This window comes from Solanum lycopersicum, chromosome 4 (assembly GCF_036512215.1).
Source record: "Solanum lycopersicum chromosome 4, SLM_r2.1".
NCBI classification, from domain to species: Eukaryota; Viridiplantae; Streptophyta; class Magnoliopsida; order Solanales; family Solanaceae; genus Solanum; species Solanum lycopersicum.
Window position 1 is genome coordinate 37,676,966 of NC_090803.1, and position 72,089 is coordinate 37,749,054.

Below are 72,089 nucleotides of genomic sequence, written 5' to 3' on the forward strand. Positions count from 1 at the left end.
ATTTTTGTACTTAATTTATTTTTAATCTTTTGTTCTTGTTGTTGTGTAGTTCAACGATCTCCCTTAAGCCTATGTTTCACTTAAAAGTGCAATGACTTGTTGTTGTACCATTCCAAGAATGAATCAATTAATTAATTTAAAGGATTAAATAAATGATTTAACCACAAATTGGCATGAGATTTTATTAAGCCACTCTCTATTTGTTATGCTTATTATGTGTTTCTTTGTATAGCATAAGAAATAATTCTAAGCCAATATTGTTTGGCTATGATCATTTTCATAATAATAGAAGTCATGATAAGCAAATCATATTTGACTTTGATCATTTTCATAATAAAACAATTCATTTTTTTCTATGAATGTTATTTTCTTAAAACTTCTTCTTATCAAACACTTACGATTGATAATCTTAAGATCGTACTTTCTTAACTCACTTTTAACATACATCTCTTTTTCAATCATTATTGCTTTCCTAAGAACATATTTATAATTAAAATCATACGAGATAACATGAAATCATCTGTCTGCCCCACGACGAAAAGGGGTGATTCAACGATGAGAGTGAATCTAAATTATGCGAGTGAACCCTAAATTCAGTGTCTTCCCCACACCGAAAAGAAGTGGTTCACCTGCTAAATTAAAACAAATTTAATTGTTCTTCCCACAAAAAGAAGTGGTTCATGGCTATAGTGATCCAAATATTTTCATTGAAAATTTAACGGACATAGATAATGTGAGATAAGCATGAAATCATGTGTCTTCCCCACACCGAAAGGAGGTGGTTTCATAGACCAAAGTGAAACTGCATCATACCCAACTCTCTTAGGTGGAATCCACTGGCTAATTCCTATTCTAACAACGTATTTCAAAGGCTAGGAGATATACGGAGACTACTTATCCACCTATATGGTAGCCTCATCTCATCAGGCATACATGTGTTGACACAAGCTCATTACTAGTCTATCGATACTTTACTCAACTTGTTTTTTTTACATCTTTTAGAGCTGATTCAAATATTATGGAAGGTTGCTTCTAGTTAATGATTACTTAACTCTTTGGATAACCGGTAATCCCTTGACTTGATGAAATGTGAATTTAACCTTACATTATCATATTGGTGTTAATGAGACTTGTCTCATGATTAATAACACCATCATATGTGAGTATCTTTAACATAGTAGTTTTAGGTGTAAGTGAGACTTGTCACACTTCTTTTAACACCCAACTCTAGTAACTTTAATAATTCAAGGACTTTTATTTTTGTTATTACTCATCTTAACTCGTTTCTTGTCTTCTGGTAATTTTGTACTATTCATCATAAACGTTAAGAACTTTGTTCAATATGGTTACTATGTTCATAGTTTATTTGGAAAGGGTATGTTGGGACTTGTCCCAATGATTTGCATACCCTCGGTTACGAATTAAAAGTTACATTGGTTGTGATTAATTTGGTATACATTAGTCATTAGTCAATCTTTTCATTATTTTAAAATAACCTTATAAGCCAATTCCATTAAACTTTTTGGGCAAACCATTCTTAGCCAATATATTGGTATGAAGAAAACTTTACCTAAACGATTTTCATTATATCATCACAAAACAAATCAATTAGTTTCATGAATGTAATATAGTTATTCGTCAAGATTAACAAGTCGAAACTTTAACATTTTAACAAGAAATATACATCATGGCCAATTCATTGTAATTTTATATTCTGGTAACACAAGTAAACATTATATCATTCCTTAATACGTGTAAATAACACTAAAATTCGAATCGAATCCATAGGCCTCATTCGTCATTAATAAATCAAGAAACATACATAGAAAAATTCTTAAGCACCACATAACAACAACATGTTTGATATTTACTTCCACATAGTTATTAGAATCGAAAACAAGGATAAGAAGGAAGATGGATGTTCAAAAATGTCATTGGGAACAACCTTAGTTTAAAAATTCATGAGTTTGAAGCATTTCAAAAGACTGTTGGAGGAATAATTCTAGGAGAGAAACACATACCTTATGTAGAATTGAATCTACGAACATCATTTTGCACAAAATCTTTAAGAATACCTTCAAATCTCCTACAAGAATCAAGAGAAACTTTTCTCTTTTTCTTTCCGTTTGCTCGATGTTTTACGTCGTGAATCTTCTGGTGTTTGAATGTGATTCTAAGTCATTCGAACTGATATTAAATCATTCAACATAGCCTAACTAATTAAATTAATCAAATAAATTAGTTATATACTAAAAAATAACGCCCCTCGTAGACTCAATAAAAATAGGAAAACATTTAATTTGTCAAATCTAAAATATTTCCCAAGAGATTCGGCATTTCTTGGGAATTTTACTTAAAAAATTAATTCCTTAATTTAATTATTTAAGAGAACTAGGCTAATTAATAAAGTACCCCTAAGTCATTGGGACAATAACTAACCCTTTTGGACCATCCTACTTAGGTACTAGGATGTTTCTTAGATAGTTTTGTGTAGTGTGAGGATTCTAATTTGACAACTTAAATTAATTATTTAAGTTTCTAATTTAATTAATTAGCTGACATGGGGTGATTAAAAAAGAACCCTTAAGTTGTTTTAACCATAATTAACCTTTTGGACCATCCTCGGTTAGGTACTAGGATGTTTCTTGAACCAGTTACTAGTTCAATGTCACATAATTAAGTTTTAGGTTGTCTGGTGCACTAGATAATTTATTTTGGTTGGCACTAGGTTATTTATCTTGTTGTGTCAGTTAATAAGAGTCTAAATTTTGTTAGAGAGGTAGGCCCCAAATGGTTGGACCCTTGTGTACGCCTGCCCCCTAACTACCCTAACTGAATTCGGTTAGGGTGGTCCCCTCCCTTGGCCGTTTCTTCACATGTGCTTGCACATGTGCTGCTTGTACTCTCCTAACTAACTATTGTTGATGGTTCATTTGGAATTTTTACTTACTATCCCAAGGATCCTTACTATGTCCTTGGGTAGTGCTTAATCTACATGGCCATTTTAATTGGTCATGTGCTATGGTGCCTAGGCTTTACACATGGATGCCACATATTTATTATGAAACGACTATGAAACATATGCTTTTATCATAGGGTCTTTATTGAAGGTACATTTATTTTACAAGCTTGTTAATACATGGAAAATTGGCTAACACCATTTAAGCCAATATTTTTCAATATGCCCAATATTTCAAAAATTGGGCATTGGGATTCCTATGAACCCCCAACACCTATTCTTAAAACTTAATAGGCTTTTAACTAGAAATGTATATTTTCATGAATTTTACATTTAGAAAGTCTTATGCACATTCAAGAAGACCATACCAATCAATAGGACAAATTCATTAAGTCTAAAACATTTACATCACAAGACCAACAACGCTAAGTCAATTAAAGTCAACATGCATATCATATAATAGAACAGATAGTCAAGCAACTCTATCATCAAGTTAGAATAGTTACAAGCATGAATAAGAGTTCATTATAACATAACAAAAGTAAGACAATTACCCATGAACCCTCCTTAAGTCAACAAGTAGAATAACCAAGCAAATCCCCATTACCTTACTTAATCAAGTACACTCAACAAGACTCATAACCAATGTCCAACTTTATGTAGTATATCATTAAGAGTACACATAATCATTCTTTAGCAATGGAGGTGAACACATGTTCATAAGTGAAACCAACCATCATGTAGTATCATCAATGTGCAAGATAATCATATAATTAACATGTTCAATCATAAGAATATTAATATATAAGAACATCCTCCTAATACTTCCCTCAAGGCGTACTAGTGCAATGTTTAGGAAGAGTCACATACCCCTACTTATGCTAAGATAAACTCCTTAGGGTATACTAGTTAGAGTTCATTCCTATATTTCATTTTATCTTTTGGGAACATCTTTCCTTAACCGACATAGACCACATGAGCTAATGTTTGGATTTTGTGTCATCGTACCCTACATCGAATGAAAGCGGACTACATGCCAAGGTACTATAAAAACATGAACATAGAAACTACGGGCATCCACTAACTAGTATTCCTATGGGTAAAACATAGTTCAAGAACTAAGAAAATTGGTTGGGACTTTCTTTATGCTACAAGCATTATAGTCTCCAATCTTAAGAGTACATTAGTGATGCTACATTCCCTATATATGAAGGGATACTCCTCACTCTAGTCCAATCGTTGCTAAGCTAGAGTCCCTTTTTGAAATTTCTTTAATTTCTTTTTTAATCATCATTGCTTAAAGTAGCTCATAGGTTCTATCCCTTGTATAATCATCATCATCATCATAGCTCAATATGAATTTCATGAGTATAGTCCATTAATTACAATTCATATAAGTGAGGTTAGCACATTTACATAATCACATCATGATAAGGCACATTGGCAAGTACCACAATCCTAATAAAATTTAAATCTTATCCAAAACCTAACAAACCATAGTCAAGGAATTTTAATTCAACATCATACCAACCCTATCGATCCGAATACAAGATATACTTAAATGCAACATAATCACTCAATCTCAAGTAACCACAATTGAAGTAAAGAATAGGTATCAGAAGATTTACCAAGTCTCCTTCATAATCCACCATCAAGTTCTTAACATCAAACCTTAACTAAACCCAATAAGGTTATAATATCATCTCTCAAAAAAAACAATCATGATAACAAAGCAAATTGAGCTACTATATCACAATTCATCACTAGTTCATAGCTTAAGATAAGAGACTTAGGTCAAAATCATAATCTAGATCAATTACTCAAGAAATAGCATGATAGGACTATAATAAATTATAATCTATTTATAATTGATATAATAACATCATCTATTAGTAATTCAATCAATAACCAATTCAATTGATCCAACATTTCACAATTCATATTAAGATCACAACCTAGGGTTAAGGGGAATATGTCATATTCTACAAACTCTATCAATCCATTAAAAAATAAAGTAATTGAATTATAAAACATATTAATCTATTCATAATAACTAAAATTAAATCATAAAAAATAAGTTTACACCATCAATTTCGAGATCGGAAAAAGACCCACATGAATTTCATACTTTTGAAATCCATTTGATGGAACCCTTTGGGGAAAGAATTCCCAAAGGTTAAAGGAATCCCCCACCTTTATTTTTTTATGAACATTTATGAAGAAATATTTGATATTTATCCCTTTAACCCACCTCGACCTTGACTTGTATGGAGTTCTTCAACTTGTGAGAGAAAGAAGAAAGAAGGAAGAGAGTTTGGGTTTCGGGAATTTAAGAGATCTTAGATTAGTCTAATTAGCTTAGGGTCTATATATAGTTTGTTAATTAAATTACCTATCCCATAATTAACCTCCTAACTAATCCATCTAATAATTTAGTAATTAAAATCATAAAGCAAAATAGTGGCTCCACAGACGAGACTACGATCGACGGATCGTGTGTCCATAGACGGGTAATGTTCCCTATGTGATACACACACTTCTATGAGTTCACATACTTTTTAAAACAGGACCTTGGACAAATTTTTTAAGTGTCCATCGATTGAGGAAATCGACTCCCAATTGATTGGACCACGAATAATCTATGGCATTCGTTGGTAACAATGTCTATTGATAGCTTTTACTCACTATTTCAAGGTTCCTCTAAAAGGTCCCTTGGTTGTCCTTGGGGATTTGTGCCCAAGAGTTTTGACAATAAAACAACCCTAATATGTATTAGTCAGCCTTCTACAAAAATTCATCAATTTTTGACTCCAAAATGCTAGTTAAATAGGCTAAGGCACGCTAGTACCTCATTGAACTATTTTCCGTACGTAATGGATGTTCGTTGATATTTTGATATGCAAACATTTTAAATGAATTAAACTCATTAAAATACAACCTAAAAAAGAGTCTAAATCTTTTTACACTTATGTTAGGCTCTAGAACACCTTTTAGACTCTCAAAGTGTTACACTAAGGGCTAGTCTAAGACCTCTTCGAGATCAAAGACATCGATTATATCAAATTTATACTCCCCGTTGATGACAAATTTTGTATCAGATAATGTGGTTGAAAAATCATAGGAATGATGTCAAAACACCTAGTCTACGTAGAGTATTATTCGTGATTGTGAAGCGCGCCAAACTTATGAATGAGAGTCTATGTGATGCTTAGGAAACTCTCAGTTCATTTGCATTCTTGAAGTCGTCCTTCAAGAGTCTTAACTCTATGTGTCCATTTCTTTGAATTGTTTTCTTGTGGTTATAGGCTATGATTACTAGTAGGGCAGGCCCAAAAAAATTTGAAGAGGAGATCGCTAATCTGGGAGTTTTCCCTAAGCCAACCAAGCTCCTGCTCAAGAACAAGATCGACTAGGTGACGAAGCTCCAATCAATCTTCCTGCTATGACAGATGTAGAGATAAGGTTGACTTTCATGAACTTGACTCAATACATGACTACTAATGCTCAAGTCATAGCTACTCAATCAGAATCTATGGCGGCTAAATCAAACCAAGATTTTTCACCCCATCTATTTCAAAATACTAGTAGCATGTATTTTTGCTTGAGGTATTTCACTATGATAAACCCTCAATATTTTTTGGGTCTAAGAAGAATTAACTTCCCCAAGACTTTCTAGATGAGGTCTATAATATTTTGTATGCTATAGGGGTGGGTTTAAACGAGAAGGCCGAGGTAGACGCGTATTAACTCAAGGATGTGGCTCAAACTAAGTACACTCAATGAATGAAATAGGGATTTCAGAGAGGGTGCCCTAAGTTGGGAAGTCTTTTGTAGTGCCTTTCTTGATAGGTTCCTCCCAAGGGATAAACAAAGAGGCAAAAGTTGAAGAATTCATTAATCTGCATTAAAGAGGTATTAGTGTGCAAGAATACTCTTCAAAATTAACTAGGTTGTCTACATAGGCTCGTTGTTAGAGTCTAGTACTAGAGATATAACGATCCATTTTTTATTGGGTGTGTCCGATTATCATGTGGAATAGTGTCATTCGGCTATGCTCCATGACAACATGGAAATTTTTTGTTTGATGGTGCATGTTCAACAAAATGAGGAGAGAATTCTTAAGAGGACGAATAGGGATGCTTATAGGGCAAGGTCCAATGATGGAGGTACTTCTATGGGTAAGTTTGAAATTCAAGAAAACCCAAAGTTTAAGAAAAGGATCTCCAAACAAGTTCCTTCTAATTTGCCCATGGCTTGTAATGATAAAGCGTCCAACCCTAAATCCTAAAAGGGAAGGAGTGGTGATTCACAAAGTGAGAAACCTAGTTATACCATATGTGGTAAGAAACACATAGGTGATTGTCTAGTTGGAATGGATAATTGCTTTGGTTGTGCAAAGAGTTGCCATAAGGTGAGAGATCATCCCATGCTTAAAAATCGAGGAAGGAGACTGATGATCCTAAGAAGAACTGATTTTATTCTCTCCGCTCTAGGGGTGATCAATAATATTCTCCCGATGTTGTTACTGACACATTAGAAGAACTTTCCATTAATGTCTATGCTTTATTAGATCCCGGTGCCACTTTATCCTTCTTAAAACCATTAGTAGACATGGAGTTTTATATATTACCTAACATTTTAGTTGAACCTTTTTTAGTTTCTAACCCTGTGGGTGACTCCATTATTGATAGAAGAGTGTAGGAGTTGTCCCATATTATTGTCCAATCAACTTAGAATGGTTGATTTTGTATAACTTTCTATGTTGAACTTTGATGTCATATTGTGGATGGATTGGTTACATGTTTGTTTTGTGTCTATAGATTATATCATTTCGTGTCTTAAAGAATTTAAGATTATTTCTAAGGTATATCTCTACCATATTATGAGTGTCAAGGACCTTGGGTCCGAAGCTCCTCATTTATACTAGGTACCCGTAGTGAAGGAATTTTTGCAAGTCTTTCTGGATGATTTTCCTGGAATTCCTCCCGAATGGGAAATAGATTTTGGCATATATTTGTTTGAGGATAAGAAAGCCATATCAATTTCTCCTTATCAAATGGTTAAGGCCTAGTTGAAACAATTAAAGGCTAAACTCAAGGATTTCCTATATAAGGGTTTTATATAACCAAGCATTTCCCCATGGGATTCTCCAGTCTTATTTGGGAAAAATAAAGATGCATCTCATTGAATTTGCATCAGTAACCGACAATTGAACAAGTTCCCTATAAATATTGGGTATCTTTTCTTATGATTGATTATATATTTTATCAACTTCAAGGTGTGAGTTACTTTTTGTAGATTGATTTGATGTTGGGGTATAATAAACTTAGTGTGAAGGGTGTTGACATATCTAAAATGTATTTCCGAACAAAATGTTGTCATTATGAGTGCCTAGTCATGTCTTTTTGTCTAACAAATGTCTCTACAACATTTATGACCATATGGATATGTTGTCTCAGTATTATGTCGATTAATTTTTTATTGTCTTCATTGATGATATCTTCGTGTATTCTAAGAGTCAGGATGAACACGTGGGTCATTTGAGGATAGTTTTGCAAGTCCTCAAGTAACATCAATTCTTTGCTAAATATAGTATGTGTTAATTTTGGTTTAGATCGGTTTCTTCTCATAATCACATTGTTTCAAGTTAGGGTATAGAGGTCGATCCAAAGAAAAAACCGGCAGTTAAGAATTGGCCTAGACCTTTGACTCTTAATTATATTTGATGTTTCACGCATTTAGCTAACTATTATAGGACATTTTTATGGTTTTGCATCCGTTGCTACTACTTTTACAACCTTAATCCATATGTGTTACTATGGATAGGTTGACAAAATCTACCTACTTTCTCGTGGTCAAAACATCTTATTCGGCAGAGGAATATGCTAGGTTGTACCATAATGAGATTGTTAGTTTGCATGGGATTTCTTTGTCCATCATAACGGATAGAGGTGCCCAATTCACTTTTCACTATTGGATGTCTTTCAAAAGGGACGAGGTATTCAAGTGTAACTTAGTACCGCTTTATGACCCTCAAAGGGATTACCAAGCGCAATGAACTAACAAAACTCTATAAGATATGTTTAGTGTGAGCGCCATCGACTTCAAGGGTAATTACGATGATCATCTACCTTTCATAGATTCCTATTATTACAATAGCTACCATTCGAGTATATTTATGGCACTATATTAAGAACTCTATGGTAGGAGGTGCTTGTCTCTGGTTGGGTGGTTTGGGGTTAGTGAAATGGAACTCGTTGGTCCCAGAGATAGTCTATGAGTCCATGGGAAAAATTGAATGATAAGGTATAAGTTGAAAACAACCGATAGTTAGCAAAAGCCATACGCCGACAATCAAAGGAGAGACCTTGAGTTTGAAATAGGTGATTGGGTCTACTTTAATGTTTCACCCATGATAGGGGTGATGAGGTTTGGTAGTATGGGGAAACATAGATCCCTGTATGTAGGCCCTTATGAGATATTGAAGCCGGTCGAGAAAGTTGCTTATAAGATAAAATTACAAAGTGATTTAGCCCCAGTTCACCCAGTATTTCATGTCTATATGCTTAAGATATGTATAGGAGACTAGGTTTCTATTCTCCCGATAGAATGTTTTGGAAGAGGTTTTAGTCTAGATCTTAGATCGAAAAGGCAAGAGATTAAGGAAGAAATAGGTTGCCTCCGTAAAAGTTCTATGGAGAAACCAAATATTTAAGGATGCAACATAGGAGGCCTAGGCCGACATGAAGTCCCTCTAACCTCATCTCTTTCCTCTTACTCCTAGTCAAAGTTGACGTTAGTAGTTTCTCTTTAAAAGAAAATTTTGAATAATGTTGCCCTTACCTTTTATTTCTAGTATGTTCATATCTTTGTAAAGATTTATGCTTAAATTAAGTTTTTATGAAATATGTTCTCATAGTTAACTTGTACTTTTGTGTAATATTTGTTATGTTGATTTTATGATAATTGTAGTGAGAATGTTGATGTGTGTTAATAAGAATTACATGTTAACTCTTTGATATTTATTTTGAGCTCATACTAAAATTGCGAAGGTAGTTCATCATTATGTGAAATAAAATACTGAGCTCATACATATGATGAATTATGAATTGAGCTTGTATGTGTAATGCAATGATTATTTATTGAATAGAGTTGAGAATTCCTGTCATGATATTTCACTGATGATGATGTTGTTGTTGTTCGGCTGCTAGTATTTGAGCCATTTCTTTCCTATAAAAAGGATAAGGTGACATTCGTGGACGAATTTTCCTGGGGGGGGGAATGTAAGACCCTAGAAGTTCTATGAATTATATTAGAGTCTCACATATTATATAATGATTAAATGGTGATTTCAAACCTACATTAATGTAATAAACTTTATTTGAAGTATTAGATCCTAAACGTCAAAGCACAACCATGTTCGAAAACAAGCAAAATAAACTGGTAGATGTTCTTATGTCTTGAGAAGGTTTGTGAGTGTCTTATGATGTCTAAGACCTGTAAAAATACTTTAAATAGGTCAAATAATATATATAGAGTAAAAATGCCCAGTCACGACTTTCCAAGGACCACGCATAGAGTCCTTGGGCGGACCCAAACGTTGGCAAGGAGGCTGTCATGCAGCCAACAAATCACGAGGCAAAAATTGACTCGCTGGACCTTCACGAAGATCACAGGCTCAAGTTGGATTCAAGAAAAAAGATATGCAGGTGACCCCGCGACGCGCAGCCATGTCCATAATTTGATCGCATCGTATTTATGCAATTTGATCTCACAAAAAGAATCAATTAAGTGAGGGAACATTAGGGTAATTAACGAGATGTCTATATATTGATTTAGGGCCAGTTTTAAGTCATTTTTACCGAACCAAATAAATTCCCCAAATCACTCACTTCTCTCTAAATTGTATATCCACTCAACATCAAGTGAAGAGCATTAGAATCTTGAAGAAAAAGACCAAGTTGTCAATTTTTTACTCAAATTCGTGGATAAAGTCTATATTGAGGTATGGATTGTTCTGTCAGACCTGACGAGTACACCTTAAAGGCGGCCGACATCATAGTTGTCTCAGAGGACTTATAAAATCCTCTTAGCTTTCGTCTTGCCATGTAATAATTTAAAATTTGCAGAAAATTAAAAACTTTTACATACTTATGTGAAGTGTAGTTAGACTTCATACTTAACCTTCATAATAGCATACGATATTTTAAAATTTTGTCTTGTGTGTATAAAACCATCTAAAGCGTGCAAATCTGGACTTAGCCAATAAATCTGGACTGACCCAATAAATAGTCAATATGCAATATAAGCCTTAATACAAACGAATCCAAAGATCATAATTGAAATTCGAGTATTCTAAAAATCTACCAAAGTCTTCGTAAGCTAGGATATGAAAAGATATCATCCCTGAACATGAAGACCTACCAACACTTGGAGAAAGAGTTTCAAGTTTTTTCAATAAACCTTCTTCATCTTCAATGAATAGACCCTATATTTGTAGTAATATAAAGTAATGGGTTTTGTACGCCACATGTACTACGTATAGGTATATGCACATAACAGTTAAAACACATGCATGAAAAGGATCATTTATCATTTCTTTGGAAAACATGATGTCATATAATGTCTTCAGTTCATATACCATAGGACATGTACAAGTTAAGGAATCCATAAACATAAAGCATGATCATAATCAAAGACATATTATCAAAAATTCATGATAACTATTCATATTCAAAATAACATATACACAAAACATATAAAACACTTACCGATGGTCCAATCCCTACACTACAAGTCCAAAGGTCATGTGAAGCTTCATAACCCCACACATCCAAGTAGATAAGATAGGAGACCATAAGTAAAGTTTTGCTTCGTATAACTTGTAACATAAGTAGTCATCACCTCATTAAAAATATTGACCAATAACATGTTCATGAACGTAACATATAAGAGAACCAACATGTATGTTAATCAACATAACTTTCATATTATCTTATTACATAAAAACCATCCCCTAGGACATCCCTTAGAGTAAATTTGTGCAATGTATAGGTAGACTACTATACTCCTACCTATACTAGGTAGACTCTTCAAGTCACCCTAGTAAATGTCCATTTACTTGTCTTTCATTATAAATAAGGGAACATTTACCTTAACCAGCATTGACCATGTAGCCAACACATCGAATGTGGTGTCATAAAATCCCACACCGAAAGAAGGTGGTCTACCAGGCAAAGTAAAACGAAACACGATATAGCTTTCTTGGTGGATCCACTAGCTAGTATCCTATGGTTGAAACATAATTCAAGAACTATAAGACATATTAAAGACTCATAGTTCCAAATTACAAGGCAACATCTATCTCATGAGAGACATTGTGAACGTACCTTCCAATTAGGGAAAGGACCCCTCTCATATCGAGCCAAACGGTGCTTATCTTAGGTTTCTTTCTTGAATAACCTTTGAGTTTTCTTTTATCATAAGCATATCATAGGTCAAATAACTACTTGTATAAACATGGTCATGAGCACTTTACAATTAGATTAGAATTTTTTTTTCATAATAACCCTTCATATGTGAGAATAGCATAACATAATCACCTTGTGTAAAGCAGTCAACAGGATATCTCACATTTAGCTTTTTCATATCCCACCATATAATCATAGAAACATTATACATACTTCATTAGCAAATTTACATCATTCATAGGCTAACATAAAAATTATAGATTTATCACTACTTTAGAAGACTTACCTTTTTCTTTCAAGTACCTTAATCAAGAAGTAAAGTTTAATTTTAAATAGTCATAACAAAAACATAGTAAAAATACTCTATAGAATAGTCAATATCAACTCTTTGACTCATACAGAAGATCAATTCACAATGTAGGATAAGGGAATGGTCATCAAAGAGTTTTTTCAAGTATTAGTTCCAATCCTAACATTTACACATTATAAAGTAGTCGAAAAAACCCTTTTGAAATTATTAATTAGAGAAAGATCATGCAACACATTGAATTAAAACAACGTTAATCAAATACTCCACAATTCGTATGAGACCAACCATAGGAATTTATTATTTTTCATCGAAAGTCATAAATCTAGAGTTAGGAAGAAAACCCATTTTGTAGAGTAAAAACCCTAGAAGTTTGAATTCTTCAAAACCATCTTTAAGAGGACCTTTTTTGGGAAAGGAATACGAAGAGTGAAAAAGCCATACCTTATAGATGAATAATCCACGAAATTTAGTTGAAAACTTTAAAGAATTCGTTTTCCTCTAGAATCTCTTCTTGTTCTTTAATGGAGTTTTGAAAATAGAGCATTCTTAAGAGAGATGAGAGAAATACGTTTGATCTGATTTGGACGTGTAAAAAGTGGTCTAAAACTGAGCTAGAATTCATATATATACTTCCTATAATATACCAAAAATACACTCCACTTAATGGGTCTTTTTATGAAATTAAATTACCAAATATACGAATTTAAGGATTCTTGAAAGTGGTTGGGCGTCGTGGGGCCAATTCCCATCATTTTTCTGCATTTTCGGTTGAGGATGTGAGGTGTCTGTCAGCCTTGCTTCAGGAGTGTTCCCCTTACATATTGAGGTAGTACACCTCAAGAAGACTGCGCGTCTCGCACTTGTTCCTGTAATTTTTCCTATTTGCAGGCTGCTAAGAAGCATGTTCACCTAAGTTTGGGTCCTCCCCAAAGAACCTTCGGGTGTCCTCGGGGTGTCGTTACCAGACGGTTGGTACCTTTGTACTACATGATACCTATCCATGGCAACTTTATATGTTTTGGACTCTATTTGACACCTGGAAACCATCAGCAAACCTAGAGACATCAACTTTTTAAAATTAGCTAGTTTCCGGACGTCAAGGTCTTTCTTTATCTTTTTGTCTCTAACCTTTTCAAAATGAACTTATTACATTAATAAAGGTATGGAAATATCATTTTAAACAAAAAAATTATGATTATTTATGATTACATATGAATTTTTATGAGTATATTGATGGTTAATTGCTGCTTTGTTATCCAAATTATATAGGATCCATGTTCTTCCCAAAAATCTACAAATATTAAATCTTTTTTGATAAATTGCATGAAGATTTAAAATATATGAGTTGTTATATTTGTGATTAATTGTATTATTTTTTCATAGACTGAAATATATCATATAATGATTGGGTTTGATTTATCCCTAAGTTATGAATTAAGTTAACTTATGATTAGGGATTACGTACCGAATGTGTTATTTATTAATTTACTATTATACGATGATGGTGATTAAATTGTTGGTTAAGGATCACTGAATTGCGGATGAGATCATTGATAAGATTCTTGGAGGCTATTTGTAAGACTTTCAAGATTTTGAATACTTCACTTCAATTATGTTGATCTATTTTTGATGACGATGTTTAATTGATGTTTGAATATGTGAATAGATAGGAAGATGAAGATGATCAACATGATAGCATGTTATGAATGTGATGAAGGTGAGATAATGATAAAAGTATGATTATGAAAGATTGAAAGTGATTCTCTGTGTTCCTTATTATTATTACTATGATGTGATGATATCACTAAATGTTGGGTTATGATCAGAAGAAGTTCTCATTCTACGCCTAATGGGTATGATAAAGATTGAACAAGGTGTCACGACCGGTGAGCATATACAAGATAAGGATCACCTAAACATAAATCTTTATCATAACAAAAGACATAACGTCATAACATCATATTCACATTTCATGTTCGATAGTGCATATCAAATTAACATAAAAAATAATTACCATTGATCCCATCCCAATCATTCAAGTGCAATGATCATAGGAAGCCCCATAACACCAAATAATCAACTAAACAAGATACGAGACCATAAGTATATCTTTTTTCATGTCATCTATACCATAAGTAGTTATCATCACATATACCAACATGGACTATTACATGTTCATTAAAATAATCAAGATCACATCAGAGCAACATCATATATCATAAGCATTTCATGTTCATATCACATGAAAAAAATATCGTAGGATTTTCCTTAGAGTAAACATGTGAAAACTAGGAAGAGTTACATACCCCTACCTATACTAAGTAAACTCCATAAGTCATCCTCGTCAATGTCTATTTACTTGTCTTTCATATTAATTGAGGGAACAATTGCCTTAATCGATATTACACCATGTGAGATAAAATGGAATCCAGTGTCATCAAAACACCACACTGAAAGAAGGTAGTGTATCGGCCAAAGTAGAACCAAACATGAACGTAGCATTCTAGGTGGATCTACTAGCTAGTATTCCTATGAGGGAAACATATTTCAAGAACAAGGAGATATATTAGAGACCCATAACCACAATACATGTCTCCCTCTATCTCATGAGATTCATTGTGAGCCTACCTTCCAACTACGGAAGGGACACCTGTCATATCTAATCCATCCTATGCTAATCCAAACATTAGATAAGAATTTCCTTTCATCACAAACCTACATTTGTGAGATATATATATATATCAAAAACGTACTTTGTAAGACATACAAGATAAACATCAACATCTTGCATTGTCATATCCTTATTATGATCCTGCATTTATCATATTCATAGCCAAAAACATATACATAGAAACATCATGCATACTTCATTGCATAGCAACATGATTTATAGGCTAACATAAATGCAATAGAGAAATCACGACTTTAGAAGAATGATCTATTGCTTCCAAGAACCTTCATCAAGAACTTATGTTAAATTTTAGACAATCATCCAACAACATAGTAAAATACTCAACATCAAGAAAAATACCAACCCTTCAAGTAATATAAAAACCAATTTGTAGTTAAGGATAAGGGAAAAGGGTCATTAAGGAGTTCATTCAAGCTATGGTTCCAATCCTAAAATTTACATGTAATCAACTGATAGATATGACCCAATAAAAACCATTAATTTTAGAAGGAACATGGTTCACACAAGAATCAAACATTACATATAAATTAGCCAACAATACATACTTATTTAACAATAGAAATTCATTATTTTTCTTCATTAGTCATAAATCTTGAGATAGGAAGAAAACCCATTTTGTAGTCTAAAAACCCTAGAAGTTGAATTGTTGGAAATCATCTTTGAAAGGAACTATTGATACAAAGAATCCCAAGTGTGAAGAACACATACCTTATTGACGAATATTCCATGAATTTTGAAAGAAAATCTTGAAGTCTTTGTCTTCTTCCTTTAGCTTTGTTGTTCTTCACTATAGTTTGAAAAGAAAGAGTTCTTGAGAGAGATGACAAGGATTTGCTTAATCTGATTTGAAGTGCATGAAAATTGTCTGAACCTTACCTAAAATCATTATAAACTTATCCCCTAAAATACCCAAACGACCCCACGCTAAAATGAGTCTTTTTCGTGAAGTTAAACTGATTTAAAAACGATGCAAACGAATCTGTTAAGTGGTTCAACGCGTGGGGTAAATTTCAAATTTTATTTTTGAAATCCGGGTTGAGGCAGTGAGACTTGTCGATTCGCCGCATCGCGCGGGACCTTTTACAACAGCCCTTTAAAATTCTGGTTGCGCGCAGGCTGCTTTGGCAGTCTGGTCACCCATGTTTGGGTCCTTTTAAAGGATCCTTCAGACGATTCTTTTGGGAGTTGTTATCCGACGTTTGTACCCTTGTAATAAATACAACCTATGTAATGTATTTACTAGTTTTTTCACTTAATTTAACACTCCCAAACATTGACGAAACATAGGAACGTCTACTAGTTCAAATTATCTATTTTCCAAAAGTTAAGGGCATTGTTTATCATTTTGGATATAACCTTTTCTAATTTAGTTTACGTAACAACCCTGAAAATTGCTATGCTATATAATGTTTAATGTGCCTAGAATGCCTACGACTAGACCGGGTTCACACGGATTGATGCGCGTAGAACTAGATCTCTTAACCCTTACGACATCCAAGCCAACTAACTTTTGGAGTTAGTTTAGCTAGGAAAGGTTGGATCCAACCATGCAAAGCTCCCAAATCTTAATATTTACTCAGATGAGTCTTTACCTGACTTAAAAAGGATAAATCTTAACTTTGGAGGGTCTAGGGGTAAAATATTTTTTTGCAGGCTAATGGTAGTATCATAATTACCCTAAATATAAAATTAATTATTTAACTAATAAGGTGGTGTTTAATTTTGGGGAGAGATGGTCGAAAATTTGTTCTTAGAGTGAAGACTTGCTCAACCTGGGTTTGGTAAATTAATGTAATTAATTAATATTTATTTGACTAAGTCCTAAACTAGACTTCTAAGCCTAATAAAACTCTCACTATCTCACGTATATCTCCTAAACATTCAAAATCATTGTCTGTTCCCATTAACGTTTCTCTCTGCCAACTAACATTCAAGAACAGAAAATTTACCAAGGTTTTTCACACTTGAAGAACTCACACGAAAATATAAGAAAAACAAACGTCAATGAATCACGTAGGCAAAGAGAATGTTTTCTGTCAAGTTGGGTGTTGAAATTTTTGTGTTGAACATGTGTTTGGAGATGATTTTGTTTTGTTTAGCAAGTCGAGGTTTGAACGTCAAAAAGGTATGGGTTCTCTTATCTTTTGGTCCCTTTCCCAAGAGACCCCTAATGTTCAGTATATTAAATCTAAAACTAGGGTTGTTCCTTGTTGCATGTCCATGTCACTAGCTCCCAGTGATTTGTAGGTTGGATATGTTTGCTAGTAGATATTAGGCATGTCTTGTGTTTATGTCATCAATACGTTCATGTATGTGCATTTGAAATCATATGAAGGATCACCTATGTGATCCGAAACTATGTTAATGTGTGTGCAATGTGAACCATGATTATATGCCTCAGGTTTAAGGCTCTAAAATGTGATGTTAGTTCTATGTATTTCATCTACAGATGATTATGTAAATTGTGATATTCATAAGTTATGTAAAGATGGTGATTTTAGTGCAATTCTTTATCGAATGAAATCTTGAAAATGCACCTAAAGAACTCACTAAAAACTACTTAAGACTTCTAAACATTTAATGTTTAAAAAGTGAGAAAATAGGCTACAAAAGTTTCCAGCATCTTGTTAATGAGTTAAAGCCAAACTAAGGACATTTTCATGATATGAAAAAAAGAATTAAAATATGTGAGATCACTGGAGATTTAACCCATGATCTCCCCATGTTAAAAATTAATGAAATAAAATGAGAAAAAGTAAATGTGACATGTGGGATTCGAACCCATGACCTAGGCAAGAATATGAATTATGAAAATATAAAATGAGAGGAGTGGGATTCGAACCCACCACCACTTAGTCAACTTAAAAAAATTAAAACAAAAATAAAGGGTAAGGCGCGTGGGAATCGAATACACGACCTCTAGGCAGAATCACGGGAAATTAAGAAGAAGAAATTAAAATGAGGCTGTAGGAGTTCGACCCATACCCCTAGGCCAATGGAGAGAAATTTAGAAAATTGGAAACTAATAGAGAATGAGGTTGTGGGGGTTCGATCCCACATCCTCTCAGTCCCATTTAGTGAAAAATGAAGAGATAAATTAAGGGAAAATAAAATGAAGGCGTTGTGGCTCGATCATCATTGATCCCCAAGCCGCATGGATCAAATCAAAATGAATAATAAAATGTACGTGTTGTCGAAGGGGTTCGAAAACGGTTTCCCTTCTCCAAATTTCGTATTGATATATAACACATACGTGAATTAAATATTCAAGAATAATGTTGTCTACTTAGATCGAAAATGAAAGCTTGGCATACATAAAAGATGCATAAGCCTTGTACCACATAATCTATGGAATATATGAATGACTTAAACAAAATAATAATGAAGCCTCATGACTTGTATGTATAGACCCATAAATCTAGCTTATGTTTAAAAATAAGTGAATCTATGATGTATGTAATGAAATGATGAAATGAACGGTGAAATTATGAAATGAACAATAAAATAATGAAATGAACGATGAAATGTAAAATGAAATGATAAAATGAAGAGTGTAAAGTTAATGAAGAGATCAGTCTTAATGAATTCTCTAATGAAACTATTGAGATAAATATACACTTAATACTAATGATGAGATGAGAAATCATCTATTTAGATATGATGTCCTCATACTTAAAGCCAACTTCCATGACGTATGACTTGAATCTAATAGAACATTATACGAAGACTAATAGACTAGCTTTGAACGTTGATTCCTTCTTTTAGGAAGAGCGTAGGTTCATGTAACTCTCATAAGATGAGATTGTCCGGCATGCCGGGTATATGTTCCTTATTTCTCCTAGTCTTTGAACCTATACTGCCAATATAAGGATCTTGCAGGGTTCAATTTTCTATGTATGCTAGCATGTTTTGGGTCACTTTGGCAGGTGATTCCACCTCTTTTTGGTTTAGGAGAGACACTGGATTTCATGATGCTCACATGATCTATGTCGGTTAAAGTTCAAGTTCCAAAATTAATGAATGAGGCCAACTTCAAATGATCCACATAATGATATTAATGATACTAAACGTGTTAGGATAAGATAATCAACAGGTGAGCTAGACTCAAGTAATGACACTAGGTCATTCTTGATAATTGCACAACAAAATCGATGAGAGTCTTAAAATACATTCTAGGTATGGCTAGTGTTTACAATAGCCTATGAATGAATGAGATAAAGTACATATAAGTTAATGAAAAAGACTCTATGTTTGCTAAAGAAGGCTCCCTAGTCTAGGTCCCATATGTTGAACCCTTATTTTGGGAAGTTGTAATGTAAATTCCATGATTCCAAGGTCTCATGACATATGAACGAATGATATGAAATATGTCATGTGTTATATAAAATATGTTATGTTCTATATGCAATATGTTATGTGTTGTGTGCAATATCATAAGTATGATGATGCATGATACTCTCTTGGCATGAATTTATTAATCCAAATTTTGAAATCTCACTCACTTTGCTAATCAAAATTCGGAAAGCTCACTAACATTCCTAATCCCACTTTGTCAAGTCCACTCACTTGACTTTCCATAATCATGTTGTTAGGAGAGAGCTATTGATACTCATGCATGTCCTTGCTGTGTGCTTGCATATACAAATACTTGGTACAAGTGTCTACTAATCCCATACAACTCTATATTTTTAGGTTCAGGAACTGGTGGACGCTAGAACTTACAGGTTGAAGTGGCAGCTATCCGGACGTGGAGCTTTCATCCGGACTTGATAGACTCTTATGCTTTCAAGGATGACTACTATTATTATATAGTTTAGATGTATGCCTTAGCTAGTGGAGAATGTTCCACTAGTGTATTTTTCAACTTTCATTTGAGACTTTTTATTGTTGTCATTTTTGCAAGAATAAGTTTAATGCAATTATGAACTGTTTTTTTTTTCGTTTGATCATCTCTATATTAGATGATTTATTTGTGAACGCATGTCATGTTAAGTTTAAAATGTTTAACATGAAATAAGAAAACAAAAAGTTTAAAATTAACCTAAATGAAGTAAGAATAACGTATGTAGGCTTGTCTGTGACATGTTAGAGGTCAACGACGTTGGTCTCGTCTGGGTCTAGATTCCTGTCGTTATAGATTAATACGTTATTATATGTCTTGAAACATTATTTTAATGAATATTTAATAGTCTAAGCTCTAGTCTAAGTCATGCAACTTCTAGTGTGTTACTTTATCCCCCCATTAGGAACATCCGTCCCCGAATGACACTAAAATCTTTTGGAGGAATAAGGATAGATTCAATACTATCAGCCCAACAAATTGACAACATATAATTATAGTGAGTCACAGATCATAGATGTACTTCACAACTACTTCAATACATACCATAACATTACACATAGAAATTTAATTCATGATGCATAACATATAAGAGCTTCAACATTTCATAACACATAATGATGAACTACCTTCTTGTCAATAACATGAGCTGAAAATACACTAAAGTGTTACCATTCAATCACTATTTAAAAAAAACCAACAAAACAACAACAAATAAATAAGACAACATTCATACGTGCAAGATTAAAACATGAAGGTATTTTTCTTAAAACTCAAGTTGGTACATTTTTTTACCATAATAGGCACCTATTTAAGAAAAAAAGTCAATTTCATATTATTAATTATTTGCCTATTAATAGGAATGTCTAACCTAAAGTAGTAAAAAGATAAGGGTAGCGTAACTTCATGTCGGCTTCAACCTCCCATGTTGAACCCTCAACAACATGGTTCCTCCATAGACCTTTTAAGGAGACAACCTCTTTGTTCCTCAACATCTTGACTTGGCGATCTGGGATCTTAAAAGAAACCTGGTCATATGAGAGGATCTCATACACCCCCTTACCTTCAACAAGAAGAATAGACACCGGGTATCATATGCATTTCTTGAGCATAGAAACATGAAATACCAGATGAACCAAAGCTAGTTCACAAGGTAGTTTCAGCTCATAGGGAACCTTTCCAACCCGTAGTAAAACCTCATAAGGACTAAAATGTTAGGTACATAATTTCCCCTTCTTATAGAAACTCATCACTTCCTTCATAGGTGAAATCTTCAAATAGACATGATTGCCTATTTCAAATTCAAGGTCTCTTTTATTGTTGGCATAACACATTTTTGACTATAGGTTGTCTTCAATCTATCACTTATGACTCAAACTTTCTCAACAAACTTATAGATAATCTCAGGACCAAGGAGTGAAGACTCACCAACCTCGAACCATCCAACCATAGACCTACATCATCTACCATAAATATCTCCAATAGATGCCATAGAGATGCTTAAATGGTAACTATTCTTGTAGGAGAACTCATTCAATGGTAGGTAATCATCCCAACTTCCTTCGAAATCCATAAAACAGGCTCTTAACATATCTTGAAGGGTTTGAACGGTAAATTCTTCATGAACATCTACTTAGGATAAAAAATGGTTCTAATTTTCACTTGTGTACCTAAAACCTTTTGAAAAAGATTTCCTAAAATGAGAAGTGAATTGGGAACCTCTATAAAAAATGATGGACAAAGGAATCCTAAGAATACTCAAAATTTATTTAATGTAGATCCTTGGATATTCTTCGGCCGTATATATAGACTTAAAGGGAATAAAGTGGATAGATTTAGTCAACCTATCCATAATAAGATATATTGAGTCATTTTACCTCCTGGTTCGAAGCAACCTAACAACAATGTCAATATTGATTGCTTCCCATATGCAAGTACGAACTTCCATGATTTTTGTTATACTACCAAGTTTCAAATGCTCTCCTTTAACTTTGATGCAGTTTTAACATCTTGCAACAATCCCACCAACAGACCTCTCTAAGGTCATGTTACATTTTAGTGTCACTCAGATGAATAGAATAACGGGTACCGTGAGCATCTTCTAGAATTTAATTTCACAAATCTTCAACATACAGTACACATAATGCCCCTTGATACCTAATAATACCATCCCCTCTTGGGAGAATGATTCATTGAGCTTTAAAAATACTGATTCATTCCACTCCATTAATAGACGATCAAGGTGTTTCTTAAACTTCACCTCAACTACTAACGATGAGTCGGAGTTATAATGGACCATGAAACCACCATTTGGTGAATCTTGCAACCACATACCTAAATGAACCAACCTATTAAAATCTTTCACAATTTCTTTCTTTCTTCTTCCACGTGCGATTCACTACCTATAGTCATACGACTCAATGCATCCACAACCATGTTGACCTTGCCGGGGTGGTAAATGACACTTATGTCGTAATCGTTCAAGGGTTCTAACCATATTCTCCATGGGAGATTCAATTCATTTTGTGTGAACACATATTGAAGACATTTATGGTCAGCATAAATATCAATATGCACAACATACAAATAATGTATATATATTTTCAAGTCAAAAACTACAGCAGCTAACTCAAGGTAATGAGTTAGATAATTCTTCTCATGAACTTTGAGTTGCCCTTTGGTAAGGTCGACACCAAAGCCGTGGAAGGCTTATATTTCGACTCTTGAAAAACTTTTTCACAAGGTTCTAACCACCCAATCATTACCTTCTTTTGGGTCAAAGCTTTTAAAGGATAAGAAATTGACAAGAATTCATCAATAAAACTTCTATAGTACCCGGTTAGATCCAAGAAGCTTCTTATGTTGGTTGGAGTCAAAAATCTAGGAAAATTTCAACCCCATCCGTCTTCTTATGATAATCCTCTACACTCTCACACGAGATAATATGGCCAAAAAACCACCAACCTCAACCAAAATTCACACTTACTAAATTTTGTATAAAGTTTGTGTTCTTTGAGGAGTTGCATGGCCAACATAAAGTGACACTCACGTTCATTTTCATTCATTGAGTATATCAATATATAATGAATGAATACAATCACAAATGAGTCGAGGAAATCTCGGAAAACTCTATTCATTAGGTCCATAAACACTGCCGGGATATTTGTTATCCTGAAAAATATTACTAGGAATTTATATTGACCATATCTTGTTCATAAAGTTGTTTGGGGACATCTTCACCTCTCACCTTAAGTTGGTGATATCCTGACCTTAATTCAATCTTGGAAAAGTAGATATTACCTTGAAGTTGTTCAAAAAGATTTTCAATACGAGGGGAAAGAAATTTGTTCTTTATTGGGACTTTATTCAGTTGCTGATAATCAATGGACATCCTAAGGGAACAATCCTTATTCTTCACAAACATGACCCGAGCACCCATGGAGATATATTAGGTTAAATGAAACCATTGTCTAGTAAATCATTAAGTAGGAGCTTCAACTCTATCAATTCAATTGGAGCCATCCGATACGGAGGAATTGAAATGGGATTCTATCCAGTAATAAGTCAATGCTAAAGTCAATATCATGTTCAGGTGGAACTCTGGAAGTTCATTACAGAAAACCTGTGGGAATTTCCTCACTACATAGTATAGACAACCCTTGGGTATCGTCTTACAAGCCTTCAAGTATGAAATGATTTTTCCCTTTGGCATTGAATTTTCCTCCTTCCATTCTAAAATGGGTTTATTTGGGAATTCAAATATTACTACACTCATTCTAAAATCTATGGAAGAAAATCTAGATTGAAATCAATTTATATCCAAAATGATATAAAAATCAAACATTGAAAGTTCTATCAAATAAAAAATCATAACTATGTTAAGCAGTACAAGACAATCACTATAGACTCTCTTTGCAACCACAGAGTCACCCATTGGGGTACAAACCAAAAAGTGTTCAATCAAAACATCCGGAAGCACATCAAACTTCCTAAATATAAAGGAGTAACAAAATAAAGGGTATCACCTAGATCAAGCAAATCATAAACGTCAATTGATATGACTTGTAACATACCATTCACAACACGGGAAGAGCTCTATTGTTTACCCCTAGCCTTGACTTCATAAAAATTGATCCTTTTTAGAGCTTCAAGGGTAGGACCGCTTGATTGAGCTTTGCTATTTACCCTTCATTGACTCTTCACATGAGGACAATGTTTCACCATATGGCGACCATTGCCACAATCAAAGCAACTATTAGTTCCAACAAGGCATTCACCCACATGTTTCATAACACACTTACCATAAATTGGTCTCTTTCATGGTGGGTCAACGTTTATCCCTTTTTGATATTTACGAGTAGACTCCCTATCAATATGAGTCTTCGACAATTCTTGAATGTCAAGACAATTCTTGGAAGAACCACTTTCAAAAGATCATGCCTTCTTTGCTTCCCTACTATCCTCTACTTGTTGAGCATGGACCATCTACCTAAAAAGATCTATATTTTCATGAAGCATAGCTGCACGACATTCTTCTTCAAGATCTTTGGACACACCCATTACATAAAAACACATTTCATCCCTAGCATCAGAAACCGAAAAGGAAACATATTTGGATTGTTTAATGAACTTTAAGGAGTATTCCTTAACATTCATACCTCCTCGAGAAATTGATGAACTCTTCTACCTTAGCTTCTCTTTGCTCCCTTGGGAAGAATCTATTAAGAAAGACTTTTTGAAGATATCCCAAGTCACACGACCACCTCCAAAAGCGCTACTATCCTTCTAGTAATTGAACCATGTTTCAGCCACGTCCTTGAGTTGATAGGCTGAAATATCAGCCTTTTCTATAGCGCTCACCCCCATAGAAAACAAGATCTTGTAGACCTCATAAAGGAAATCTTTGGGGGTCTTCATAAAATTTTGATCGAAACAAAATAAGAGGATGCATCCTCGTGAAATGCCTCAAACGGCTAGCTATAATAAAGGCATGTGGCTTCTCTTGAGGAACAACCTCACTGTTAGCTTCTCCTGTAAAGACATGATCTTGAGTGGTAATTGATTGCGCCATTTGTAATAGGGATGCCCTAACCTCATCATTTGTCATGGCTGGAGGATTGACCAAAACTTCATCATTAGTAGTACCTTGCACTTGAGAGGAACTTGATTGCCTTGGGGAGTAGCTCCACTATTGCAATCTCTTCTCGTGGATGTCTATCTTTTGATCATCGCCTATAACAACAAGAAAGGTAGTAGATGCTAAAAGACACATAGTAATAGAAACTCTAGAGGCACGACATAGGATAAGCAACAAAGCAGAACTTCTCTAATTATCACATAGCATCTCATTCATATTTGTGTTGCACTTCACAGCCATGAATAAAACACTATATAATGTGTATTAGTCAGATAATGATCATATGGATATTCAACCTCATGCCCTGGTACCATGTTTATCACGACCTGAAAGCACACCCCAATCACAGTTAGTGTCGTCGTCATCTCAAAGGCATCAGACAAGCCCTCACTGTGCGTCATAACATGTCATCAGTTAGAAATGCAAAAAAATTTAAAACTTTTAGACATATACCAAGTGAGGTATACTTAGACCTCTTATATAGAATCTTACTTAGGATTTACTTATAGCATCATGATAACATACAAATAATTTTCTAAAACTTGTCTCACATGAAAAACACCTAAAGAGTATAAGTTGGACTCAACCTATAAATGTCAATTTGCCATATAGGCCTTACTATAATAGAATCCAAAGAACATAAAATTGAATAAAGAGTATTCTTAAAAATAATGTCTTCATAAGCTAGACTAACAAAAAGATAGTATCCCGAAACATGAGGACCTACCAACACTTGGAGAAAGAGTTCGAAAATTCTTCAATTGACCTTCCAAATCATCAAACGTTCGGACCTTAAAGTTGTATTAAAATAAAGTATGGGTTTAGTATGCCACGTGTACTAAGTATGGGTATATGCACATAACATTTGAGGACATGCCTTAAAAAATACCATTTCTTTAGAAATAATACTAAGTAATCTTAAAACCTTTAATGCACATACAATACAGACTACACAAGATAAGGATCAGACAACATAAAGAATAATCATAACCAAATACATAACATCATATTAACATTTCATGTTAGATAGTGCATATCAACTTAACATACAAAACACCTACAAGTGCAATGATCATATGAAGCTTCATAACCACATAAAATCAAGTAAACAAGATAGGAAACCATAATTTACTTTTTGCATCATGTCATTTATATCATATGTATTTATCATCAAATATACAAAACAAAGACCATTTCATATTCATTAACAAAGTTTAACATCATATAAGAACAACTTCATATGTAATAAGCATTACACATTTCATATTTATATTCCATGAGAAAATTTTTCTAGGACTTCCCCAAGAGTAAACTTGTGCAATGTCTAGGTAGAGTCCCATACGCCTACCCATACTATGTAAACTCCTAAAGCCATCCTGGTCTATGTCAATTTAATAGAGCCAAAACATGAACATAGCAGTCTAGGTGTATCCACTATCTAGCAATCCTATGGTGGAAGTATAGCTCAAGAACTAGGAGATATATTAGAGACCAATAATTTCACATTACATGGCAGCCTCTATATCGTGAGAGTCATTGTGAGCGTACCTTCCAATTGGGGAAGGGACACCTCTCAATATATTACGTTGCTGCTATGCTAAAGCACCTTGTTGAAAAACTTTTAGGTTATCATTTATTCATAAATCTTATCATATTTAAAAGGAGATTAACTCCTTGTATCAACATGATCATAATCCTTTAGGTTTAGTTGAGAATTTCCTTTCACCACAACCTTTCATTTGTGAGATCAACATATCAATAACATAGTGTTTAAGACATACAAGTAACATCATCAACTTGCATTATAATAGCCTTACCATGATCCCGCATTTAACATATTCATATCCCAACATATATAAATAGCTACATCATACATACTTCAATTGCATACAAACATCATTTATAGGTTAACATAAACGTAATAGAGAAATCATGACTTTAAAAGACTTAGCTATTGCTTCCAAGCACCTTCATCAAGAATTTACATAAAATTTACAACAATAATTCAACAACATAGTGAAATACTCAATAACATAACCAATTCAAACCCTTCAACTCAAATACAAGACAAATTCGTAGTTAAGGATAAGGGAATAGGGTCATTCAGGAGTTCATTCAAACTATAGTTCTAATCCAAACATTTATATGTTATCAAGTGATGATATAACCCAATAAAAACATTTATTTAGAGAAGTAACATGCTTCACACGAAAATAAAACATATAAAACAATTACCCAACAATACATACTTAATAAATCATAGTAAATCGTTATTTTACATCATTAGTCATAAATCATTATTTAGGCAGAAAACCCATTTCGTAGAGTAAAAATCCTAGAAGTTGAATTGTTGGAAATCATCTCTAAAACGAACTCTTAGGGAAAGGAATTCCAAGAGTGAAGAACTCATATCCTATTGACGAATATTCCACAAATTTTGAATGAAAATCTTGAAGCATTCGTGTTTTTCCTTAAGCTTTTCTTGTTCTTCAATGGAGTTTGAAAAGAGACAGTTCTTGAGAGAGATGAGAGAGAGTTGTTTAATATGATTTGATGTGCGGGAAAGTTCTCTAAAATTGACCTAAAATAATTTTAAACTCTTCTCCAAAAATAACCAAAATAACCCTCACTTAAATGGGTGTTTATTGTAAAGTTAAATTGTCTTAAAAATGACACAGATGAATCTGGGAAGTGGTTGCGTGTCAGGGAGTGAATTTCATGTTTTTTTTGAAAGAAATGTTAAGGAAGTGAGACACGTTGAGGCCCCACATTGAGAGGAAAATTTTGTGCCTCCACGTGTTGGTTGCGCGTCGCGCAGCGGCCCTCAAATTCCTGGCTGTGCGCAGACTGCTTTGGCAGCCTGCTACCACATGTTCAGGTCCTCCTCAAGAACCCTTTGGAAGATCCTTGGGGATTCATTATCATAAATTTGGACCCTTTGTACCACATACTACCTTTTTAAAGTCATTTTACAAGTTTTGAACTGCATTTGACACTCCCACACCTTTACCAAACATCGGAACGTCTACTAGTTGAAATTAGCTAGTTTCTGAATGTCAAGATGTTTATTTATCATTTTGTATCTAACCTTTAATACATGTGCTTAATACATTAATATAGGTATGGAATCATCACTTAAGTAAATATTTATTAGTTTAAGGTCTAGTTTAAGTCATGGAACATCTGGATTGTTACACGAGGGGTTAGTATCCTAAGGCCTATACTATAAACTAATGATAAAGAAGATGTAGAGACATTTAAAAAAGGCATTATAGCTTATCAACGAGAAAACTATATATGATAGGTTTCCCTTCCCATGATGAAAGGTAGGTTCACCAATGTTCTCTTGATATGGAGACAACAATGTGATTTACATAAAGGGGGTTTCCGGTACTACTCTCTTCATTTCATAATTATGTTTTCCCATAGGAAGACTAGTGTAAGGACCCCAAAATGAATTTAGTCCAATAGAGCTTAGAATGTGGTTCGTTGAGCTTATAAGGTCCTTAAATGGTCAAATATTGTGTTTAGATGCAGTATGTAAAGTTTGAAAGAGTTTGGAGGTGAAATGTCCAAGAACGTTCGTTGAAATTTGAAAGTTAGTCTTGAGACGTGCTAGCGTGCCTTAGTATGTTTTATTTGGTTTTAAGTTGAGTTTGGGTTTCAAATAAATAGGGATGGTTTCAATATCTATAGGATGTATTTATAGTGGAAGCATCAATGAACGACTCCCCAAGGGACCCACATAAGGCCCTAAAAGAGGACCCCAACCATGGTCTAGACACTGCATGAGTAGTGTCAATCGACACCTCATGTGTTGATCAATGATCCGTCGATTGAGAGGCGTATTTTGATACTTAAACTCTTGATAAAAAGACCCTTTGATTATCCTCTGACCAATACAATAGCACGCCAGTATGGCCCATCGTATGGTCACTCCCTATACGTTGCTTCCGTCGATGAGCTTGCAACTTTCACACAGTTCACTGTCATGTAAAGGGGTGAAGAGGAAAATTCACCCCACGTCCAAATAAATTCATGGGAGATTAAATTTAGTTTTTTTGAATATTATTTAGACAATAAAAGACCCTCCTAGACTCTATAATACAACTCAAAAAATCTTTCTCACATTAGAACTCTCAAGAAAACGATTAGAGAAGAAGAAGAATTGGGAGCAGCATCTTAGGACGATCAGTTAAAGGATTCAATAAGATTAAGCCTATAATCTAAGGTATCTGAATCGTATTAATTAATGGATTGTTCCATCCATTAAGCCCCTTTGTTGCCCTTCAATTATGAATCCAAAGAACCCAATTCAAGATAGGGTTGTGATTCCATTGTGGGTAAGGCTTAATTATGATCCCAATCATATTGGTAGCATTCAATGATGTTTATATTATGATTTTATACTATTTTTATTTACCTCTGATCGTGAATTGTGATAGTTGATTTTAAGGGTGATTAGAGTGAACTTAGTCCATTAAAGAATTGATTAAGGTTTGGTGTTGATTCTTCTTTATTTGATTAAATTCTATATTAATTAATCATCTAACCATGAATTTAAATAGGTTTGATCTACCTATGAATGAATATATAATGAATTGATGAATGATGAACCTTAAGATGGTTATGTTGGCTGCAGATGCTTGATGATTGATTGATAGTGATATAATTCACTTGATCATGGAGAGATTGTCTATTACATCCCTCCATGATTGAAGGTTGAGCAAGGCTTGACAATTAAACCTTGGAGTACATGCTTTACTCAATGTGGAGATGCAAAGTGAGACAAATAGTCTACCAAGGATTAGGACTCCAAGTAGAAAGGTAAACCACACCTAGTAGTTGTGATGACTATTCCATTAAGTCTCATGAGGCGGGAGTCCTTCACATAGTAGCGTGAAGGTATCCAAGTAGAGATTTAAATATCCTATGCACTTACACATTCTTGATAATCATCTCATAGTGTTCATAAAGAATGAATGAACTTAGACATGCCCAAGAAGTATCTCGTAGTTTTCATAGTGTGTGAATGAACTTAGACATGCCCAACGGGTATATCATATAGTTCCTGATTATGGGATAAAGACATACATTAAGTATTATCTTGTAGGATCCATATGATTAAGGAACATAGAGATACTTATAGAAGTAACTCATAATGTTCAAATATAAAGAGAGGCGCTAGAATCCAAACTAAGAAGTAATAAAGAAAGGTTCCAAAAGTAGTACCTTGAATGAATGGTGGTATGGTACATAATGAGTGCATTTCACAAGGTATAACATCGGGTCAATGAAGATGAAGATTGAAAAAACAATTGCACTAGAGTTTCCTTTCCTAGTGAATTACACTAAAGATGAGATAATCTTATAAAATGAAGTTAAGTAATGATAAGGCTATGAAAGGTGGACATGTTAAGGATAACTTCAAGATAGGCTAGTATGTGAGGTAGTATAGGATGCCTCATGTACATTGCACAAGTATGTTTTGAGGGAATAATAAGAGAGTAGTAATCTTTAGTATGAAGTAAGTCTACTAGAGACTTAATGGAACAAGACAGGGTTACTTAAATATATGCATAGTGTGTGAGGTAGTATGGGATGCTCCACATGCATTTCGAAAGAATGGTTTGAGTTAGCTTAGGGAATAGTACTCATATGACATGATGAAATTGGGTCTTAGTTAACGAAGTGAACTATTATCAAATATGATCAAAGGGAGGTACTTAGCTTTGGTAGTACTATAGGATGCTATCTAAGCCTTGCACAAGGACAGTTAAAGGTGGCTTGTGAGATATTTCATAATAGTAAGAAATACAATGAGTAAAGAATTGACTCTTATATCACTTTATAATTTTTTAATGCTTATGTTAGTCATGCTATGTTTATATCTTTATCTCTTGTGATTATGTCTATTATTGACTAACCCTTTGAGATATCATATGTTGGTGTGATCTTTCCATACATTACACATATCGTACTAATACATATTGCTTACATGTTGTCCATGTAGGGTCTTGAGGATATTATTGGCTTGCAGGGGTAGAGTTTCCACGGTTTTCAAGTAGATAAGATTTGTGATTTCTCATAGGATCCGAGGACTACAACTTCTATGTTGTCATTATGTTTTACTTTATGTTAGACCTGTATGATTATGAGACATATGTTAGACGTTTACGAAATGACTTCCACATTAAGTTTTGAAAAAAAGTTTTAATTCCGCACTACTTTACATATATATGCAAGGAATGATGATCAAGGTCTTGTACAAGACCTCAGAGAGATCAAGTACGCCATGTTGGAATTAAGAATGTCCTAACTTCCGGGGTATACACGTGGGTTGTGACAACTAGCTAGTGGGTCCACCTAAAACCTATGAATATGTATAGTTCAACCTTTTCAAGTAGAGCATCTTCTTTTGGTGTACAGTTTAATTACATCACATTCCATGTTTAGCTCACATGGTCTATTTTTGGTTATGGCGAATGTTCCTTAATGTAAAATGAATGAATATGAGAAATAAGATGGACACTAACTACTGTGACCTAAGGGGTGCTACCTAGTGTACGTAAGGGTATGGGGCTTTACCTATGCGTTGCACTAGTGGATCTTGAGAAGAGTCCTCAAAGGAGTTCTTATCTTCTTATGTTCGTCTACTCTATATGTAAGGTTGATCTTATATAATATTGGTTTCATTTGATTAACATGATTTTAATGAGCTTGGTATGTATGATAATAACTACAAATGATATGATGTTATATTAAGTAAAGGCATTTCTTGTGGTCTCTTTTCTAATTTACTTAGTTTATGAGGGGTTATAAGGCTACACATGAGAAATTAACTAGTAGGATTGTATGGAGATTGTGAGTAAGGTTCTTGTAATGCTTTGATGAAATGTTGATATTGCTTTGCCATGATGTTGTTCTTGTATTAGGATAAGTATATGTCTTTATGATATTGTTACTATGAACTTGTATATGCAATTTGAAGTTCCATTAAATTATTTAAAGTGAACTTTGCATGTCTTTACTAAAATTTCCTTTTGTGCATGTTTTCCAAACCTTTTACTGGCATATATCCATACACACGTTTTATACTAATCCATATCTCTTATATTGCTACAATAATGTATGTTCAGCCATTGAAGGGTTTCAAGTTCATTTCAAGGAACCTTTGATAGTTCCCAAGTTATTTGTGAGTCCTCAATTCCAAGGATGTTTCCACTATTTTTGATTTACTATTTTATTAGTCTAATAATATTTTTTTTATTTTCTATATTGTAATGACTATGTTGTTTTCTATTATGAGACTTTATTATTATACTGTAAGGGCTATGTCCCAAATTTTGTACTCCTATATTAGATTGTTTTGTGTGAGACAACTGTGAAGACTTTTTCCGATAAATGAGAAGTCTAAGTAAACTTCGTACATAAGTTTTAATTATTTTTTTCATTTTGTCTATATATGATATGCAATAATGTATGCTAAGGTCTAGTATAAGATCTCTTCAAGGAAGAAGACGCTAGTTACATCTAGGGGTTGCTCCCCGGTCGTGACACTTTACAAGAGAGAATAGAGAGGCAAAACTTTAATAATTCATCAACCTTCATCAAGGGAGTATGAGTGTTCAAGAATACTCTTTGAAATTCATCAAGTTTTCCAAGTATGCTTCGCCCTTGGTGTCTAATCCTAGATATGAAATGAATCGTTTTATTATGGATGTAGTAGAGTATGTCATGCGGTGAAGCTTCATTACAACATGGAAATTTCTCATTTGATGGTTCATGCTCAACATGTTAAGAAGACTAGACTTATCAAGAAGAACAGGGATGCCAAGAGGGCAATTCCCTACGATGGAGGTAAATCTAAAGGATAATATGAGATCCAAGAAAAACAAAGGACTAAATAGCTATTCTCTAACAATGTTCCTCCTAATTTCCCAATGGCTAACAAGGATAAGGTGACTAACCCTAAGACTCGAGGGGGGAAAGTTAGTGGTTCATCAAGTGAGAGCCCTAATTGTATAAAAAATTGAAAGAGGCAGTTGGTTAAATGTTGAATGGGTTCGGGTAAATTTTTTTGTTATGAAAAGATGACAACATAGTGAATATTGTCCCATGGACAAGAATCAAATGAGGGAGAGTAATCAAACACAAGAATGAGGTCTTGATTATAATGCTCCTCAGAAATATTTCTATGCTCTCAAATCTAGGGGTGATCAAGAACATTTTCCTGATGTTATTCACAGTATGTTGCAAGTATTTTCAATTGACGTTTATGCATTGCTAGATCTGGGTTCAACTTTATCTTTTGTGACTTCTTTCTTTCTATGAAGTTTCATGTGATCCCCGATGTAATAGTAGAACCTTTTTCAGTTTCTACCTGATGGGTTACTATGTTGTTTCTAAAATAGTCCAAAGGATTTGTACCATATTATTGTCCAATATAGATACATTGGTTAATTTGGCAGAACTTGATATGTTGTACTAAAATGTCATACACTGAATGGAAAGGTTACATGCTTGTTTTACGTCAATTGATTGTAGATATAGGGTAGTTAAATTCCAAATTCCTAATGAACCTGTTGTAGAATGAAGGGGGAGGGGGGAAACTCAATTCCAAGAGGTCAATGTATTTCATGTCCAAAAGCTTGTAAGACTAATTCTAAAGGATGTCTCTATCATATTGTGATGTTTAAGGATCTATGTTCCAAGGCTCCTTATTTAGAGTCAGTCCCCGTTGTGATGGACTTTCCTAAAGTCTTCCTCGATGACTTACCCTGAATTCCTCCCGAACAGCAAATAGATATTTGCATAGATATGATGTTGAATACTAAATCCATATCAATTCCTCTTTTCCCGATAGCTCCAGCCGATTTGAAAGAAATAAAAGCTCAACTCTAGGATTTGCTAGACAAGGGTTTTACACAACCAAACATATCTCCATGGGGAGCTCCAATCTTATTTGTGAAAAGAAAGATGGGTCTGTTAGAATATGTATTGACTACCGATAACTAAACTAGGTCACATTAAAGAATACCTATCCTCTCTCTAGAACAGATGATTTGTTTTACCAACTCCAAGGGGCGATTTATATTTCGAAGATTGATTTGAGGTCGGCGTATCACCAACTTAGAGTTAGAAGAGTTGAGATTTCTATATTGGCTTCGTGAATAAGATATGGTCATTACATGTTCCTAGTCGTGTATTTTAGAATAACCAATGCCACGACGACTTTTATCGACCTTATAAATACGGTGTTATAGAATTATCTTTATTCATTTGTAATTGTCTTTATTGTTTTTATCTTGGTATATTCCAATAGTGAGGATGAACACATAAGTCATTCGAGGATATTATTGCAAGTCCTCAAGAAGAAAAAACTCTTCATTAAATATAGTAACTGCGAATTTTTTCTAAGATCAGTGGATTTGTGTGGTTACATTGATCCGAAGAAGATTTATGCAGTTAGGGATTGACATCTAACACCTATCGATATTTGTGTTTCTTAGGTTAATTTGAGTATTATTGTAACATCCCAAGAGCATACCCTAGGAGATATGGTACTCTCAAAGTAAAACCATCTTACTTGACCTCTCAGAGGTCTGATACAAGCTCTTCCATATCGTTCTTGGCATCTAAACATATAAAAAGTAGTATGGAATTAAAACCTTTTACAAGCATTTGCATAGTCTTTAAAATTTCTTTCATATAAAATTGATAGGAAATACTAAGTCTCATTTTATCAAATCATAGACATAAGAATACTTAGGACACGACCTATACCATACAGAAATATAGAGTACTACTTAGTCTATTACAATACTTCAAAATTGAAATAAAAGACATTTATGCGCTTGAGTCGAATGAGGACATACTTCAACATGCTTGAATGTTCCCCTGATGCAAGCGTATCTCACCAAAAGAACCTTCACCTATAAATCACTTTAGAGATAGATAAAAGCATGGAATTAGTACAACCACACATACTAAGTATGACATAATGCATAAAAATCATGAAAATGGACATTTAATGGAAATATGCATATTTTTATTTAAATATCATAATATAAGAATAAGAAAAACGTTAAACACATTCGAAACGCATATGAAATCATTTAGAGAATTATTCACATTTTTATAAACATTACAGTAAGCTCATTTCAAGTTAAAGGGAACTTTCTCAACTTCAAAAAGGATACTTTCTAGCATGCAATCCTCTCCCTAAAAGCTATCCAAAGGCTCACTTAAGTAACACAAATAGAGACCTCCCATAACCCTCTCTAGTCACACCTAAATGATCCTTAAGACCACCTATAATGAGATACACACACTTACAACACACCAACTCCTTGAACATATCGTCCTCCTACCAAAGGTGATTCTAAGGTTCAGTTAAGAGAGTGTTGAAGCGACCTCCTATACAATCCCTTAAACACACACTTAAGAGATCCTATCCAATATAGAATCAATCTGACTTATTACAACAACATACATATAATATGACATGCTTCCTTTTAAGGGTTACCAAAACACTTACTTTAGTAAATAAAGAAGATAACGTCCATGATTGACCTCCACAAGATTGCCTAAATAATCCTTAAAACTACCTAAGTTTGGATCATGTCTACATAATAAATAAACTTTCCTACATAGAGTCATTCTTAAGACTTATCTAGGTGAGATACGAAGTGAACATTCTTATGTCTCTTGACACTGTAACTAGACAACACTTAGCTACTCTACATAAATACTTTTTCGTTTAACATGCTTTCCTAACATAAATCACTATATTCCTTAGTTAATTTAAGAGTCATTCATCACATAAAGACATTCAAGTAATGGTATTGGAGAAGACCTAGGGACTCTCACTAACACCTTAAAAGTCTATAGTTCAATGTCTAGATAGGTCTCATACAACAACCTAAACTCCATAGAACTTCTCTAATTCTAGTAGGTATCCCATATGATGAGCATAGTCAAAAACTTGCATAGACAATGATAGATAGACATGTAATCTGGAGTTCTAATCCACTTCAATGACGGTGTTCTACTTGCCAAGGGTAGAACTAGGACACATTTCATGTAGGCATATGGTTAATGAATATAAAGGGATTTTACTTATTCTAGTATCATTTTAAAGTAGGGATACATTGTACTCTAGTATCCTTCTCAAGTAGAGATGATTCCCATAACATTTTCACTCGGTGCAAACCTTTGTTCTCATAGTACAATTCCGATTAAAGGATCATATAATGAGGTGCCATATATATTTCATAACCCAATCACAGTCACCCTACCAAAGAGGTCAACTAGGGCTACCTTACAATGAGAAGAAAGATAGCTCATCATGACTTTCCTAATGATATATGATAGCAACAAAGATATCTCATCATGAAGAAGCACAAAGAGATAACACTCTAGAGGCACGATATTGGACTTCCAAAAAAGTGAGAGTTTCTTAAGCATCATATAGAATCCTATCCATATGTGTGGAACGCTTCACAATTATGAATATGAATCTACATAGACGTGGTTGAGAGAGACATCGACTAAAAGATATTTAACATCATGCTCTGATACCAAAATTTTCACATCCCTGGAGTACCATCTAGACGTAACTGGCGTTGTCATCCTCTTTGAGGACTAATACTAGCCTCTTAGCTAACATTATTGCATTCATTTAACACTTCGAAAATCCAAGACGTGTTCAAGAGCCTAACAGAAGTTTCATATGATATACATATTGTTTGAAGTTCCAACTTCATGAATATAAGTCATTTAGGAATTCTATAAACAAAAATTTCCAAGGACGTCCATGACGTCAAAAACCAAGTTCAAGAGCATTTTAGAGTTGGAAAATGATGAAAATTGATGTAGGGTATATAAAATGTATTTAAGGTTATTCATGGTTGAAATGTCCGGGTATGAACCCTCAAGGACCAAGCAAGGGAAATTGAGGAGGACCCTTGCATTTTATGGTCAAGGTTGCCTGGGCAGTTATCACTCACGAAGGGGAACAACGGGACATTGGTGAATAAATGGGGCATCGATGCCATCGTCGATGGTCACTTATCCAAATTATTGAAGGGACTCAATTGAAATGTCTCTGACCAAAACCATGGATGTGCAGCATGGAGGAAGGGATTGGTCGTCGATGGACCAAAGGTCCGTCGATCATTGTCTCATCGATGGGGCGTATAGTTTCTGCATGTTTTTCTTATGTTCTAAGTAAATAATTAACTAAGGGTTTAGGTAACTAGTTAGGGGATTAATTAAGCCTAATTAAGTCAGGTAACCCCCCATATAAAGATCCCAACACTATTAGACTAATCAAAACTCACAAAACCCAAATTCTCTTCCTTCTCTGTTCTTTCTCCCTATAGGGAAGACTCCATTGAAGACAAAGCTACGGGAGATTTTAAGGGATGAAAATGGTAAATTTACTCCATTAATATTCATTAATTAACAAGTTATGGGATCTAATTCACCTTTCAGACCTCTTCTCTTAAAGGGTTCCATCAAAAATTGATTTCGAAGGTTGAGTTTTATGTTGGTTTTCGTCCAATACGAAATTGATGTTATCAATTGATTTTTTATCATTTACATTAGATATTATGAATATATTAACATATATTTTAACTCAATTATGACATATCTTTATGGTTTAGTCTACTTTGTAGAAGATGACCTTTACCGCTTAACCCAAGGTGATGTTGATATGATTTAGGGCATATTGGTTCAATTGACTTAGTTATTTGTTTAATTAATAGTATATGATGTTTTTATACTAATTATGAAATCATTTGGGTGATTTATTGTTTATTCATTCTAGTTCTTTAGAATTGTTCTACGTTAAAAAGTATGTTGTGAATTGACCTAAGTATCTTATCTTAAGCTATGATCTTGTATTAAATTGTGATGTAGTAATTCCTAAAACCTTACTATAATGTTGGTTGTTGATTTATGATCATAAATACCCAAATTGGGTTGAATTGAGGGTTTGTGGTAAGACCTGATGATAAACTATGAAGGAGACTTGGTATGTCTTATGATACCTATCATTTACTTACAATTGTAGTTAATTGTGATTACGTCATGAGGTTGTATTGGAGTATTCCTTGTATTAGGATTGATAGGATGGTCTGATGTTGAATAGAAATGTATGCACTATGATTTATGATACGTTTGCTGATCATGTAAATGTTATAAGGATGGGGAATTATTTACCAACGTCCTTTATCATGATATGAGAATGTTAATGTGTTAACCTCACATATGTGAATAAGGACAATACTCATGCAATTATTATTGAGGTATGATGATGATGATTTTAGATAATGGTTAGACCCTACAACCTACAATAAGCTATGATGACTAATAATGATATTAAAGACATTTCAAAAAAGGACTCTAGCTTCGTATCGAGTGAAATAGTGTGAGGAGTTTCCCTTCCCACATAGAGAAGTAAGGATCACTAATGTACTCTTGAGATTTGAGAATATTATTCATTTAGCAAAAAATGTGTCCCAACTATATCTCATAGTGCTTAAATTATGTTTCCCCCATAGGAATGCTAGCTAGGGTATTCACGTAGTTGCTATGTTCATGTTTTGGTTCTACATTGGCAAGTAGTCCGCATTATTTTGGTGTAGGGTTCCATGACACTTGATTCCTCGTTATATAATACTGTCTATGTTTGTTAGGGCAAGATGTTCCCAAAAGGTAAAATTAATTAAAGGAATGAACTGTAATTATGATGACCTAAGGGGTTTTAGCAAAGTCTAGATAGGGGTTTGGCACAATACCTAAACATTGCACTACTTAGCCTTGAAGGGAGTCTTAGAAGGATGTTATCATTTATGAATATGCGTATAATGCTATATTTTATGTATATGATGAACTTGTGCATTGTTGATACTATGTTGATTGGTGTCACTTATGAGTATGTGTTTGTCAGTATTTTTAAATTATGATGTTTGGTACTCTCAAATATTATTTTATGTGAAGTAGGATGTTAATCGTGATTCTTGTTAGAATACTTTATTGAGTAAGGTTGTGGTTCTTTGCTTAGTCATTGCACTTTTTGACTTTATAGGACTTAATAGGGGATTGTGTTGCTTTGGTTATGTTGAAATGTACTCTTTTTCATGCTTGTAGGTATTAAAACTTGATGATACAGTTAGTTAACTATGTCTTCAATTATAGTATATGTATATTGACTTGAGTAGTTTTGAAGTTGTTTGTCTTGTGTTGTACATGTTTATGGCTTAATGAACATGTTCTATTGATTGGGATGGTATTGTTAAATATGCATAAAGGTTTGTAATGAAAAGTGCATACTTTACTAAATGTACCTCTCTCTTAGGATGTTTTCGAAGTATGTGTGCATATGGTCTCATAATTAGTAAAAGTGGTGTACTAACCCCATTTCTTCCTTATCCCCAAAATTGTAGTTTCAATCGTTGAAGTGCCTTGAAGACAACTTGAATAACACGTGGATCCCTTATTCATCCAAGTAGGGTAGGTGCTCACTTTCCGTGAGTAATGTCACAATCTACCTAATGGAGTTGTTATGAGTTTCAGACTCTTATGTTACATTCTTTTCCATTGAGTATTAAACATTTGTATGACCTATATGTTGTCTTATTGAATCGACGTATAGGCGAGGCCTAATTTGATATACTCTTATTACATGGTTATGAGATGAGACAACTATCATGGCTACGATATATTTTATATGCTTATGTGCAATAAAAGTAGACTAAATAATATTGTTATATGAAGGTTCTATAAATACTAAATTTATATATTCTATGTGTATGTGAAAGTCTATGTAAACCACCAAGTAAAAGTAATGAAAATTTTTAAATTTTTTGCTAAATTTGACCTATGAATTTAATAATGTAAGCTAAGAGGCTAGTTGTAGTCCTCAAAGAGGACGCCGACGCCGGTTACTTCAAGGGGCTATTCCCAAATGTGAAATACTTTGTATCAGAGAATGAGGTTAAATATCTTTGAGTCAATTTTCTCTCTCAACCATGTCTATGTAGGTTCGTATTCATAATTTAAAGCGCGCCACACCTATCTATAGGAATCTATGAGATTCTTAGAAAACATTCACTTTCTTAGAAGTCCAATATCATGTATATAGAGTGTTTACTCTATGTGCTTTTGCATCTAATATTGTTATTGTTATGATAGGCAATGAATACTTGAAGGAATGTGAGAATAAGAATTGAAGAAGAGATTTCCAATGCAAGAGTTCCACACAGTGGTGATCAATTTCATCCTGTTGAGGATTATGTAAATGATGACCAAGCCCCGGTGAATCCTCCTCCTTTGATGGATGAGAACATAAGGGCCGCTCTCTTCCAAATGGCCAAAGCCATTACTACCCAACCATAAGCTGCCACTACTCAAGCCTAAGCCATGAGGCCAAAGCTAATCTTTAGGTTATACCTCGAGCTCATCAACAAGTTGCTACCATGGCCTCCCATTTAAGGGACTTCACTAGGATGAACCTTCCTACTTTATGGGTCCAAGGTTGAAGAAGACACCCAAGAGTTCATCGATGAAATCTACAAGATCCTCTATGCATGAGGTTGTCTACCAGTGATAAGGCCGAGTTAGACACCTATCAATTCAAGGATGTGGCTCAAGCAGGGTACATCAAATGGAGGGACAATAGGCTTATAAGAGGTTGACCGATAACTTAGGAGGTGTTCAAGAAGGCTTTTCTTGATAGGTTCTTTCCTAAGGAGAAGAGGGAAGCTAAACTTGTGGATTTCATTAACCTTGGCCAAGGAGATATGACTGTTCATGAATACTCTTTGAAATTCATTAAATTGTAAAAATATGCTCCTTCTTTGGTTCATGCCCAATATGTATAATATAAATCTCTAAGAGGAAGAGTAAAGATACTAAGAGGTTAAGATCTTTTTATGGTGGTTCTTCAAAGAGTAAGCTTGATATACAACACAAGCCTACCTTTAAGAAGCCATTTTCTAATCAAGTTACTTCTATGTTTCCTAAGGCTAGGGATGATAGGTTGTCTAACCCTAAGCCTGAAAAAGGAAAGGGTATTAGTTCACCAACTAAAAAAGCCAACTTGTCAAAAGTGTTTCAATAAAAAATATTGTGATAGTTTTAATGGAACATATAATTATTTTGGTTGTGGTAGAAGTGGGCATAAGATAAGCGACTTCCCTAATGTGAGGGGTCAAGACAAGGGTAGTGGTCAAGATCAATCAAGTAGTTGAAATGAGGCTCCAAAGAAGAATAACTTTTCTTAACGTGGTGACCGGTATGTTGAAAGTCTTCTCTATTGATGTATATGCCTTACTTCATCCGGGTGCTACTTTATCATTTTTTACCCATCTAGCAGGTTAAAAGTTTATCATTTTAACCGATATCTTGCATAAACTTTTTAAAGTGTCTACCCTACTGGGTGAGTCAGTTGTTGAAAAAAGGGTGTGTAGAAATTGTCCGATGATGTTTCCCAATAAGGTTTCTTTTGTTGAGCTAGTAGAACTTCATATGCTTGATTTTGATGTCATTTATGGTATGGATAGGTTGCATAATTTCTTTGCCTCTATTAATTGTAGAACAAGGGTGGTGAATTTTAACTTTCCAAATGAGCCCATATTATAGTTAAAGGGGGATATTCTATTCCTAGAGGTCTTATTATCTCTTGTTTGAAATCATGCAAAATGATCTAAAGAGGGTTTTATACCACACAGTAAGAGCTAAACGTTAAGACTCTAAAATTCCTCACATTGAGTCAGTCTCGTAGAGAGGGAGTTTCCAAAGGTTCGAAATGATCTTCCCGGTATTCCTCCGGAATAGGAAATTGATTTTAGTATCTACTTGTTACCGGACAAAAATCCCATTTCAATTCTTTCTTATCGGATGTCTCCTTTTGAATTGAAAGAGTTGAAGGCTCAACTCAAAGATTTACTAGACAAGGGTTTCATTAGACGTCTCCATGAGGTTCCCCATTTTAGTTTGTGAAGAAGTAGGATGGGTCCCTTAGGATGTGCTTTGATAACCGCCAACTCAATAAAGTCATAATTAAGAACAAGTATCCTCTCCCTCCGATTGGCAACTTATTTCATCAACTCTAAGGATAAAGCTACTTTTCTAAGATTGACTTGAGATTGGGTTATCACCAACTTAGGGTGAGAGGTTAGGATATAACAAACACCCCCATTTAGGACTACATATGGCCACTATGCTTCTTAGTAATTTCTGTTGATCTCACAAAATCCCCGGCAGCGTTTATGGACCTCATGTTGGAGTTAAAGGAATCGGTTCTTAGAAATCTTAAAGAGTCATTCTCTTTAAGGGGGATGGTGTTTTGAGGTATCAAGAAATATTGTGAGTTCCCAATGTAGATGGGTTGAGGAACCCAAGTCTGGAGGAAGCCCATGGGTCTCGTTACTCCATTCATCCGGGTTTGACAAAAATGTTCCATGATCTAACGGATATAGTTTGATAGGAAGGTTTGACAAAGGACGTAGAGGAGTTTGTTGCTAAATGTCAAAATTTCCAAAAAGTTATGGCTCGAACAACAAAATATCGGTGGATTACTACAAGAAATCCAAGTTCCTACATTGATGTGGGAAGACATAGATGTGGGTTTTGTAGTAAGGTTTCCTCGGACTCAAAGGCAATATGACTCTATATGGGTTGTTGTGGATAAGTTGAGCAAGTCTACTAACTTTATTCATGTTAGGTTTACTTATTCGTTATAACATTAAGGAAGGATATTCATACATGATATTATGTGGCACCATGGTGTTCTGTTATCCACCGTATCAGATTGGGGTGCACAATTCACATCTAGGTTTTGGAGTTCATTTCAAAAAGGGTTGGTAACAATGGTGAAGTTAAGTACCTCTTTTTATCCCCAAATGGATGGTCAAGCGGAGCGTACTATTCATAACCTTGAAGATACATTTACGGATTGTATTATTGATTTCAAGGGGAATTAGGATAAGCATTTGCCTTTGGAGGAGTTTGCTTACAATAAAAGTTTTCATTCATCTATATTTATGGGTCCGTATGAAGCTTTCTATGGCAGGAGGTGTAAGTCTCCTATTTTATTGGTTTGAAGTGGCTGAGGCTTTGATTTTTTGTTCCAATTTGATTTATAAGACTTTGGAGAAATTTCATATTATAAGGAATAGCTTGCAAATGGCCTATAGTCGGCAAAAGTCTTATGTCGATCATAGGAGAAGAGATTTGGAGTTTGAAGAAGGTGATAAAGTGTATTTGAAAATTTTGCCTATAAAAGGGGTGGTTAGATTTTGAAAGAAAAGGAAGTTGATCCCTTGTTATGTGTGTCCCTATGAAAAAAGATGGTAAGGTTTCCTATGCATTGAAACTTCTTTGTGAATTGGCATCGGTTCATCCAGTTTTCCTTGTTTCCATGCTTAAGAAATGTATCGGTGATCCCGAGTGTATTCTTCCTGTTGAGGGTCTTTGTGTGAAGTATAACATCTTTAATAAGAATGTTCTGGTTCAATTTCCTTATAGGCAAGTAAGGAAGTTGAGGAATAAAGAAGTGGCTTCCGTAAAGGTGTTATGAAAGAATCACCTAGTTGATGGTGCAACATGGGAGGCCGAGGCCGACATGAAGTCCCGTTACCCTTATCTATTTGATAAATAAGATTAGTAGTTTTTACTAATAATGAAAATATAATGAATGAAATTGAAATTTCTTGATTTTTGGTGATGTTTTGCAAAAACATGCATTTTTATAGTGTTACAGTGAAATGTACCTAATTAAAATGAAATCATCAATTTTTTTCTTTGTCTTGTTTTGAGTTATGTTGTGCATTTTTATATGGTGAGTCTTTAAGAAACTATATGTAGCATTTTGAAAAGATTCAACTTATAATTGACTCATAAACGCTATGTTGAGCTCTTGTTTTTTTAGAAGGAATTTTCCTCATAATATAATGTTGATCCTTATGTATGGTAATTTAAGTCTTTAATTGCCTTGTGTAATTGATATGGTCGATGTTTATATTTATTGTGGAATTGTTGGGATGCTAGTCTTGAGTCTATTCCTTCCTTCTAAAGATTTTTCCTGTCATTCAAGGAAGAATGTTCCTAAGGGGGGATAATATAACACTTCGAAAATCCAAGACTTGTTCTAGATCTTAGCATAAGTTGCATAAGGTCTAGATATTTTTAAAGTTCCATATTAATAAATATAAGTCATTTAGGAAGTCTACAAACAAAAACATCCACGGATGTCCATGATGTACGGAAACTAGTTGAAGGAGGTACTAGCGTGCGTTAGTATATTTTGACTAGCATTTCGATATCTTAAAATAATGAAAATTCGTAGAAGGGTGTCTTACATGTTAATAAGTTGATTCATGGTCGAAAAGTGTGTGTAAGACTCCCCAAGGACAAACCAAGGGCCCCTCAGGAGGACCTTCCATTTTGGGGTCAACACTGCCTGGCAGTGTTAACCCAAGAAGGGAAACGATGGGTTGTTGGTTAATCGACGGTGAATAGATGCCACCATCTAGGACGCAATAAATTGCAAAGTCTCTAACCAAAACCACAGATAAGCAGCATGTTGGGAGGGACTAGTCGTCGATGGACCAACGATCTGTCAATCGTGGTCTTGTCGGTGGGGCCTGTAATTTCTACATGTTTTGACTAATTCCTAATTGATTAATTAAGATGTTAGGTCATTACTTCGTCGATTAGGGAAGACTTATTAATTTATTTAACCCCCCATATAAAGACCCCATCCCCATTAGACTAATCACAAATCACAAAATCCAAACTCTCTTCATTCTCTCTTCTTTATCTCTCTAGTGAAGACTCCATTGAAGATCAAGCTAGAGGATAGTTTAACGGTTGCAAAGGGTCAATATCCTCCATCAATCATCATAAATTAATAAGCTGTGGGATATAATTCACCTTTGATACCTCTTTCCTCAAAGGGTTCCATCAAAAATTTATTTCCCAAGTTCAGTTTTTACGTGGGTTTTCATCAAATACGAAAGTGATGTTATGAATTGATTTTTTTATGATTTATTTTGTATATTATGAATATATTAACATGTATTTTAACTCAATTATGATATATGTTGATGGTTTAGTCTAGCTTGCAGAAGATGACCTTTACCCCTTAACCCTAGGTTATGATCTTGATATAATTTAGGCTATATTGGTTCAAATGATTTAGTTATTTGTTGAATTAATACTAGATGATGTGGTTATACAAATCATAAAAGAATTTGGTTCATTTATGGTTTCTTCATTATATTTCTGAAGAATTGATCTAGGTTATGAAGAATGTTGTGAATTGACCCTTGTCTTAAGCTATTATCGAGTACTGAATTGTGATGTAGTGATTCTTCTAGCTTTGCGATCATGTTGGTTATTGATTTATGATGATAAATACACCAATTAGGTGGACTTGACGATTTATGGTAAGACCCTTTATTATGAACTATTAAGGATACTTGGTAAGTCTTATGATACTTTTCTTTACTTCAAATTATGGTTAATTGTGATTAAGTCATTATGTTGCATTTGTGTAAGCCTTGAATTAGGATTGATACGATGGTATGATGTTGAATTGAAATATCTTGGTTATGATTTGTGAGATATTGGCTTAAGATGTAAATGTTAAAAGGATGGCGAATGATTTACAAATGTGCCTTATCATGGTATGACAATGTGAATGTGTTAACTTCGCCTATATGAATTATAATGAAAGGACAATTCTCATCAAATTCTTATTGAGATATGACGATGATTATTTTTACAAGGGTTATACCCTATGACCTACAATAAACTATGATTATTAATAAATACATTAAGACATTTCAAAAAGGGACTCTATCTTAGCACCGAGTGAACTAGTGCGAGGAGTGTCCCTTTCCACATAGGTAAGGTTGGATCACTAATGTACTCTAGATATAGCAGACTACAATGCATATATCATAAAGAGGGTGCCAACTATATCTCCTATTTCTTGAACTATGTTGCCCCTATTTGAATACTAGCTAGTGGATTCACGCAGTAGCTATGTTCATGTTTTGGTACTACCTAGGGATGTAGTCTTCCTTTTTTCGGTGTAGGGTTCCGTGACACCAGATTCCACATTATGTCAGGTGGTCTATATGGGTTAGGGCTAGATGTTCCTAAAAGATAAAATGAATTATAGAAATGAATTCTAATTAATATTACTTAAGGCGTTTAGATTACTCTTGGTAAGGTATGGGACTCTACGTAAACATTTACTAGTTAGCCTTGAAGGTAGTCTTAAAAGGATGTTCTTATGTATGAATATTCTTATAATGCTATATGACATGTATATGATGAATTTGAACATTGTTGATAATATATATTGATTGGTATCGCTTTTGAGTATGTTTTGGTATATATTGTTAGTGTATGATGTTAGGTACTTTTAAATGCTATGTTATGTGATGTAGTATGCTAGTCATGATTCTTGTTAGGTTAGTTGATTGAATAAGGGTATGGGGATTTGCTTACTCATTGTACTTGTTGACTTGATAGGGGTTCATGGGTAATTGTCTTGCTTTGGTTATGTTGAAATGTACTCTTTTCATGCTTGGTACTGTTATGACTTGATGATAGAGTTACATGACTATGTGTTCAATTGTAGTATAGGTATGTTGATTGGACTTGTTTTGATGTTGTAGGTATTGTGATGTGTATTTTTATGGCTTAATGAACATGTTCTATAGGTTTGTATGGCCTTGTTAAATATGCATAATGGTTTTCAATGAAAAGTGCATATTTTATGAAATATACCTTCTTCTTAGCATGTTTTAATGAACATGTGCATATGGTCTCATACTTAGTACAAGTGGTGTACTAACCCACTTCTTTCTTTTCCCCAACATTTTATGTTCCGGTCGTTGAAGTGCCTTGAAGACGACTTAAAGAAGACTGGCATCCCTTATTTTTCAAAGTAGGGTAGGTCCTCCCTTTCCTAGGGTGATGCCACTATCTAGCTAATGGAGTTGTTATAAGTTTAAGACTCTTTTGTTTCTTTCCTTTAAATTGAGTACTTAGTATTTGTATGACCTACATGTGGTCTTGTTGAATTGATATATGGGCTAGGCCAAATTTATGTACACTGATTAGATGGTTATGAGATGAAATAACTATTATGACTATATTATATTTTATATATACTTGTATGCAATAAAAGTAGAAGACTATGTAATCTTCCAATACGAAGGGTCTATGTATACTCGATATATATATATTTTGTGTATGTAAGGGTCGATGTAAACCTCCGAGTAGAAGTAATCAAAAGTTTTAATTTTTCTGCGTAATTTGACCTATCAATGTAAAGATTTAAGGTAAGAGGCTAGTCTTAGTAATCAAATAGGACGACGCCGGTGTTGTCTAGGGGATATTCCTATATGTGACAATTCATAGGTAAAAATTGCAGAAATTTAAAACCTTTTACTACGTCTACATTTAGGTTTACATGTACTACTACGCACACATAATAAATATATATCGTGTCTACATAAACCCTACGTGTAGGAAGATTACTTATTCTTCTACTTTTGTTGCACATAGATATATATAATGTAACATAGTCTTAAATATTAATATCATCTCATAACAATCTAATAAGAGTATCTCAAATTGGGCCTAGTCCATACATCAATACAATAAGACCAAATATAGGTCATACAATGCTTAGTATCCAAATGAAAAATAAAGAAACATAAGTGTCTTAAAACTAAATCAACATCATAAGCTTGATATTGGCCTTGCCTCGGAAAGTGAGGACCTACCCAACTTAGATAATTAAGAACTCAAAGTCTTCTTCAAAGTCGTCTCTAAAATCCCTTCAACGAAATTAACCTAAAATGTTGGGGAATTGATGAAATGGCGTTAGTACACAACTTGGAATATGTATAAGACCATATGCACACATATCATGATAACATGATAAAAAGGTACCTTTGATGAAAACATGTTATTTTACCCTTTGAAAACCTTATGCACCCTCAAGAATACCATACTAGTCAAAAGACATTTTCCTTAAGTCATAAGCATGTTCACCAAAAGATCAATAATATAAAGCATAGTCAAGTAACCTATCATCAAGTCATCATAGCAACAAGTAAGAGAATAATTCAACAAAATTGTAAGACCCCAAATATGAGATAGGGTATCTAGAGACTGACTTGTGCCTATAAGCTTGTTAAAATATTAATACAATGCTTTAAAGTATGTTTAGGTGATTTGGAAGTCAGACATCAAGGGACGACTAAGTCACCTATGTGGATTATATTTGTTTATGTGTTAAGGTGTGTTTCATTAGATCATGAGGTCCTTATATGAGTTATTATAGTGTTTATAGAAAGTTTGTCCAGTTTAGTGAAGTTTTGAGGTCTAACGTCTAATAACGTCCATGAATTTCAAAAGGTTTTCCATGAATGTTTTAGAATATCAAGAAATATGTGTCCATTACCTATGAAATATAAGGCATTTTAATCCACTCTTTAACGTCGCAAACTTCACATCAATCTAGTTTTCACATAAAAAGTTATGACCATTTCAGTGAATGGTATAGTGCAGTACCATTTTGGCCGCGGGAAAGTAGTAATTAAGGTAATTTTACTCACCTTTTCAACTAAGAAAACCTAAATAAAAAGGATTTCACAATTCCTAGAAAGCCCTAAAAATTCCAAATTCCATCTTTAAATTCATCATTCTCTTCTCTCTCAAACCCTAGGAAAAAACCTCAAGAAAAAAAACAAAGTAGAACACTCCATTCAAGAAATTTGAAGAATTGTCAAGATTCATTAAATAAGGGTATGTTTTAAGCTAGGGTTGAAGTTATTCGGTGATTTATTCACCAAATTTTAGTGTATTATTCATCTAATAAAGGTATGGTGATGCTTCATCTCTAAGTAACCTTTCACTTGGAGAGTTAATATAAAAAATTCCAAAGAGTTTCATGATCAACCTTTCTATCTAACCATGGGTTCCTTCAAAAAATGTTTTCAAAGGCTTAACCATGATAAATTGATGATAATTCATTGATTTTATCTTTAAAAACAATCCGATTGCATTGTAAACCATGTGCCTTCCCAAACTCGATTTAGCCTTGCATGAACATTGTGATCATGGCTTGTTGTTAGTTAAATTGTGATTCTGTAATGTTGAATTGCTTATGCCTACTGTTATTTACGTATATTAATGATGATTTGATGATGAAGGATCCATGTGTATCAATGTATAAAGATTTCAACATGCCTAGCTTAGGTCTCCATGTATTCATTGTAACGTTGGTTCTATAATGTATAATATTTGAATTCAATTATGATAGGATGCTGTTAGATACTGCCTTATGATAATACCATGGTTGAATTGTTGATATAAATACTGTATAATAAAAGCAAAGAAGTATTGGTTTGAATTAATCTAGGTTCTTCTAGTCTATCAAGTGGCAACTTGTGATCTTGACGTTAGGTTAGTTGTCATGTGACTCGATTATGGTGAATTTGCCTAAGCTACTTCCTATATGTATAATGTGATGATAATTGGGTATAATTTATCTAATATTAATGGATAACCATTGAATTGTTAAAGATTGATTTAGGTTCTTATAGCCTATAGACTTGGTAGAGTAATGTATATGTTGTGATCTATATCTTACGGTGGATAAAGCATGATTAAGTTATGATGTTCTATCTTTAAGATACATCCCCAAAAGCATATTATTGATAAAATATGATTGATGAACAAGACTAGGGAAATTGTTGATGATCTATAACTCTCTACTTTCTAGTATATATGTGATGTATTATATTAGATTGTAGTATGATCTTGTAGCAACTTGTACATTGTTTCTTTCACGATTATGGTACTTTAGCTACTTCCTTATATTCGAATTGTTGATGAAATAATAGTAACGGTTAATTATGAGCAACGGGTAAAGGATTGTTAAGAATTGCTATACTCTTCTACTTCTCTATTTTTCTATAGTATTGTTAAATGATGAAGCCTTGTATAAAATTGTGTGGAATGGTTCACTTATGGTGGAGTTGTTTGGTTTATTTTGATTATATATGTGTTGACTATAGCCTTGAAGTCAAATTGATAAATTTACGAGTGTGTCATTACGATAATCACACTATGTGGAGCTTATGTCTACTTTCACTAAAACAAAAAAATTAATTAGTGGCATTTAACTTTTAATTGCCCCTTAATATGTATTTTTAGCGGCGATTGTCACTCTTTGTATATGTGCCTAAAGCCTTTAGCGGCATTGGTTCTAATGGCACTTAGTTAATGTCGACCCCTACCCATGTACCCCTATATAAATGTGTGAATAGTTAATGTTAGAATTCTTAAAGTGTAATATGTAGTTAGCTTTCCTCCTATGCAAAATTGTGTTGTGTGGTCTATGCTTGAAAGTGTAATTTGGTATTAAGAGAGTGTATGCGTCAATATGTTGTTGATAGTCAATATGTGATCATTTTGAATAATTTACACACATACTCACATATTATGCATGATTACTAGTAGTATAGGATCATACTATCTAATGAAAGATTGTGCTCATATTCACTAGTATATATTACTATGCATGTTGAGTTTATGTTTATGGAAGTATGACATGTGTGTAACTAGGATAATTTGATAGGTGTATTAGAATGTTCAAGGGTATGGTATGTCATGCCATGATGGAATCCAAACGCAGTCGGCGTCGTTAACCTCACAGAGGACACATAAAAGTCTTCTTTTAGCTTTCATCACATTCATACAGTTAAATTTGCCGAAATATTTAAAACTTTTAATATACTAATGAAATATACTTAGACTTCGTACTTATGTTTTATAAAAACATACATTGTTTCACATACATAAAAACCATCTAAAGAGTTCAAATCAGAACTTAGCCTATAATAGTTAATATGCCATATAGGTCTTATTACAAAAGAATTAGAAGAACACAATGGAAAAAGCATATTCTTAAAACTACTAAAATGAAATAAGGTAGATTATGAAAGATAGCATCCCCGAACATGAGGACCTACCAAGACATTGAGAAAGAGTTCCAAGCTTCTTTAAATCGACCTTCTTATGTTTCAATGGTCGGAACCTGTAGTTACAGTAATGTAAACTAATGGGGTTAGTATGCCACATGTACTAAGTATGGGTATATTCATATTACACATAGGGACATGCATGAAAATGAATCATTTATCATATCTTTAGAAAACATGCCAAGCCATATAAACATACCACATAACATATACAAGAAAAGGATTTGGTTGACATCAAACACGATTATAATGACAAGCATCTTATCATAAAGTCACATTAACAATTAATATTCAATACATCCTATAAACGAAACACTTATAATTATCCCATCCCCAACCTAAAAGTGCAATGGTCATGTCAAGCCCCATTAACCACACATAACCAAGTAGACAAGATAGGAGACCTTAAGTAAGGCTTTGCTTCATATAACTTTATAACTCAATAACTTATTCATTTTAAAGATCAAAATTCACGTAATAGTACATAATATAACTCAAACATATATATTTCACATCATCATATTACTTAAGAACAATCTCCTAGGACATCCCATAGAGTCAACTTGTGCAATGTCTAGGTAGTTCCATACCACTACCTATACTAAGCCAACTCCTCAAGTCACCCTAGTCTAAGTTAGTTTACTTGTATTTCGTTTTACATGAGGGAACATACGCATTAACCAACATAGACCACGTGATATAAACATGGAATCCGGTGTCATGAAACCCCACACCGAAAAAGGTGGTCTACTTACCAAAGTAGAACCTACATGACATAGCTTTCTATGTGGATCCCCTAGCTGGTATCATATGGTGGAAATAAAGTTCTACAACACAGAGATGTATTATAGACACATAGTTCCACATTACATAGTAGCCTAAATCTCATGAGAATCATTGTATACCTACCTTCCCCTAGGGAATAGACACAAACCATATCTAGTTCATCGTTACTTATCTTAAATCCCTTTTATTTCAATAACATTTAGTTTGTTTTTCATAACAAACTTATCATAGGTGATAGAAGATTATCTCCTTGTATAACATGATCATGATCTCTTTTTGATTAGATAAGAATCGTCCTTTCATCGTAACCTTTCATACGTGAAATTAACATGTTATAATCATCTTTGTTAAAGCATACAAGAGAGTATCAAAACATTCATATATCATAATCTCACGATTTACATATTCATATCCAGCATATTCACATAACAACATCATAAAAACTTTCATAATATAGCATCAAGACTTATAGGCTAACATAAACATCATAGAGTAATCACAATTTTAGAAGACTTACGTCTTACTTCCAAGAATCTTATTAATCATTGGATATTCATAATAAAACATAGTAAAATACACAATAAAATAATAAATAACAACCCATAAAATCATGTACAATATCAGTACATAGCATAGGAGAAGGAAAATGGGTCATTAAAGGATTCATACAAACCTTAAATTCTAACCCTAAAGTTTACATGTGATCACGTCATAAAAAAAATCATACGAAACCATCATATAGGTAAGAACGTGCTTCACACTAAATTCAAGCATAATTTGCAGCATATAATTCACTCGAATATAGATGTAGAAAACATTTAAATTTCATTAAAAAACATAAATCTAGGGAGAAAATCTGTTTTGTAGAGTATAAACCCTAGAATTTAAGGTCTTGATAACTTATCTTGATTTGAACTCTCGTGGAAAGGAATACCAAGAGTGAAAACCATACCTTTTATAAGAATAATACACGAAATATTGATTGGAAAATTCGAAACCTTCGTCTTCTTCCTTAAGCTTTTCTTGTTCTTCAATGGAGTTTAGAAAAAGAGAGAGTTGTTGAGAGAATAAGAGAATTTAGTTTGATCCTTTTTTGTGACGTGTAATTGTGGTCTAAAACTGACCTAAAATCATTATATAGACGTCCCAAGACTTACCCTAAAGATCTTCCACTTATGTTTCCTAAAACACCCCTCCTAGATTGACTAGAATTAGAAGAACACTTTTATTTAACTGAAATCTGGAAATTGGTTAGTGGTTTTAGTTTTGACAAATTAATTTAATTAATTAAGTTGATAAAGTAATTAATTATGTAACCTACATTTATTACTAAAATACCCCTAAATGGTTAGGACCATAACGAACCCTTTGGACCATTCTAGGTTAGGTACTAGGATGTTTCTTAGTTAGTTACTTGTCTAGTGTAAGGATTTCGGGTTTACCATTTAAATTAATTAACTAGGTATAATTTAATTAATTTAGGTAACCTAGATTAATTACTAAAGTAACCCTAATTTTTTAGGACCATAACCAACCGTTTGGACTATCCTAGGTTAGGTACTAGGTTGTCCTCTTAGTTAGTTTATTGTCTTAATGTCACCCGGTTAGGTCTTAGGTTGTAGAGTCCCTTAGTTCGTTATTTATGGATGGTAATTGGTTTGTTAGTTAGTTAGTTAGTTAGGGACGTTATTTAGAACCTAGACTAAGTTAGGAAGCTTTGCCTCACGTGATCCTACACGCCTGCCCCCTAACCACCCTAACCAATTCGGTTGGGGCTTGTCTCTTGGCAATTTAGCACGTGTGTTGCTTATCATTTCTTGTCAAAGAATAATCAATATGTCCTTGGGCACTGCTTAATCTATATAATCATTTTAAATGGTTTTGTGCTATGGTATGTAGTGTTGCACTTGGATGCGTCGTACCTAATGTGTATAGGCGAAGAAAATAAAAGTTACATGATTTTAGCTTAGGGTCTTCATTGCATGTACAAAACCTAAACAATCTTGTATTGGGAAATTCAGCCATTAAAGTATATCTTAATACCTAGAAATTGGCTAACACCCTTTAAGTCAATATTCTCTAATATTCCCAATATTTTCCTATACCATTTTTTAAAACCGAATAGGCTCTTCACTGGATATATACATTTCTGGGAACATTATTTTAAGCATTATTAAATATATTAATCTCTTTTCTAAGTCATGTAATTTCCGGAGGGTTATATTATCCCCCCTTAGGAACACTAGTCCCCGAATGACACTAAAATCTTTTGGAGGGTAGGAAAAAAACCCAATACTAGAAGCACAACCAGAACATAACATATCATTACACTTGCACTCAATTCATGATGCACAAACATATAAGAGCAACATATTCATAATAGATAGTGCGGAACTTCCTTCTCAACGTTATCCTAAGCTCAAAAAGCATCAAAGAGTTACCATTCTATAAATTTTCTCAAGATAACAAAAAACAAAAAAATCTCAAGAAAACATATGCATAGAAGTTTCACATAAGTGCAAGAATAGAGTATGAAAACATCTCTTTAAAACACTAGTTAGTACCATCTTTTACTAAAACTTGCACCTATTTAGTAAACAAGTTAAATTTCCTATTCTTGTTAAATTGCGCATGAAGTCTTTATATGCCAACCTTTATTATTTATGACCATTCTTCGAATTTATCACTAGCCTGAGTCAATTCAGTTATTGTATTTCCTAGAGTAATCACATAATATTAAGAAAGCAATTTTTTTACCGTTTGATTAGCCTATTATAACAATTCAATGCTTAGTTTGGGCAAGCTATAATGTCAATTTTTCATAGGATATTTATTACTAGCTTTGATTCTCATTTTTATTTCTTCTTGGAAACATTGCATTCCCAACACTCATAACATACCTGTCATGACGTCGGGAGAGCTTTCTTCTTCACCCCAAACCTTGAGTGTATAAAAACGGTTCCTCTTTGGAGCTTCAGAATAGGGATCGCTTGGTTGAGGTTGGCTATTACCCTTACCTTTACTTCATACGTAAGGACAATTCTTCACTATATAAACACCATTGACACAACCATAGAAACTATTAGTCCCAAAAATATATTTGCCCTCATGTCTCTTACCAGACTTACCACAAGTTGGTCTTTCTCTTGGTGGATAAATGTTCGCCCTTCTTCAGGTTTAAGATTAGAACCCTATCATTCCTATTCTTGGAGAAATTTGAGGGAACTTGTTTTGAAAACCTCTTCTTAAACTTAGGCTTTCCTTGCACATCAAGCTTACTTTTGAAGAACAACTTTCAAATGACTTTGCCTTCTTAACTTCCCTATTTCTCTTCTGTATATGACTTTCCTCAACATATTGGGCATGAACAATTAACCTAGAAAGATTATTCTTCTCATGAAGCATGACTGCACGACATTCTTCTTCAAGCTCTTCGAAAACACCGGTTACATAATGGGTCATCTCATCCTTAGCATTAGAGATCAAAGAAGAAGCATATTTGGACAACTTAATGAACTTCAAGGAGTATTCATTAACACACATGCCTCCTTAATAATGGTTGATGAAATCCTCTACCTTAGAATCTGTTTGTTCCCTTGGAATGAATCTTTCAAGAAAGGCCTTTTTTAAGATCTCCCAGGTCACGGGACCATCTCCTAAAACCCTACTATCCTTCCACATATTGTACCATGTCTGAGCCACGTCCTTAAGTTTATAGGCAGCAAGCTCAGCTTTTTCCATAGAACTCACCCCCATAGAAAACAAAATCTTATAGACTTCATCAAGGTAGTCTTGGGGGCTTCATCCATTTTCTATCCAAAGTACTTTGGAGGATCCATTCTCGTAAACTCTCTCAAGCAACTAGGCGCAGTACTAACATGTTGATCCTCTCAAGGTGCAAACTCCCTGTTATCTTGAGCCGTAGTGTCTTGATCTTGGGTGGTGATGTCTTTGGCCATTTGGGACAAGGCTGACCTCACCTTAAAATCTATCATAGCCGGAGGATTTACAGGAACTTGATCATTTGCAGCAGCTTGCACTTCCGGAGCATTTTGGTTACCTTGGGGAATATCTCTGGCATTTTCAATCTTTCACCTACTCTTCTCGCGGTTGTCCTTCTTGTGTTCATCGCCTATATACGCAAGAAATGGATAAGATTCTAAAAGACACATAGTTTCAAACTTCTAGAGGTACGATATAAAAGTGTCAAGAAAAGAGAAGATTCCTAACCATCACATAGCCTATCTTCAATCATTGTTGCGCGTTTCACAACCATAAACAAGACACGAGGTAATGTGGTTTTGTGAGACATTGATAATAAGGATTTTAACCTCATGCTCTGATACCAAGTTTGTCATGCTTGGATTCTGGAATCCAAACGTGACCGGCATCGTTAACCTTCAGAGGTCACAAACAAGCCTCTTCTTAGCTTACATCAGAATTAACAGTTAAATTTGTAGAATATTTAAAAAGTTTAATATACTAAGAAGTATACTTAGACTTGATACTTAAGGTTTATAAAACATACGATATCCTAAAACTACTGTGTCGCATATATAGAAACCATTTAAAGAGTGCAAATCTGAACTTAGTGAATAATTGTTCATATGCCATATAGATCTTATTACAAAAGAATCCAAAGAACAAATGGAAATACTGTATTCTTAAAACTACTCAAAATCTACGTAAGATAGAATACGAAAGATAGCATCTCTGAACATGAGGACCTACCAAGACATGGAGAAAGAGTTCCAATCTTCTTCTTATCGACCTTCTTAAGCTTCAATGGTCAGAACCTACATTTGTAGTAATGTAATGTTATGGGGTTAGTACGCCACATGTACTAAGTATGAGTATATGCACATAACACATAGGGACATGAATGAAAAAGAATCATTTATTATATCTTTAGAAAACATGCCAAGCCATATAAAAATCATCAATGCACATATCATATAACATATATAATATAAGGATTTCGTTGACATCAAATATGATTATAATTATAGGTATCTTATGATAAAGTCACATTAACAAGTCATATTTAATATATCATATAAACATAAAATAAAAAACACTTACCAATGATCCCACCCTCAACCTACAAGTCCAATGGTCATTTGAATCCCCACAACCCCACATAACCAAGTAGACAAGATAGGAGACCATAAGTAAATCTTTGCTTCATATAACAATGTAAGTCAATAACATATTCATTTTAAGGATCAACATTCATGTAATAGTAACATCATATATCATAAACATATATATTTCAAATCATCATATTACTTATGAACAATCTCCTAGGACTTCCCTTAGAGTCAACTTATTTAATGTCTAGGTATTGTCCGATACCACTACCTATACTAAGACAACTCCTCAAATCACCCTAGTCAACGTTCGTTTACTTGCATTTCATTTTACATGAGGCAACATACACATTAACCTACATAGACCACGTGCTCTAAACATTAAATACGGTGTCATGAAACACCACACTAAAAATATATGGTCTACTAGACGAAGTAGCACCTAGATTACATAGCTTTCTAGGTGGATCCACTAGCTAATATAATGTGGTGGCAACATAGTTCAAGAACTTGGAGATGTATTAGAGACCCATAGTTCAACCTTACATGGAAGCCTCAATCCCATGAAAATCATTGTGAACCTATCTTCCCCTATGTAAGGTAAACTTCCCATATCTAGTTCATATGTGCTTACCTTAAGTCCTTTTTCTTGAAATAACCTTTAATTTGTTTTTCATAATAAACTTGTCATAGGTTATAGAAGATTATCTCCTTGTATAACATGATCATTAGCTCCTTTTGATTAGATGAGAACTGTTCTTTCATCGTAACCCTTAATACGTGAGATTTACTTGGCATAATAATCTTTAGTAAAGCATACAAGAGAATATCATAACTTGAATATTCATATTCTTATCATAATCTCACGATTTGCATATTCACCGAAAGCATATTAAAATTTCAACATCACACATACTTTCATAACATAGCATCATGACTTATACGCTAACATAAACATCCTAGAGTAATCACAATTTTAGAAGACTTACCTCTTGCTTCCAAGAATCTTATTCATCGTGCGATATTAATAATAATACTTAGTGAAATACTCAATGAAATAATCAATAAAAACCCATAAAAATCATGTACAAGATCAATACGTACCATAGGAGAAGGTAACAGGTCATTAAATGGTTCATTCAAACCTTAAATTCTAACCATACTGTTTACATGTTATCACATCACAGAAAAAATAATAAGTAACCATCATATAGGTAAGAACGTGTTTCCCACTAAATTCAATCATAATTAGAAGCATATAACCAACAATTTCATGAGAATTTATGTATATAAAACATTTACTTTTCATTGAAAAACATAAATCTAAGGTTAGGAAGAAATTCCGTTTTGTAGAGTAAAAACCCAAGAATTGAAGTTCTTGAAAACTTATCTTCAAATGAACTCTTGGGGAAAGGAATTCCAATAGTGAAAACCAATTCTTTATGTATGAATAATACACGAAATCTTTATTGGACACTTTGAAATCTCTGTCTTCTTCCTTAAGCTTTTTTTGTTCTTCAATGGAGTTTGGAAAAAGAGAGCGTTCTTCAGAGATTAAAATAATTTCGCTTGATTCTTATTTGGGACGTTAAATTTTGGTATAATACTTACCTAAAATCATTATACGTCCCAAGACTTACCCTAAAGACCCTTCAATTAAATTTCCAAAAATGCCCCTCCTATATTGACTTGAATTAGAAAAACACTTTTATCTACTCGAAATCTAGAAATATCCTAGTAGATTCTGTTTTGAACAATTAAAATAATTAATTCTGCTGATAATTTAAATAATTAGGTAACCTAGGGTAATTACTAAAGTACCCCTAAGTTGTTAGGACCATAACCAACCCTTTGGACCATCCTAGGATATGTACTAGGTTATCTCTTAGTTTCTTGTCTTAATGTCTCTCGGTTAGTTCTTAGGTTGTTGGGTCCCTGAGTTAGTTATTTTTGGTTGGTACTAGGTTATTTACCTATTTAGAAACGTTATTTAGGACATACAATCAGTTAGGAAGTTTGGCCCCACATTATCCTATACACCTTCCCCCTAACCACCCCAAACGATTCAGTTGGATTTGTGTCTTGGCCATTTAGCACATGTGCTTGCACATGTGTTGCTGCTCATTTATTGTCGAAGGACACTCTCTATTTCCTTGGGCACTGCTTAATATATATGATTACTTTAAATGGTTATGTTCTATGGTACCTAGGCTTGACACTTGGATGCCTTGTACGTAATGTGTGTAGGCAAAAAAAATAAGAGTTACATAATTTTAGCTTAGGGTATTTATTGTAGGTACAACACCTCAAAAATCATTATGCGAAATTTTTTCATTAAAGTATATCTTAATACCTAGAAATTGGCTAACACCCTTTAAGCCAACATTCTCTAACATGCCCAATATTTCTCAATATTGGGCATTAGAATGGCTATGTACCCCAAAAGAAATTTATAATATCTAGTAGTCTCTTCACTAGACAAATACATATTCTGGGAACGTGATTTTAAGCATTATAAAATAGAGTAATCCCTAGTCTATGTAATGGAATTTTCGGAGTGTTACTTGTGACCTTGTCTATGCATTGCAAATGTGTAACGACCTGTTTAGTCGTTTTGAGTAGCAGACTTCAATTCTGGAAAAACTGGCAGAAGCGACGGACCCCACGACGGACCGTCATAGGCACGACGGATCGTCGCAGGGTCTCATTTCAAAACACTTAGAAAATCTGAAATTGGGTACTAAAAATCGACTCTTTGAACTTTGTGACGGAATGGCAGGACGGACCGTCACAGGTGTGACGGACCGTCACAAACCCTTGGTGGAAATTTGGGTCTCTGAACTCTGCGACGACCTGCAGGACGGACCATCGCAGGCACGACGGCCCGTCACAGTTTGCATAATCCCAGTTGGAGTCGGATTTCTGGGTAAGTTTTAAGGGACGTTTTTGACTATTCTTGCCTTAATTATAAAGTTCGTGGGTTTATATTAATAACTAAAATTCTTGGGGGTTAAACGAGGTAACCCTAAGTTAATTAGTGGGGTATTATTGCCATCTTTTATTCTTAATTATATACTAATTAGGGTAAAAGAAAGAGGGTTTGAATAAGAAAATAGAAAGAACAAGAAGGGAGAGAGAGAGAAACGATCGAGAAGACGAGGAAAACACCAAGCTTTGAGGATTAACTTGCTTGATTTCAATTCTTCGGTGGAGGTAGGTTATGGTTTCACTTACGATATTCGTAGTAAACTCTTAATAGAGAATGATACGTATTAATAATATTGTAAACCTTGCTATATGCTTAATTGTATGCTTGCATGAATATGATTATGTGATTGTGATAAGATAAGCATGATGAAAATATTGAATCCCATATCTTGAAAAGAAACTTTAATATACATTATTAAGGAGGATGCCATGGTATAGAAGAAGGCTTGATGAATTAAAGCAATGGGATTGATGATGCCTTGGTATAGAAGAAGGCTTGATGAATTAAAGTAACGGGATTGATGATGCCTTGGTATAGAGAAGGCTTGATGATTTACAGAATGATATTAGTGGATCAGAGTGTCACGTACCGACACATGTAGGGGATCGGGTGTCACGAACCGACACATAGAATTAGGGGATCGGGTGTCACAAACCGACACGTAGAATTAGGGGATCGGGTGTCACGAACCGACACGTAGAATTAGGCGATCGGGTGTCACGAACCGACACGTAGAATTAGGGGATCGGGTGTCACGAACCGGCACGTAGAATTAGGGGATCGGGTGTCACGAACCGACACATAGAATTAGGGAATCGGGTGTCACGAACCGACACGTAGATTTAGGGGATCGGAGTGTCACGTACCGACACAAGAGGAATAATGAATATGAGGGATCGGAGTGTCACGTACCGACACAAGAGAATTAAAGATAATGAATCTTGAAAGATGTTAATATACTCAATCTAACGAACATGATTCCCAAATGAGTATGGTATTGGGGCTTGAGTTCTCATGTGTGAACTTGACGGTAATTGTTAATGATATAGTGCTTGTTGTTGCTACATGTTGAGTATCATAGTTGATTTTATGATATTACTTGATATATACTGTTTTCTATTTTGAGTTGGCCGATGATATCTACTCAGTACCCGTGTTTTGTACTGACCCCTACTTTTATGTTTTTCTTCTTGTTTTTTGTGGAGTGCAGCAAACGTGCCGTCGTCCTCAACTCAACAGTAATTCTAGCCAGTCTTCGTCACACCGGATCTTCAGGGTGAGCTAACGCTTCTAGCTTGGACTGGATCTTCTCCTTCATGTCTTGATGCCTTGAAGTTCCGGCATGGACTAGCTTCTTATGTATTTTTAGCTTCTTAGAAACTCTTAGAATTAGTAGTTTAAAGTAGATGTTCTTGTGATGATGACTTCCAGGTTTTGGGAATAATAGATGTTGAATAATAATAGTTATTGATTTTATTAATGAGTTTAAGTCTTCCGCATTACTTTCTGTTTATATTATATTGAAATGTTAAGGTTTAGATTGGTTGGTTCGCTCACATAGGAGGGTAAGTGTGGGTGCCAGTCGCGGCCCGGATTTGGGTCGTGACAAAACTTGGTATCAGAGCATTAGGTTCGTTGGTCTCATCACACAAGAACAGGCCTAGTAGAGTCCTAAGGAACGGTAGGGGGACGCCTTTACTTTTCCTTGAGAGGCTATAAGACTTTAGGAAAACATCACTCTTTCATTGTTTCTTTCATGCTACTACTTGAGTCCAATTGGTATCTAGGCGATACGAATTGGTATCTGACCACCTTCACTCTCTTTCGCGGATGGTTAGAACTAGAGCAACGACTGCGCCAACACCAAAATCGGCAAGACAAGAAGCGTCTGAGCCAGCCACTGGGGCTGTAGCTCGAGGAAGAGTAGCAGCAAGAGGTCGTGGTGGAGGTCGTGGAAGGACGTCCTCTAGAGGAAGAGGACGAACACCTAGTCCATCTGATACTAGGGCAGTGACTCCTCCACCGACTGAGGAGGTAATAAGAGAAGGGGAGGGTGGGGAAACTGAACAAGTGCAGAATGAGGGATTGCCACCCCAACCTACCCCAGAGATGATCAATCAGGTTCTGGCTTATCTTAGTGGGTTGTCTGATCAAGGTCAGGCACCTCCAGTGTTTTCTACGCCAGCACCTCCGCTTTCAGAAGTACAACATACAGCCATTAGGGATCCTCGTATGGATGCCTCATTGGACATAGGCACATTTCCACGTCTGACTACTGGGCCTATAATGACAAATGATCAGCATGGACTTTTGAGTAAGTTCTTGAAATTGAAACCTCTGGTCTTCAAGGGTGCTGAATCGGAGGATGCTTATGATTTTATGGTTGACTGTCACGAGCTACTACACAAGATGGGTATAGTAGAACGGTTTGGTGTGGAGTTTGTGACTTATCAGTTTCAAGGGAACGCCAAAATGTGGTGGCGGTCACATATTGAGTGTCAGCCAACAGAGGCACCACCTATGACTTGGGCCTCATTCTCTAGCTTGTTTATGGAGAAGTATATCCCCCGAACTTTGAGGAATTGGAAAAGGGATGAGTTCTTGATATGCCTATTTGTGTTTCTACTTCGGTGGGTGAGTCTGTGGTAGTTGAAAAGGTATATAGGTCTTGGTTGGTGAACTTTGTGGGGAGCAACACTTATGTAGATTTTGTTATCTTAGAAATGGATGATTTTGATTTAATTCTGGGTATGACTTGGCTTTCTCCGCAATTTGCGATCTTGGATTGTAATGCTAAAATGGTGGCGTTAGCCAAGCCTGGGACAGATCCGTTAGTGTGGGAGGGTGACTACACTTCCAATCCGGTGCGTATCATCTCTTTTCTTTGTGCTAAGAAAATGGTTAGTAAAGGGTGTTTAGCTTTCTTGGCACATCTCAAGGATGACACTACCCAAGTACCTTTGATTGAGTCGGTTTCGGTAGTCCGCGAGTTTCTGGATGTGTTCCCTGCAGATCTTCCTTGTATGCCACCGGATAGGGATATTGACTTCTGTATTGATCTTGAACCCGGTACTCGCCCCATTTGTATACCCCCTTATAGAATGGCTCCCGCGGAGTTAAGAGAGTTAAAGGCACAACTTCAAGAGTTATTGAACAAAGGCTTTATTAGACCAAGTGCATCTCCTTGGGGTGCTCCGGTTTTGTTTGTAAAGAAGAAGGATGGGATTTTTCGAATGTGCATAGACTACAGACAACTGAATAAAGTAACTATTAAGAACAAGTACCCTCTTCCTCGCATTGATGACTTGTTCGATCAGTTACAAGGTGCTTGTGTCTTCTCTAAGATTGACTTGAGATCCGGTTATCATCAATTAAAAATACGGGCAACGGATGTGCCAAAGACTGCTTTTCGAACGAGGTATGGGCATTACGAATTTGTAGTGATGTCTTTTGGTCTTACGAATGCCCCTGATGCGTTCATGAGCTTGATGAACGGGATTTTTAAGCCATATTTGGACCTCTTCGTGATCGTATTTATTGATGATATATTGGTATACTCAAAGAGCAAGAAGGAACATGAAGAGCATTTGAGAATGGTATTGGAAATGTTAAGGGAGAAAAAGCTTTATGCCAAGTTCTCTAAGTGTGAGTTTTGGCTAGATGCAGTGTCCTTCTTGGGGCACGTGGTTTTTAAGGAAGGAGTGATGGTGGATCCTTCTAAGATTGAAACAGTGAAGAATTGGGTAAGACCCACTAATGTGTCAGAAATAAGGAGCTTTGTTGGGTTAGCTAGCTACTACCGCCGATTTTTCAAGGGATTCTCTTCTATTGCTTCCCAATTGACGAACTTGACTAAGCAGAATGTTCCATTTGTATGGTCGGACGAATGTGAGGAAAGCTTTCAGAAGCTCAAGACCTTGTTGACTACCGCACCTATCCTTACCTTGCCAGTAGAGGGTAAGAACTTCATTGTTTATTGTGATGCATCCTATTCTGGTTTGGGTGCAGTACTAATCCAAGAGAAGAGTGTGATTGCTTATGCTTCAAGGCAATTAAAGGTGCATGAACGTAACTATCCGACCCACGATTTGGAATTGGCTGCGGTAGTGGTTGCATTAAAACAATGGAGACACTATTTATATGGGGTTAAGTGTGAGGTCTACACGGATCACCGTAGCCTTCAGTATGTCTTTACTCAGAAGGATTTGAACTTGAGACAGAGGAGATGGATGGAACTACTGAAGGACTACGACATCACTATTCTGTATCATCCGGGGAAGGCGAATGTTGTGGCGGATGCTTTAAGTAGAAAAGCGGGAAGCATGGGAAGTCTAGCTCACTTGCAAGTTTCTAGACGTCCATTGGCTAGAGAGGTTCAGACTCTGGCTAACGGCTTGATGAGGCTAGAAGTAAATGAGAAGGGAGGATTGTTGGCTAGTGTGGAGTCAAGATCTTCTTTTCTTGACAAAATTAAGGGAAAACAGTTTGATGATGAGAAACTAAGGCGAATCCAAGATAAGGTATTGCGAGGAGAGGCTAAGGAAGCAAAAATTGATGAGGAAGGTGTTTTGAGGATCAAGGGAAGGGTATGTGTACCCCGCGTCGATGGTTTGATCAACACTATTCTGACTGAGGCTCATAGTTCAAGGTATTCTATACATCCGGGTGCAACCAAGATGTATCGTGACCTAAAGCAACACTTTTGGTGTAGTAGAATGAAGCGTGATATTGTTGACTTTATTGCCAAGTGTCCAAACTGTCAACAAGTAAAGTGTGAACACCAAAGGCCCGGAGGAACACTTCAGAGAATGCCCATTCCGGAATGGAAGTGGGAAAGAATTGCAATGGATTTTGTGGTTGGTCTTCCGAAGACAATGGGTAAGTATGATTCTATTTGGGTAACTGTTGATAGGTTAACTAAGTCTGCTCACTTCATTCCGGTCAAGGTGACTTACAATGCAGAGAAGTTAGCCAAACATTATATCTCCGACGTGGTGCGATTGCATGGGGTTCCACTATCCATCATATCAGATAGAGGTACGCAGTTTACTTCTAAGTTTTGGAAAACATTGCATGCAGAATTGGGTACTAGGTTGGACCTTAGTACTGCGTTCCATCCCCTGACCGATGGTCAGTCTGAGCGAACGATTCAAGTGTTGGAAGATATGCTTCGTGCATGTGTGATAGAGTTTGGTGGCCATTGGGATAGCTTCTTACCCTTAGCGGAGTGTCCATACAATAATAGCTATCACTTAAGCATTGATATGGCTCCATTTAAAGCATTGTATGGTAGGAGATGTAGGTCTCCCATTTGTTGGTTTGATGCGTTCGAGGTTAGACCTTGGGGTACTGATCTCTTGAGGGATTCGATGGAAAAAGTGAAGTCTATTCAAGAAAAGCTTCTAGCGGCGCAAAGTAGACAAAAAGAATATGCAGATCGAAAGGTTAGAGACTTAGAGTTCATGGAGGGTGAACAAGTCTTGTTGAAAGTTTCACCAATGAAAGGGGTGATGCGGTTTGGTAAAAGGGGTAAACTAAGTCCAAGGTACATTGGACCATTTGAAGTACTTAAGCGAGTAGGAGAGGTGGCTTATGAGTTAGCCTTGCCTCCAGGGCTGTCCGGAGTACATCCGGTATTCCATGTGTCGATGTTGAAAAGATACCATGGGGATGGAAACTACATTATCCGTTGGGATTCCGTTTTGCTTGATGAGAGCTTGTCTTATGAGGAGGAGCCTGTTGCTATTTTAGATAGAGAAGTTCGCAAGTTGAGGTCAAGAGAGATTGCATCCATCAAGGTGCAATGGAAGAATCGACCGGTTGAAGAAGCCACTTGGGAGAAGGAGGTGTATATGCGAGAAAAATACCCACATCTGTTTACAGATTCAGGTACTCCTTTTTACCCTTGTTTTCCTTCTTTTGATCGTTCGGGGACGAATGATGGGTAAATTGGTATCTATTGTAACGACCTGTTTATTCGTTTTGAGTAGCAGACTTCAATTCTAGAAAAACTGGCAGAAGCGACGGACCCCACGACGGACCGTCATAGGCACGACGGACCGTCGCAGGGTCTCGTTTCAAAACACTTAGAAAATCTGAAATTGGGTACTAAAAATCGACTCTCTGAACTTTGTGACGGAATGGCAGGAGGGACCGTCACAGACCCTTGGTGGAAATTTGGGTCTCTGAACTCTGCGACGACCTGCAGGACGGACCGTCGTAGGCACGATGGCCCGTCACAGTTTGCATAATCCTAGTTGGAGTCGAGTTTCTGGTTAAGTTTTAAGGGACGTTTTTGACTATTCTTGCCTTAATTATAAAGTTCGTGGGTTTATATTAATAACTCAAATTCTTGGGGGTTAAAAGAGGTAACCCTAAGTTAATTAGTGGGGTATTATTGCTATCTTTTATTCTTAATTATATACTAATTAGGGTAAAAAAAAAGAGGGTTTGAATAAGAAAATAGAAAGAACAAGAAGGGAGAGAGAGAAACGATCGAGAAGAGGAGGAAAACACCAAGCTTTGAGGATTAACTTGCTTGATTTCAATTCTTCGGTGGAGGTAGGTTATGGTTTCCCTTACGATATTTGTAGTAAACTCTTAATAGAGAATGATATGTATTGATAATATTGTAAACCCTGCTATATGCTTAATTGTATGCTTGCATGAATATGATAATGTGATTGTGATAAGATAAGCATGATGAAAATATTGAATCCCAAATCTTGAAAAGAAACTTTAATATACATTATTAAGGAGGATGCCTTGGTATAGAAGAAGGCTTGATGAATTAAAGCAATGGGATTGATGATGCCTTGGTATAGAAGAAGGCTTGATGAATTAAAGTAATGGGATTGATGATGCCTTGGTATAGAGAAGGCTTGATGATTTACAGAATGATATTAGTGGATCGGAGTGTCACGTAACGACACATGTAGGGGATCGGGTGTCACGAACTGACACATAGAATTAGGGGATCGGGTGTCACAAACCGACACGTAGAATTAGGGGATCGAGTCTCACGAACCGACACGTAGAATTAGGGGATCGGGTCTCACGAACCGACAAGTAGAATTAGGGGATCGGGTGTCACGAACCGACACGTAGAATTAGGGGATCGGGTGTCACGAACCGACACGTAGATTTAGGGGATCGGAGTGTCACGTACCGACACAAGAGGAATAATGAATATGAGAGATCGGAGTGTCACGTACCGACACAAGAGAATTAAAGATAATGAATCTTGAAAGATGTTAATATACTCAATCTAACGAACATGATTCCCAAATGAGTATGGTATTGGGGCTTGAGTCCTCATGTGTGAACTTGACGGTAATTGTTAATGATATAGTGCTTGTTGTTGCTACATGTTGAGTATCATAGTTGATTTTATGATATTACTTGATATATACTGTTTTCTATTTTGAGTTGGCCGATGATATCTACTCAGTACCCGTGTTTTGTACTGACCCCTACTTTTATGTTTTTCTTCTTGTTATTTGTGGAGTGCAGCAAACGTGCCGTCGTCCTCAACTCAACAGTAATTCTAGCCAGTCTTCGTCACACCGGATCTTCAGGGTGAGCTAACGCTTCTAGCTTGGACTGGATCTTCTCCTTCTTGTGTTTATGCCTTGAAGTTCCGGCATGAACTAGCTTCTTATGTATTTTTAGCTTCTTAGAAACTCTTAGAATTAGTAGTTTAAAGTAGATGTTCTTGTGATGATGACTTCCAGGTTTTGGGAATAATAGATGTTGAATAATAATAGTTATTGATTTTATTAATGAGTTTAAGTCTTCCGCATTACTTTCTGTTTATATTATATTGAAATGTTAAGGTTTAGATTGGTTGGTTCGCTCACATAGGAGGGTAACTGTGGGTGCCAGTCGCGGCCCGGATTTGGGTCGTGACAAAATGTGTACATTGATAGGATAGTTCCTAGGTTTGGTCTCTTATGTACATGGATATGTATGCATGAGTATGTTATGAACATGTTTTACATGCTATTGTGTGAAGTATGTGGTATGATGAAGTATGATTATACCTACTATCTAAATGTGTTAATATGAAAGCGTGGCTCATATAGTTACACTTGTACAATTATGCATGAACGAAATAACGTATGAACATGTGTGGTCAAAAGCTATTATGTGAAAGGTTTGCTCACATGTATGTACACACACATGTATGATGATCTACTCAATAGAGGGGATCTTTCAAGGTTTTTCAATAGTATCCTAACATATATAGATGCTTACTTATGCTATGTCTATGTGAAAGGTATTCTCACATAATATAGGTTGATGGAAGGACTTCTCATATATAACCTATGAGCTAAACATATGGGGAGTGATTTTCCAAAAGCTTTTGCTTTATAAAGTAATGTAATAAGGACTTTTAGTAAAGGGAATTTAGCTTAGCACTAAGTGAACTTGAGGTGAGGGGTGTCCCTTCCGATTGGAGGAAGGCAGGTCACCATAATCCTCATGATGTGGATATCCTCATGACCCAAAAAGGGTGTTAGAGTGATATTTCCATGATTTGTCCAAGTTCCATAACTATGTTGTTCTATTAGTGCTTCTTACCACATTTTCCAAAAGTTGGCTTATTGGTTGGTTAACTAGTATCCCTTCCCTTTTAGGCTTAGGATTAGACACCCTATCATTCCTAGACTTAGGATTTTGGAAGGAACTTGATTAGAAACGCTCTTCATAAACCTAGGCTTGTCTTGAATGTCAAGCCTACCCATGGAAGAACCACAATTAAAAAGATTTTGCCCTCTTGGCATCTCTACTATTTCTCTTAACCCTTGCCTCTTCAAGTTGTTGACCATGAACCATGATATGAGAAATTTTCATATTGTCATATAGCATAACCGAATGATATTCCTCTTGCAATTCATCCGATACTCCCATCACATAGCGGTTCATTTCATATCTAGGATCAGAAACCAAAGAAGTAGCATATTTTGACAATTTAGTGGCTAACTCGGCCTTTTCACTAACTCGGCCTTTGAGTTCGTAAGTGGCTAACTCGGCCTTTTCACTAGTAGTCAACCCCATGACATAGAGGATCTTGTAAATTTCATCAATGAATTATGGGGATCGTCTTAAACCTTGAACCCGTAGAAAGTAGGGGAATTTATTCAAGTAAAATCCCTTAAACGGGAGGCCATGGTAGAAACTTGTTGGTTTTCTCGGGGTATAACCTCCCGATTAGCTTTGACCAACATGGCTCTAGTTTGAGTAGTGGAGGCTTTTGTTTTTGTAGTAGTGGCTTGGACCATTTGTAGAAACGTATCCCTTATGTCACCATCCATTAAAAATGGAGGATCAACCGAGGCTTGGTCATCATTAACCTCTTCCTCAAGAGGAGGAACTTGATCACCACAGGTAGGAACTCCCGAATTGGAAATCACTTCTTCAAGTGTTCCTGTAACGTTCCTTTGAGTATTTATTGCCAATAATCACAATGAGATGATTATATGCAAAAGCACAAAGAGATAACACTCTAGAGGCACAATATTTGACATCTAACAAGGTGAGAGTTTCCTAAGCATCATATTGATTAATATCTATAAGTTTGGCGCGCTTCACAATTAAAGATACAAATCTATATAGATATTGTTGAGAGAGACATAGACTTAAAGATATTTAACCTCGTGCTCTGATACCATGTTTCTTGCATACGAGGAGAACCTCCTAGATGTAGCTGGCATCGTCGTCCTCTTTGAGAACTAACACTAGCCTCTTACCTTACATAATAACATTAGTATGTCAAAAACATAAAAATTTAATATTTTGTACTACTTCTACATTGAGGTTTACATAGACCTCTACACACACATAAGAAATATATGTCAAGTATACATTGACCCTTCGTGTAAGAAAATTATTTAGTCTTCTACTTTTCTTGAACACACACACACACACACACACACACACATATATATACGTATATAATATAACATAGTCTCAAATAGTCGTTCATCTCATAACCATCTAACAAAATTATACCAAATTGGTCCTAGCCCATACATCAATACAGTAAGACCAAATATAGGTCATATAATGTTTAGTATCCAAATGAAAAGGGAAGAAACATAAGAGTCTTAAAATTAAAGCAGCATCAGAAGTTTCATAGTGGCATTTCCCTAAAAAACTGAGGACCTAAACAATTTGGATGATTAAGAACTCCAAGTCTTGTTTAAAGTTGTTTCCCAAAGCCCTTTAACGACCGAAACGTAAAATGTTATGGAAAAGGAAGAAATGGGGTTAGTACACCACTTGTACTAAGTATGAGACCATATGCTCACATATAATGAAAACATGATAAAAAGTTACCATTCATGAAAAATGCTATTTTACCCTTTTAAAACCTCATGCACACTCTAGAAGACCATACCAATCAAAAGGCATATTCCTTAAGACATAGGCATGTACATATAACATTTCGAAAATCCAAGACGATTCATAAAGCCTAAGATAATAACCATGAGGTCTAAAAACTTTTTAAAGACATATTTTAATGAATATAGGTCATTAAGGAACTTTAGCAACCAAAATGTCTAAGGATGCCCATGACCTCCAGAAACTAGTTCTAGGAGGTACTTGTGTGCCTAAGCCTATTTGACAAGCTTTTAGACGTAGTAAATCTATGAAAATTGGTGTAAGGATAATTAATAGGTGTTTAACATGAATGTGGTGGAAACATACAAGTATGATCCCCAAGGACCAACCAAGGGCTATTGAGGAGGACCCTAACATGTAGGAGACAACACTGCCTGGGCACTATGCAACCATGAGATTCAAAGGACGGCACATGTGTGGATCGACGGGGCTGTAGGGGTTTGATCCCACAACCTCTTGGTCTAGATGAATTGGACAATACAAATTTTAAATGAAAAATAAAAAGGTGTTGTGGGGGTTCTATCCCACAACACTTTGGTCAAATAAGAGGAAAATCCAAGTAGAAAAATAAAGATAGAATATTGATGTTAAGGATCGATTTACGGTCCCAATGTCATTAAAACTAAAAATAAAGTCAAGGAAAAATGAATGTATTTTCCAAGGGGTTTGAACTTGGGTTCCTTGCCCAAATTACGTATGGACAAATAAGTCATACGTGAATTAAATGTTAGAGAATAATGGCACCTACTTGGATCAAAATCGAGATCTTAACATACATACAAGATGCATAAGTTTTGTACTACATAATCTTCGGTAGATATGAGTCACTTAACAAACTATGAATTAAGCCTCGTGGCTTGTATGTATAGACCCATAAGTCTAGAATATAAGTAAAAATAAGTGAACCTAAGATGTATATAATGAAATTATGAAACTCTTGTAACATATACTAAATTTCCAAGTTCATTAGAATATGACGAAATGAACAACGAAATGATGAAACAATAGAAGGTTTAAGTAAGAGTGTGAAACACACTAAATGACGAAGTGCATTGGCATATGATGAAATTAACATTACTGTAAAAAGGGGTAAGTAATTATGAAGAGAAAATGTGCTAATGTTAATGAATGTGGTGACAACATGATATGAGGATAATTTTAAATATGGGAGCAATCTCAAATGAGCCTAAGTAATGTTACAAAAACATACTCACCTATGATAGTTTAAAGTTAATGAAAAGATCAGTCTCTATGAACACTCTAATGAAAGTATAGAGATTAAAAAACTTATTATTAATGATGAGATGAGAAATAATATATTG